At 39.6% G+C, this 65,761-nt stretch overlaps 1 protein-coding gene and 1 non-coding gene across 2 annotated transcripts; both read left to right on the plus strand.

The window, feature by feature from the left end:
- The first annotated feature begins 40,144 nt into the window (after nt 1–40,144).
- On the plus strand, nt 40,145–40,450 carry LOC132057760 (uncharacterized). The gene has a single exon (XM_059450363.1). The coding sequence runs from the start codon at nt 40,145–40,147 to the stop codon at nt 40,448–40,450; it is 306 nt and encodes a 101-aa protein (XP_059306346.1).
- Nucleotides 40,451–43,513: 3,063 nt separating this feature from the next.
- Nucleotides 43,514–43,619, plus strand: LOC132058661 (small nucleolar RNA R71). Its single transcript, XR_009415381.1, has one exon. It is a non-coding gene; the product is annotated as a small nucleolar RNA R71 (small nucleolar RNA).
- The last annotated feature ends 22,142 nt before the right edge of the window (nt 43,620–65,761 follow it).

The raw sequence follows: 65,761 nt of genomic DNA on the forward strand, positions 1-65,761 counted from the left end.
GCCTATACAGGCCCAAAAACAAACTATACAAGTCATGACATATTAGATGAATCATCATTCATGGCTTATTAGCCGAAATCACTTCTCAAGTCATCTTCTCAAAAATAGAGGTGTTTCAAGTCATAAATCAATTTAGAAACCTTATCCAAATTACTTATTCAGTTTCAAGGTCAAGAAAATCCATTCAATGGCAAGAGATATTTAAAGCTTCAACCTTTAGGAAATAAGTTTAACAAAATTGTAGATTACGTATAAGGTTTGATGCGGGCTTGATCCTACACACGTATGACCTTGTTCAAAATCATATTCCAATCGAAAAGTATGTTCTAAAACAATTATTCTTCAAAAATAAGGTTTCACACACAGAAGTACTCAAAAGAATGTTTTCGAATATATACATACTTCAAAGAAGATTAAAAAATGTAGACATACATCCACAAACGTTTTCAAAAAGTAGACATACTTCAAAAGAAGATTTCAAAAAAATGTAGACATACTTCAAAAGAAGACTTTCCAAAATATAGACATACCTCAATTCCCACTAAAAGGTTATAAAACATATTCCACCACATTCAATAACCATTCTACAATAGATTTTAATGATAAAGTTCAGTGCTATAACCAATTCTAAGGGTTCCCATCCTTATACGAAAACATAGGGCTTTTCATGCCCAAAAATGTGTTTGTGATCCCCAAGAATTCATCCATGTATTCTCATCACTTTGTATACCCTACATTAGTCTAAATCCCTTCAATAACATCAGAAAAGGTCTTACCATCAAGAGAATTCCCAATCTTCAACTTCTCTTTCTTTGATTTTCAAGAATCTACGGTTTGAAGGGTGAACTAGTGTTAATCCACATTAATGAAATAGAATAATATTTGGGGTTTGAGTAAGAACTCACCTGATGAGGTTTGGAGAAGCTAGGGTCTTTTCTCCTAAAAAATTCGGCCAAAAATGAAGTAAAATGAAAGATTTATGAAAATTTCACGTTCTGGGTATTTATAGGCGGAGCCGTTCTACTTAAGGGTTTGCTCCGCATATTGTAAAATGCTACAGCGTATCAAAACACATTTCACAACAGAATACATGGAAACTTTGGGGTCAAATTGTGACAAAAAATGCATCACAAAATACGTAAGTCTCACGATATATATATATATATATATATATATATATATATATATATATATATATATTAAAAAGTGCGGAAGACACTAAACACCCATAGGGTCTAGTCAGAATAATACAAGAGCGTCTAAGGAGAATAATACTAGTTTGAATAATACAAGAGAATCGGAATACTAATACATAAATGTCTATGTCTCTGAAATAAAAATAAGACATATGATAGGAAAGTCTTCAAGGTCAGCGGACGCCATGCTCACCCCGGAAACTCGAGAGAAAGCTGAAGCGTCGATCAACCACGGTCACGAAGAAGGATCCGACTCGGTACTCGCATTCATAAAAGAAAGAAAGCAAGTGCGAGTCGGTACAAACAACAAGACTTCGGTAGGCATCATCGGCCGACTAAGCATAGTTAACACAATTTAGACAATAAAGTAGATAAGCAAATAAACCAACCAAGCATAAGACAATATAATCACAACCGAGTATCCGTCATCGCCTATGTAAAGCATCTAAACCCAAATATGTCAAGTCTGAATATATCCGATCCAATCCAATCATCACAATCCAATCACCAAGCATCTCAATCAAGTCATAATGCAATGCAATGCAATAATGGTATGAATGCAATGCAATGCCATGCAAATGAGGTGTACACATGTACTCCGGACGGAAATATCGACGTCTCGGTAGCACAACCCAGCGTGACTCGCGAAGTCTAAGTGCCACCCGTCCCGGATCTTTGCCCAATAGACAGACGGGACCCTGGCTAATTGCTCACAGGGGGAGTCTCACCGGCACCACCCTGGGGGACCCGCGGAGTCCATGCACTAACAACGATTCTGGGATATCATCGAATCGGCCATGCAACAACGATGCCGAAATAGATCATCGGACATCGGCCATCTCACAATCAATCAAGTAAAAGAGTCTGTCAAATATCAAATTCGCTTTCACACAATCAACGATTCCGGAATTGAACCTCGGACATCGGCCTTCTCACAATCACTCAAGTAAAAGAGTTTATCAAATATCAATTTCATACAATCAATGATTCCGGAATTGATCTTCGGACATCGGCCTTTTCACAATCACTCAAGTAAAAGAGTTTATCAAAATATCAGTTTACTCAATCAACGATACCGGATCATCACCGGGTATCGGCCATGCATCATGAATGTGTGAGAATGCGTGCAATGCGTATATCAATCATCAACAATCAAGTTCAATATCACAAGTACCAACAATGGGGTACGCCAACAATGTATCATATCACAATACCAACAGTGGTATGCCAACAATATATCAATATCACAAGTACCAACAAGTACCAACATGTATGGGTATGCCAAAAATATACACAACAATATATCCAAGTACAAATACCAACAACACGGTATATCAATCCTATCTCAATCAAGACAATAACACAGATTTCGATATCTACCAACTACTCGTGGCATCAAACCATCACAATAGAACAATCAAACACACATAACGGGGTGGCTAGTCCCATCACACAAAGGGCCCAACCTAAGGCAATATCCAACCCGACTTCATACCCGAAGGTTCACATGCTGTCTCCGACATTATAATCTAAATATGTGCTTCGCTATACGAAGTCTCACCAAAGGTAAGCCATAACCTACCTGGATTGCCGAACCGCAACACCAACAACTCACTCTTTTGCCTTGCCCTTCCGCTGAACCTCAGAACCAAAGTAGTCTAAGCATAATCGAATTCTATATTAGAAATCATGAAGAATGATACTAATATTGCTACTATTTCAATTAGGTCAATTCTAACCCTAGAAATTGGGAAAACGGGCCCACAAGGGCAAAACGGGAAATTCGGGGCAAAATACCAAATTAAGTACTAGGTAATCATAACCCAACCACTAATTGTTGATTTAGCTCAAGGATTAGCCTAATTTCTGATTTCAAGCAAAACCCCCAAATTGGGTATAAACCCTAAGTCTCCAATTCCGAAATTCAACGCTAAAAGTGGAAGATATATGCTTAATAAGCTTAGATTAGTCAATATCTAACATAAACATCACCAATTTATCATTAATAATCCTAGGGACAATGTTCTTCCAAAACCCTCTTGAACTCCCATCACCATGGGTTTATTAAGGGAAAAGGGGAATCTAACATGATAATGGATTAAAGGAAGAATGAAGAAATGAGCAAGATTTACCTCCAAGATTCTCCTCCAAATATCCTTAAGAGCAGTTTCTTCAAGCTCAAATATCGAAATGGGACATAATGAGGGTCTAGGGGCTTTTAACACTTCATTAATATTATTAAAATCGCCCGTCACCCGCTTTAGCGGTGCGGGACCGCCCCGGAAATACCGCCCAGCCGGGGTCACCGACCGCTTCGGCCGGTAATGCCAAAAGTCATTGACCGCTCGGCGGTGGGCTACCGCCCGGCCGGCCGCGGTGCGGTCTTGTGCCGCCAAAGCGGGCACCGTACACAGAAAACTTCCCAAAGTTTCACCAATTCGATCCGATTTCCCGACTATTCCCGAGGCCATCTGCTCACATACCATACACATAGACACACATAAAAACGCGCTACGAACGCGCCCGTGGCCTCAAAATTCCCAACGGAGGTCTCGTTGACCGAGTCAACCCCCGATGCCTTAATTCCAAATTCCCAACCCAAGTCCCGAAATGCATCCAAGTGCATTGGGAACCGAACCAAATACACACACAAGTTCTAAACGACCATCCGGACCTCTCGAAATCGATGAAATTTCGAAAAAGGTTCGTTTGCCCAAAAGTCAACTTTGGGTCAACCATTTTTCACTTTAAGCCTATATTTTCACAAAAGTTGCCCGAATCCGGTCTAGACACCTCGGGAAGCGTGTCAACGGTCCCCTCGGGTCAAAAGTGAGCTAATCAATGCTCGAAAACGGGCGAAAATGCCGAAAAGACTATAACGACCAAACGGGTCGTTACATCAGATACCAATTGAACCGTCGCTCGTCCTCGAGCGAAGAAAAGAAGGAAAGTAGGGAAATACCTGAATCAGTGAACAACTGGGGATATCGGCTACGCATATCGGACTCAGTCTCCCAAGTAGCCTCTTCCACAGGACGGTGCTTCCATTGCACCTTCACAGAAGCAATCTCCTTTGACCTCAACTTCCGAACCTGCCTATCCAAGATCGCGATAGGCTCCTCCTCATAAGTCAAATTCTCATCAAGCAATATAGAATCCCAACGGACAATGTAGGTACCGTCGGCATGGTATTTCTTCAGCATCGAAACATGAAAGACCGGATGAACTCCCGCCAAGCCTGGCGGCAATGCTAACTCATAAGCTACATCACCGATACAATCCACAATCTCAAACGGACCAATGTACCTGGGGCTCAACTTGCCCCTCTTACCAAACCTCATAACACCCTTCATGGGTGAAACCTTCAATAGAACCTGGTCACCAATAGCAAACTTCAAATCCCGGACCTTCCGGTCCGCATACATCTTTTGCCGACTCTGAGCTGCCACAAGCTTGGCCTGAATAACTCTCACTCTATCAAGGGACTCTCTCAATAGATCCGTGCTCCAAGGTCGAGCCTCGAACCCATCAAACCAACCAATCGGAGATCTACATCTCCTACCATATAAGGCCTCAAAAGGCGCCATGCCAATACTCGAATGATAACTGTTATTATACGCAAACTCTACCAAGGGCAAGTGTTGATCCCAATGACCACCAAAATCAATAACACACGCTCTCAACATGTCCTCGAGCACCTGAATGGTCCGCTCGGACTGGCCATCGGTCTGGGGATGGAAAGCTGTACTAAAGTCCAATCGGGTACCCAACTCCTCATGAAATGCCCTCCAAAATCGGGAAGTGAAGATAGTACCCCGATCAGATACAACAGAAATAGGGATCCCATGTAATCTCACAATATCCCGAATATACATCTTAGCTAACTTCTCCGCGGTATAGGAAACCTGAACCGGAACAAAGTGAGCGGACTTAGTCAACCGATCCACTATCACCCAAATAGAATCAAACTTGCCAAGGGTCTTCGGAAGACCCGTGACAAAATCCATGGTAATCCTCTCCCACTTCCACTCGGGAATGGGCATCCTCTGAAGCACCCCACCGGGTCGCTGGTGCTCATATTTTACCTGCTGACAATTTCCACACTTAGCCACAAAATCAACTATATCTCTCTTCATCCGACGCCACCAATAGTGTTGTCTCAAGTCTCGGTACATCTTAGTCGCCCCCAGATGAATGGAATAGCGAGAGCTATGAGCCTCAGATAAGATCAACTGAATCAAATCACCAACACGAGGAACGCACACGCGTCCTCTAATCCTCAGAATGCCCTCAGAATCAATCACGGCCTCCTTGGCCTCACCTCTCGAAACCCTATCTCGAATCTTGCTCAACTGAGCATCCTCAAACTGATGAGCCCTGATCCGATCCAATAAGGATGACCTCGCCTCTATACAAGCCAAAATCCTGCCCAGGGCTGAAATATCAAGACGGACGAAACTGTTGGCCAGAGTCTGAACCTCCATGGCCAACGGACGCTCGAAAACAATCAATCGAGCTAAACTCCCCATACTCACTGCCTTGCGACTCAAGGCATCAGCCACCACATTGGCTTTTCCGGGATGATATAGAATAGAGATGTCATAGTCCTTCAGGAGCTCCATCCATCGGCGCTGCCTGGAATTAAGATCTCTCTAGGTAAACACATGCTGAAGGCTACGGTGATCGGTAAAAACCTCACAATGGACACCGTACAAGTAATGCCTCCAAAGCTTCAAGGCGAAGACTACGGCCAACAACTCCAAATCATGGGTAGGGTAATTCTTCTCGTGAACTTTTAACTGACGGGAAGCATAAGCTATCACTCTACCCTCCTGCATCAACACCGCACCCAAACCCATACGGGAAGCATCACAATAGACAGCGAAATCCTTACCTTCCACAGGTAAGGCTAGGATCGGGGCTGTAGTCAAAAGAAGCTTGAGCTTTTGAAAGCTCTCCTCACAATCATCCGTCCACTGGAAGGGAACATCCTTTTGAGTCAATCTGGTCAAGGATGAAGCAATGGCAAAGCAAAACCCTTCACAAAAGCGACGGTAATAACCGGCCAAACCCACAAAACTACGAATCTCAATAACGTAGTGGGCCTCGCCCAACCCTCTCACACCTCAATCTTTCGTGGATCAACCATAATTCCCTCCTTAGACACCACATGGCCCAAGAATGCTACAGACTCCAACCAGAACTCACACTTAGAAAATTTAGCAAACAAGCTATGTTTCTTCAACAACCCAAGAACGGTACGAAGATGGCTCTCATGCTCCTCTCTACTCTTGGAATACACCAAGATGTCATCAATAAACACAATCACAAAGGAATCAAGGAACGGCCTAAAGATGCCATTCATCAAAGTCATAAATGCAGCCGGGGCATTGGTAAGCCCAAAAGACATCACTAAAAACTCATAGTGGCCATATCTCGTCCGAAATGCTGTCTTCGGAATATCCTCCGCCCTAATCTTCAACTGGTGATAGCCGGAACGCAAATCAATCTTCGAAAACACCGAAGCACCCTGAAGCTGGTCAAACAGATCATCAATACGAGGCATAGGGCAATTGTTTCGAATAGTGACCTTGTTCAACTGGCGGTAATCAATACACATCCTCATGGTCCCATCTTTCTTCTTCACAAATAACACTGGAGCACCCCAAGGGGAGACGCTCGGTCTAATGAACCCCTTGCTCAATAAATCCTGCAATTGTTCCTTAAGCTCCCTCAACTCAGTAGGTGCCATCCGATATGGTGGGATGGAAATGGGACGAGTGCCCGGGTCCACGTCGATACAGAAATCAATGTCGCGATCGGGTGGCATACCCGGCAAATCCGACGAAAATACCTCCGCGAACTCGCTCACAATAGGGATAGACTCAAGGGGTGGAGATGCAACAGTCGTATCACGAACATGCGCCAAATACGCTAAACACCCCTTACTTACTAACTTCTTCGCCCGAAGGAAGGAAATGATCTTCTTCGGAGCGGGACTAGGAGTACCTCTCCACTCAAGCCTAGGAATGCCCGGCATGGCTAAGGTGACTGTCTTGGCGTGACAGTCCAAGATCGCATGATAAGGAGAAAGCCAGGACATACCCAATATAATATCAAAGTCCACCATATCAAGAATCATCAAATCTACCCAAGTGTCGTACCCCATAAAAGTAACCAAACAAGACCGGTAGACTCGATCAACAACCACAGAATCTCCGACCGGAGTAGACACATGAACAGGTATATCTATGCTATCACAAGGCAAATCCCAACCAACGGCATGAAATGCAGATACATACGAATAAGTGGATCCAGGATCAAATAACACAGATGTTGCTCTATGACGGACAAAAATGGTACCTGAGATCACAGCATCTGAGGCCTCTGCCTCGGGCCTACCAGGAAATGAGTAACAATGGGCTCCACCACGCCCAGTCTGGGATCCCCCTCTCGCACTCTGAGTACCACCTCTAGCTGGCTGGGACCCACCTCTAGAACCATGGGAAGTACCGCGGCCTGACTGAGCACCGCCTCTCTGAGAAGTCCCACCTCGACCACCGGATGATACAGGAGTCCTCGGCGGCTGATAATCCCGCCTAGGTCGGGGACATCTCCTGGCAACATGCCCAACCTCTCCACAAGAGTAACAGGTAAGAGGAGTCGAGTGCTGAAACACGAAAGCTGAAGACCCGGATGAAACAGCCCTGTCCACTGGTCTGGAGAACGAACTCTCAGAAGCTCTCTGCCTAGGTGGCTCACTAGAGGAAGCCGATAATGCTGAATGCACAGGACGACCGGAATAGGGCTGAGGTGGCCTCGAAAACTGACCGGCGCCCCTCGAACCAGAACCCCCAAAACTGCCAGTCTGACGTGGCCTCTTGTCACCACCACCAAAAGCACGGGCCTTAGCGCCCTCAACCATAGAAGCATGCTCAATAATGGACTGGAAGGAAGCCCCCATAGACTCCATCTGAAGACAAGGAATCTGTAGAGAGCCCACTAGTCCTCCAACAAAGCGCCTGATCCTATCGGCCTCAGTAGGGATCAACGGAGTAGAATAACAGGCCAAATAAAGGAAACGGGTCACATAGGACTCCAAGGACATGCCCCTCTGCTCAAGGTGTAAAAACTGCTCCCTACGAGCCTCTCTCAAAGACCGGGCACATACTTCTCAAGGAAGGCCCGGTAGAACTGAGTCCAAGTCAAAGGAGGAGAACCCTCAGGTCTGCACGCCACGAAATACCTCCACCACGTCTTCGCGTCGCCGCGAAACTGGTAGGACACATAATCAATGCCGTGGGTCTCCACTATCCCCATACGGTGCAGCAACTCATGCATATCAAGAATAAACTCATAGGCATCCTCAGACGAGGTACCAGCAAACCTCGGCGGCTCTAACTTCCTGAATCTCCCAACCAGGTCCTGATCAGAAGCAGTCATAACAGCGCCCTCCATGGGCCTAATATCCTCACCAGGGGCGGGTATCGCATCAATGCGAGGAGCCATAGCTGCGGCGGGATGTGCTACCCGCGTAGGTCCCTGCTCAGGGGTCTGCGCCCCAACCCTAGTCTGTGAACCCCCGCCGGGTGTAGTAACACCGGCGGCCGCCTGCTGGGCATCAAGATGAAGCAATACTCTGGCCATAGTATCATGCATGGCCTGATCAGAAGTAACCTCAGGCTGTCCGTGCCGGGGCCACGCCAGCCGGAGCCACACCCCTCGGGCTCGGGGAGACGGAGATCTCTCTCTCGCCGGCCCACCATAGAGCTCTACCCCCGGCCGGGGCAGCCCCGCGCCTCTCGCTCTCGCCGCGCCCTCGGTCGTCGCTCGCCCTCGGGTGCCGCCCCGTAGCTGCGGGCTTCGGCACCTGACCTCGGGCCATAGTAGCTCGAGTCCTCACCATCTGTGAGAGAAGAGATAAGAGTCAGATACCAATTTGATCTTTCCAGATACCAATTTGAATAAAGTAGCACGACGGAAAGAAAGAAAGTGAGATTTCCTAAATGTCCTATAGCCTCCCGCAGATAAGTACGGAGCTCATCGTACCGATCCGCGAGACTCTACTAGACACGCTCTTGTATTAAAGATCGGGTAACCTAGGGCTCTGATACCAACTTGTCACGACCCATTTTGCTTAGGTCGTGCGGGCACTTACCTTCCCACCTCGGTAAGCGAACCCTCAACCCAACAATGAATAAATACATAAAAGAATGAAAATTAATAGCGAAAATAGAACAAATACGTAAGTCTCATATATATATATATATATATATATATAGTAGTAAAAGTGCGGAAGACAATAAACACCCCAGGGTCTAGTCTGAATAATACAAGAGCATCTAAGGAGAATAGTACAATCTGGAATACTAATACATAAATGTCTATGTCTCTGAAATAAAAGTAAGACATATGATAGGAAAGTCTTCAAGGTCAGCGGACGCCATGCTCACCCTGGAAACTCGAGAGAAAGCCGAAGTGTCGATCGACCACGGGTCACAGAAGTGGATCCGACCTGGTACTCTGCATTCATAAAAGAATGCAAAGCAAGGGAAAGTCAAGACAAACAAGATCTTGGTAGGCATCATCGGCCGACTAAGCATAGTTAACACAATTAGAAAATAAAGTAGATAAGCAAATAAACTAACCAAGTATAAGGCAATATAATCACAACCAAGTATCCGTCATCACCTATGTAAAGCATCTAAACCCAAATATGTCAAGTCCGAATATATCCGATCCAATCCAATCATCACAATCCAATCACCAAACATCTCAATCAAGTCATAATGCAATGCAATGCAATAATGGTATGAATGCAATGCAATGCCATGCAAATGAGGTGTACACATGTACTCCGGACGAAAATATCGACGTCTCGGTAGCACAACCCAGCGTGACTCGCGAAGTCTAAGTGCCACCCGTCCCGGATCTTTGCCCAACAGACAGACGGGACCCTGGCTAATTGCTCACAGGGGGAGTCTCACCGGCACCACCCTGGGGGACCCGCGGAGTCCATGCACTAACAACGATTTCGGGATATCATCGGAATCGGCCATGCAACAACGATGCCGGAATAGATCATCGGACATCGGCCATCTCACAATCACTCAAGTAAAAGAGTCTGTCAAATATCAGTTTCACACAATCAACGATTCCGGAATTGAACCTCGGACATCGGCCTTCTCACAATCACTCAAGTAAAAGAGTTTATCAAATATCAATTTCATACAATCAACGATTCCAGAATTGATCTTCGGACATCGGCCTTCTCACAATCACTCAAATAAAAGAGTTTATCAACATATCAGTTTACTCAATCAACGATACCGAATCATCACCGAGTATCGGCCATGCATCATGAATGTGAGAGAATGCGTGCAATGCGTATATCAATCAACAACAATCAAATTCAATATCACAAGTATCAACAATGGAGTACGCCAACAATGTATCATATCATAATACCAACCGTGGTATGCCAACATATATGCCAACAATATCAATAACTCAAGTACCAACAGTGGGTACGCCAACAATATATCCAAGTACAAATACCAACAACGGGTATGTCAATTCTATCCCAATCAAGACGATAAAACAGAATTCAATATCTACCAACTACTCATGGCATCAAACCAGCACAATAGAACAATTAAAGCACACATAACGGGGTGGCTAGTCCCAACACACATCAGGGCCCAACCTAAGGCAATATCCAACCCGACTTCATACCCGAAGGTTCACATGTTGTCTCCGACATTATAATCTAAATATGTGCTTCACTATACGAAGTCTCACCAAAGGTAAGCCATAACCTACCTGGACTGCCGAACCGCAACACCAACAACTCACTCTTTTGCCTTGCCCTTCCGTTGAACCTCAGAACCAAAGTAGTCTAAGCATAATCGAATTCTATATTAGAAATCATGAAGAATGATACTAATATTGCTATTATTTCAATTAGGTCAATTCTAACCCTAGAAATTGGGAAAACGGGCCCACAAGGGCAAAACGGGAAATTCGGGGGCAAAATACCAAATTAAGTACTAGGTAATCATAACCCAACCACTAATTGTTGATTTAACTCAAGGATTAGCCTAATTTTCGATTTCAAGCAAAACCCCCAAATTGGGTATAAACCCTAAGTCTTCAATTCCGAAATTCAACGCTAAAAGTGGAAGATATATGATTAATAAGCTTAGATTAGTCAATATCTAACATAAACATCACCAATTTATCATTAATAATCCTAGGGACAATGTTCTTCCAAAACCCTCTTCAAACTCCATCACTAATGGGTTTATTAAAGGGAAAAGGGAATCTAACATGAATGGATTAAAGGAAGAATGAAGAAATAGAGCAAGATTTACCTCCAAGATTCTCCTCCAAATATCCTTAAGAGCAGTTTCTTCAAGCTCAAACATCGAAATGGAACATAATGAGGGTCTAGGGGCTTTTAACACTTCATTAATATTATTAACTGCTCGTCACCCGCTTCGGCCGGCGGTACCGGGACCGCCCCGGCGCCGCCGCCGGTGGCCGACCGCTTCAGCGGTAATGACTAAAAATCATTGACGCTTCTAAAATCAGGATTAACACACCAACACGTTGCCGGTACTACCGTCGCCGCGGTGCGGTGCCGCCAAAGCGGGCACCGGACACCGTAAACTTAACCCATTTTTTAATCTTTCGATCGAATTTTTCGTAATTCCCGAGGCCATCTGCTCACATACCAAACACATAGTCCCACATAAAAATGTGCTACGAACGCGCCTGTGGCCTCAAAATTTCCAACGGAGGTCTCGTTGACCGAGTCAACCCCGATGCCTTAATTCAAATTTCCTATCCCAAGTCCCGAAATGCATCCAAGTGCATTGGGAACCAAACCAAACACACACACAAGTTCTAAACGACCATTCGGACCTCTCGGAATTGATGGAATTCCAAAAAAGGTTCGTTTGCACAAAAGTTAACTTTGGGTCAACTATTTTTCACTTGCCTCGAATCCGATCCATACACCTTGGGAAGTTGTCAACGGTCACTGCGAGCATGAAATGCGGCTCCCCCCCCCCCAAAAAAAGAGACGTACGTACGGACAATGTCGAGTATGTAAGGCAAGAAAAATAACATCATAGAGACATAAGAGTAACATGAAACATGAGAGATAATAAATCTGTGCATCTGAATTGCCTCTGAAGGCTAATGATATGCATAAATACAGTACATCTGAGCTACCTTTGAGGGCTAATGATATGCGTAAATAATGTGCATACATGCATGAGGTCATACATATATATATGCGTATATAACGCCTGTCAAGCCTCTATGGGCATCCCATCGTATCGTATCGTATCGTATTGCCCACTGTAGGCATCATCATCATCATTATCGTTATCCTCATATGTCCAACTGATCAGGTGGTAGTGCGTATATAATGCCGTCACCTTCCTCATACCCCATACATATATATATATAATACATAAAATATGCGTATATAACGCCTGAGAGGTCTCGGGTCTGTATATGCATATGTATATATGTATATGTATATGTAAATGCAATACAATGCATAAACATGATAGGAGTACAAGTGACTCTAGAGACCATATGGATCTAAAGAGAGACTTTCTGAAGATATCATTATGGAACATGAAACAAATGGATCATTCGTAACTCTAAGAGTGGAATCATTATGAATTAACGTTACGTATACGTCTTGTTCATAAGGATCATGCCAAAAAGAAGGAAAGGGATAGACTTAACATACCTCATCATCTTCTTAACCACTCAACGTCTATCCTCCTGAGCTTACAAAGCTACATTCAAGATGATTCACGCTAAGATTAAGTCGTTGAAACGCTTATAGGGTCAAACTAAACTATTAGGTAAGCGAACAAAATTTAGGCTGCATTTCCCCTGTAGCACCTACTTCCACAAACTCCAAAACAACTCCCAAACATCAATAACAGCATCTACAATATCATACCCAAGAAATTACATTCAAACTAGACTCAAATCCTTCCAAAACTTCTTTTTAAATTCAATCCACAGCCATCGACTACAACACAACACTTATGACATTTTCTCCATTACTCTTTTCACTTATAAGACTTGTTTAACCTTCAAATAAACTCAACATAAGAAAAACGATAAAGAACATACCTTATACTTGAAGAACTTTAGACACACACAACTACTCCAAAGGTTATTCACCACAACTTCAACTAGAAGCAAGAACCAACACTTTCTATGAAATAGTTGAGGATTTTATGGCTTGATTTTCTCTTGATTTGATTTGGGATATTTATGGATGTTAGAGAGAGCTTAGAGGGACACTAGGTATCATTTTTGATGAAACAAATTACCCCAAGTCGCGGGAAATCAATTTATAGGCCAAAAAAGAAATTGTCCACCGACTTTTAATTTTCTGATAAATTCGGGCAAAGTACAGCCAAAATGTACGGTGTCGTACTTCAATGTACGTCTAATACTTCCCGCCCGTACTTGGAAGGTCAAAAATTTAAACTTTACGGAAAATTTCGTAAAAGCACGTCCAAAATGTACGGGACGTACATTTTTTTTGTACGAGTCATACTTTATCCCGTACGTCTCGAATTGCGATCTGTCAGTTGCATTGGAAAGAAGACTCGCTGAACTTGAATTTACATAAGTTATGCATTCCATAACTCTTCATATTCTAGGAGATATACCTCTCTCAAGTTGGACCAAAAATCCTGTCCAAAATTCTGCCAAGTTTTTTCAAAATTTCGACAAACTTAATTTCTTCGATTCGCTTGATCCCGGAACCTTTAGACACTTGCTTAGAACTTGTTAAAAGTATTCCTTAACCTTGTAAGAATTACATGAACTCTCTGAGCTTACGTTAGTTTACTTACGACGCAAACAACGCGAAAATTTTCGAGGTGTAACATCCTTCCCCCCTTAGAAACATTCATCCTTGAATGTTAAACTCTCAGAGATCTTATGGAAATTTTGGCAGAGCTTCCTCTGTAGCTGTAATACTACCGACCTGAAGGTTATGATGTCTCAGTCTGGATCTCCTTTGCTAATGGAAACAAGTGTGGATATCTGGATCTCATATCTTTCTTAGCTTCTCAAGTCATCTCTTCTACCTTCATATTCTTTCATAGTACTATTACCGAAGCTACATCTCTGGTTCTCAATCCACAACCTTAGAACTTTGGCGATCTGAGAGGGTAGTAGGAACTTTCTCATACGATAACTATTTTGTAATTCAAATATCATCAATTGGTACAACTGTAGGGGTTTTCTCAATACACTGGCGAAGCATAGACGCGTAAAAGACTGGATATACAGATTCCAATTCTAAGGATAAATTTCGTAGCCCCTTCAGCTATCATCTTGTGAAGTCTAAGGTATCCAAGTGTAACCTTATCCTCCTTATTACCTCTCATAAATCTCTTCAGGATGAGATTTCAAATTTCAAACAATCTGACATTCTCCCAGTCTTATAGAGCTTCATATGGGCCATCTGGATATGCAAATTCAAGCCACACCAATTGGTCATCCCAACTTTCTTAAAGGTATAGCATACATGTTCATAATATATCCCGAGACGTTTAAAAAGTGTATCCATTTGTTACTCGTCTTTGTTTTTTTTTTATTTATTCTACCTACTCATCTATATCAAGGTGGAGGGAAATACTGGGGTAATCTATGTTCTTCGTTGTGTTTCCCAACATATATTATATCTTGCTATTGCTATCCTCAGCTACGCTACGCTTCACCAGTTGAAGATCTATAGTGATCTTGGCAAGCTTCTCATATACTTATATCTTCTCTGCGATACATAATTCTATGCCCGTGTGCTACCTTCCAGAATAAACGTATCCATTTCGGTGCTAGATCTGTCCTATTCATCTTAATGCCATGAAGTTGTCTTACACGAACTTACTCCTCATTATCCTCTTCACTACCGTCACTAGCCTCTAGTTCTTTTTTTAGGTCCATCTCATTCCATTTACTTACGACGCGACTTTAATTCTGTTACTTCCTGAATATTCTGTGCCTGGAATTCTCGTATCATTTATAAACTTCCACTCCCATATAATCATACACACTTATTCTTTTTTATCGTAGGCTGTTACCGTCAAGTACTCTCGTTCCTTCGACTAGTTCATTCTCATTTCAGCCTTCTTCTATCGTTAACTCCACATCCCTCCCTCAACGAAGACGTTACTAGATTCTGACTCGAATGCTTTTGCCTTTAAGTCTTTCCCTATACAATGATTTCCCAATCGGTATGCGATGCTGGAACTTCGTATCCCCGTGATTAGCTCGCGGTGGCTATTTCTCTTAACTTCTTATCTTAGTCCCTTATTTACTTCGAGTTCCATCATACTCAATCCTTCTCTGCTTTCTTCCTTACCGAATCTCTCATAACTCTCTGATTATGCAACTTCAAATAAAACCTTCCTTGGAGTCCTATCTCACAACCTTTACCTTGATATGCATATGACTATTTGGCTATATCTATCGTTAAATCATTCTTGCACCTTATTGCTCTGCTTTTGTAATATCCTTTTGAGGTAGTTTCCAATTTCTTTTTGCTACTATCTTCCTATCTTTACAAAGCATACTTCTGATCCAATACTCGTCGTCTCGTCTTCCCCCCTTAAGTTGTTAACCCACTACTCCATATTTGACATCCCATTTAGCTCTCCTTTTTCCTGTAGGTACATACTCCCAGTAATTTTTGTGACTAATCTTAGCCGTAACTATTTGTCGTCTGAATCTATTTGGTCAGCTGCACATACATGTAGCGGGTCACATGTTCTCATAGACGTACTAGGCTTGGATGGGCCTAATCTTTCATCAAGGAGGTCTTCAAAATTTTCCTTATCGTCCTTCCAGAAATCATCTTTCTTCTATTACTCGCTCTCCTATTTCATCACTATGACGGTATCTAGCACAAAATTTTTCTCAAAAATATGCCTTGATTGTTAATATTCCTCCTTTTCTTCGTTACATACACGCTCGATCTTTAGGCAGGTCTCTTTTAGACTACAAGTTTGTCTCATCAATGAAGTGTGTATTTTGTATCAGCTTGCGACTTCAAATTTATTCATTTCCCATCATACAATTAATTCTTTCAAAACATCACTCACTTCCTTCATTAGCTATTCAGCCTTGTATTACTAACTCAATAATCCTGTGGTGATAAAACTTCTGGAGGAAAATTTTTCATACCTTGGTCCTACCTTTGTCTTATACATTCCTGCGAATCAACTCATGATTCATATATCCTTATACTCGTACCTCTGTATAACATCCTTGCCAATATACTTTATACAATAAGAAGGCCCTCATAAACATCTAGCTCATTGAGTAACATACATTGTTCTTTTACCTCTTCTAACCAATCATATCCCTTTTTAACATTCAAAACAATAACTATCCTTGGTGAATCTTGCATTCCGTATCCTATCCCCTTTAGACATTAAGCATCATTATCCTTATAATTGATACTCTTTTTCATTTTTGTAATTCCTATTTTACCTTCTTCTGCTCGTAAATCATTGGCATATTTACACTCAAGGGTCATATTTAAACACATATGTATCCTTTCCACGCCTTACCTTGAGGGAAAGTTACAACTCCCATCTAATCATATAGATGTCTCATTAAAAAAACACTTCCAAGGTTGCTAACCACTCACAGTATAACCACATTCATTTGCTATCGCCAAACTGAAAATCCCATCAAACTTTTCTCCTTTTTAGGTCTTATCGGTAATACTTCAGAAGTTATCTTAACAAAATTGCATGTGATATATCAATACCATCCTCAAGGGTGTATGAACATTACTACAATATTAATTGTACCTGGCGTCATCACTCATCCCCTCATACTATACTATCTCCTCTCACTTACAAGTCATTCATATCTTACGGATTCCTCTTGACACTCATTATTCAGAATTCTGTGGATATAATTTCTCTGTTGAACCATGTCTTATATATATACTTTTCCTGTCTAATCATACCATTGCCATGTTACCAGTCGTACTCTTAACCTATCGTCTGACCACAGTTTCCACTCAAGGTTCCTCTTCAATATTACTCTTTTTCCTTTTCCTAACATAATCATTAAGGTTTTATGACTTACCATCATTACGTAACATAAAACATTTCAAAATCATACTTGCTTAATTTTAAGACTTTATCAAAGCGACAGATATACCTTCCATCATTGGTTGCTCTGGTCCTGAAACTCCGACGGATGTGAGCCTCTACATGGCTATACTCTAGAACCCTGATCTGGCCCGTATCGCTCTAACATGGGCTGGGAAAATTCTTCTTCCTCTTTGTCCCTCTATCGGTTATTCATCGCCACCTGAAACTTCCACAAAAGTACCAACTATACTAACCTGTCCGTTCTGGCCACCACCTTCATTTGAACCTCACTCTAAAGATGCCGTCAAGTCTTGGTTAATAGGGTCCTCAAGCTACAAACTCCTAGGTTTCTCAGAAAGCCCTGAACTCTCTACGAGTCTACCATAATTCAAAGCCTGGGGATCAACTCCCAGCATTGACCCCTCCCTTCCTTGCCCAGCTATGGCCAAAGGTGAGACTGGAAACATTGGAGCTTTTCTTGGCTCCTCTACTCTTATCAAAGTCGATGATATCTGTAGCACTGATTCATCCAGAACCTCCGACGGGTCTGTTTCCATAGAAAACATGATCTCAGATGGGTCCGTTTCAATGGAGGATACATCCTCACTTAGGTCCTCCGCCAAAGTGTAACTTAATCCTCCCCCTGTCATCATTGCAACCCTCAAATCGCCCGTAATACTTTCTGAAGGAGTCGTCGTCAAATTGTAAAACAACAAAGGTCAGAGTTGAAGATTTACACCCTATGAATCAGCTCTATAGGACGATCTAGGATAAAAAGAAGGGTAACCATCCTAAATGCCCTACAGCCTCCTGTTTATAAGTGTGGCACGCTACACACCCATAAACAAGACTATATTGGATACGGCTCATAGATAACCCTAGGACGAACTGCTCTGATACTACTTTTGTCACGACCCAACTGGAGGGCCATGACGGGCACCCGGAGCTAGCCTACCGAGCACCACAAAACATACATGCATCTCATCATATAACCATACCTGAGTGGGCCATGATGCTAACTATTAACTAGCATAACCTGTAAGGGTCACAAGCCCAAAAGATATACATATAAGTCATCAAGCTGAACCCAAGTATATAAGCCGATAAGGCTATCTGAAGTAATGATACAACAGAATACAGATCGAGATGGCCATAAGACATCTAACTATGCATATCTGTCTACGAGCCTCTATTGGAGTGCACAACATAATAAGGATGGGACAAAACCCCGCCATACCTATGCAAATGCATCTACAACCATGCTGACTCACAGAGCAACTCCAGAGTAAGTGGAGTGCCACAACACTGTCTGTTGAGCTTATATCAGACAAGGAAAGCCGCCAACTTGTATGTCAAGACCTGCGGGTATGAAACGCAGCACCCCCAAAAAAGGTACGTCAGTACGAAAAAAGTACAGAGTATGTAAGGTATGAAAAATAACATAATAGAGATATGAGAGTAACATGAAACATGAGAGAGAATAAACGTGTGCATCTGGATTTCCTTTAAAGGCTAACGATATGCTTAAATACTGTACATCTAAGCTGCCTCTAAGGGCTAATGATATGCATAAATAATGTGCATGCATGCATGAGGTCATACATATATATATGCGTATATAATGCCAGTTAAGCCTCTGTGGGCATTCCATTGTATCGTATCATATTGCCCACTGTGGGCATCATCATCATCATTATCATCGTTATCCTCATATGACCAGCTGATCACGTGGTAGTGCGTATATAACGCCGTCACCTTCCCCATACCACATACATATATATATGCGTATATAACACCTGAGGGGTCTCGGGTCTGTATATGCATATGCATATATGTGTATGTATATGTAAATGCAATGCAATGCATAAACATGATAGGAGTACAAGTGACCCTAGAGACCATACTGGATCTAAAGAGAGACTTTCTGAAGATATCATTATGGAACATGAAATAAATGGATCATTCCTAACTCTAAGAGTGGAATCATTATGAATTAACGTTACGTATATGTCTTGTTCATAAGGATCATGCCAAAAAGAAGGAAAGGGACAGCCTTAACATACCTCATCGTCTTCTTAACCACTCAACGTCTATCCTCTTGAGCTTACAAAGCTACATTCAAGATGATTCACGCTAAGATTAAGTCATTGAAATGCTTATAGGGTCAAACTAAACTATTAGGTAAGCTAACAAAATTTGGGCAGCATTTCCCCTGTAGCACCTACTTCCACAAACTCCAAAACAACTCCCAAACATCAATAACAGCATCTACAATATCATACCCAAGAAATTACATTCAAACTAGACTCAAATCCATCCAAAACTTCTTTTTAAATTCAATCCATAGCCATCGACTACAACACAACACTTATGACTTTTTCTCCATTACTCTTTTCACTTATAAGACTTGTTTAACCTTCAAATAAACTCAACATAAGAAAAAGGATAAAGAACATACCTTATACTTGAAGAAAATTAGACACACACAACTACTCCAAAGGTTATTCACCACAACTTCAACTAGAAGCAAGAACCAACACTTTCTATGAAATAGTTGAGGATTTTATGGCTTGATTTTCTCTTGATTTGATTTGGGATATTTATGGATGTTAGAGAGCTTAGAGGGACACTAGGTATCATTTTTGATGAAACAAATTACCCCAAGTCGCGGGAAATCAATTTATAGGCCAAAAAAGAAATTGTCCACCGACTTTTAATTTTTACGATAAATTCGGGCAAAGTACAGCCAAAATGTACAGGCTGTACTTCAATGTACATCTAATACTTCCCGCCCGTACTTGGAAGGTCAAAATTTTAAACTTTCTGGAAAATTCTGGTAAAGCACGTCCAAAATGTACGGCACATACATTTTTTTTGTACGAGTCGTACTTTATCCCGTACGTCTCGAATTGCGATCTGTCAGTTGCATTGAAAAGAAGACTCGCTGAAATTGAATTTATGTTGGTTGTGCATTCCATAACTCTTCATATTCTAGGAGATATAGCACTCTCAAGTTGGACCAAAAATCCTGTCCAAAATTCTGCCAAGTTTTTTCAAAATTTTGACAAAATTAAATTCTTCGATTCGTTTGATCCCGGAACCTTTAGACACTTTCTTGGCACTTGCTAAAAGTCTTCCTTAACCTTATAAGAGTTCCATGACCTCTCCAAGCTTACGTTACTTTACTTACAACGCAAACGACGCGAAAATTTTCGAGGTGTAACAGATAGGATTTCATATAGCTAAAATTTCACATTATCACTCTCTTAATGTATTCACACTTAACTCGGGTTTAGATGGTGTTAAACTCTCATACTTGTTTAGCTTTAATTTTGCAAAACTAGTACTCTTGATAGTTTGCACAATTTAGACCTATTAGTCTAACTTCTCCAGTAAAATTATCTCAAAACTTTGGCTAGAAGACTTAACCCCCTGTTACCTAACTTAATTTTTGATAATCAATCCGATTTTGTTAAATATTAGACTGATCACTGAAAATGCTCAATTATCCCAAGAGATTATTCAAGCCATCTCTCAACCTAATAAGGGTTGTAATATTGTGTTAAAGTTGGATATGGTTAACGCCTATGATAGAATGTCCTGGACCTTTATTTCAACAGTTCTTAGGAAATTTGATTTTATAGAATTCTTGATTGACTTGATTTTAAATCTTGTTATAGAATTATGGTATTCAATCATCATAAATGGCACAAGAGTTAGCTTCTTCATATCATCTCAGGGACTAAAACATGGAGATCCCTTATCCCCCTCTTTATTTATTTTACCTGCAGAAGTTTTAACTAGGTCTCTTCATAATATATTGTTGAATGAGAATTTCACCCCTTTTTCAATGTCTAGAAGAGGTCCACTAATTAACCATTTGGCTTATGCAAATGATGTAGTTATATATAGCAGCGGAAGAACCAAATTCATCAAGCTAGTGATGAAGCAGATCAAGAAATATGAACAAAGCTCAAGTCAAAAGGTGAATAGGGAGAAAAGTTTCTTCCTGACAGGCCCAAAAACCTCAGCAACAAGAATCAACAGACTGAGAGACAATTCAGGGTTCATGGATAAGGAATTTCCTTTTACTTATCTAGGATCCCTGTCTATTTTGGTAGAAAAAAGATTGAGTATTTTGACACCATGATTAGCAAGGTCATTAATAGGTTGGGTGCTTATTAAGGAAAGATGTTATCTTATGGGGGGAAGAAAGTTTTCATCAAGCATGTCTTACAAGCTCTTCCTACTTATACACTCATTGCACTCACTCCTCCAAAGGCTATATTCAAGATGCTGAAATACACTTCACAAATTTCTTTTGGGAAGCAGACCAAGGTCAGAGAAAGTAACATTGGGGCTCATGGAAAAACTTGTGTTATCCAGAAGCAGAAGGTGGTATTGGTATCAGGAGTTTGGAGGATCAAAGAAAGGTTTTAGCTACAAAACGATGGTGGACGTTTAGGTCTGTTCTATTTATTTTGGCCACCTCTCTGAACAACAAATATGTATCGGGGCATATTGCAACACCAAGTAGTGGGCATACGGTAACTGTCAGTTATGAAAGATGATGACTCAAGACAAAGGTAGAGCAGAAGAACACATGGTTTGGCAGATCAATTCAGGAACATGTAGTTTTTAGTGGGACAATTGGAGTGGCAAAGGACCTCTTGCTCATTTCTATCCATATTGTAGGAAGAGAATCAGTTCCTTAGTCAATCGGTCCATTCAGAATGGTTCTTAGAATCTACAGAAGCTGAGGGATATTTTAACAGAAGTTATGCTGGAACACATAGCCACCATAGGTATTGACAATCAGAACAAACAAGATCAGGTGTTTTGGGACTTAACAGTAGATGGAAAATACTCTGATAAGTTTGCTTGGCATGTGATTAGAATAAAGAAGCCCCAAAATCAGTATCTAGCCAACATTTGGAGCTCTAACACTCCATTTAATATTTCCTTCCTTTCCTGGAGATTGTGGCAAGGAAAATTGCCTTTTGAAGAATTATTATCTAGATTCAGAGCCAATAGAAACATAAGGGTTAATGGAGACTATGCAACAGAAACAGGTACCAGTGAAAACGACTATGCAACATGTCTTTGTTAATGGAGAAGCCACTCAAAAAATTTGGAGTCACTTTGGAAGACCCCTGGGCATTAGGGCTTATTAGGGTTCTATCAGGTACTTGTTAAATATTTGGTAGAAGCATAAGCGTATCAATGATATCCACAAGAAGTTGATCAAATTGTCCTATTGTTCATATGTTGGAAAATTTGGAAACAAAATTGTGAATGTAAATATAGTGAGAGGAAGAAGTTTAGTGTGTATATGATGATCCAACAAGATGAAAGGAATATACATAATGCAATATCTCAAGCCTTTCCTAACACACTTTTGACATTTTCTTGGATCTCTTTTTGTGACACCCTCTTCAGATTAAAATCATGCCCCAAAAGTATCATAGTTTGATGGAAATTCCCAACTGATAGAAGTTGCAAGCTTAACACAAACGTAGCTTCATCTCAGCTAATACAAGTGCAGGGATAAGAGGGGTGTTGAGAAACTATAAGCGTGATCTTATTATGGCATGTTTCTCACCAACTCACTATGCTAGTAATATTGAAGCTGAAGCTACCGCTGCTATGTTATATCCCGTATTTTGCGTTTTCGAAAAAAAAAAATTGAAATAATTGTGACTTTTTAAGAGACAAGGCCATATTTTGATTTTTATTAGTATGTAGATGTTGTTTATGAAAATGTTGATGGGGGAAATATGGAGGAAGACCAAGGGCAAAATTGGGAATTTTGGAAATTAGCTTCGGGGATTACAATAATTAGCCACAAGTAATTGGGCCAAAAAAAAAATATAGAAAAGAAGCCCAAATTATAGGGGTGGCCGGCCATGGTCCAAGAAAGAGGACCCAAGCCCATGCAAATTAGCCATGTGATAAATAAATAAAGGGGGCCATATAATTTTCATCTAACATGTAGAACATTCAAGAAATCAAAGAAGGAGAGAAACAAAAGAAGAAGAGCAAGAAATATAGGGCCATTCGGCCAAGCTCTTGGAAATTTTGCCCCTTGAAATCTTGTCCCAAAAAATATTTTCTCCTAGTACTCTTACTAATTCAAGGGTCCTCTACGACGTGGTGTGATTGTTTCGAAAGGTGGGTCATCCGTTTCATCGTTTCCGCACCTTGGTCAAGTGAAGAATTAAAGGGAAAAGGTAAGATTTAATCCCTTTTTATATGTTATGAAGGTTTTGTTTAGGTTGTGGAATGTAGAAAGGGGTATAATTCATGGAAATATGGAAGCTTGCATGGTGAATGTATAGGTATATGTGGCCGTGTGCATATGTTATGATGAAGGCAAGGATGAGTTAATTTTATGTGATATTCTAGTTGTGGTTGTTGTGAAATCTATATGGGAAATGAGAGTTTAATGGTTTTGATTGAAGTTGGAAATGTGGGAAGGGGGCCGAGTGTATGTATATGTGTAGGGTAACGTATGAACTAAGTTCCATGCGATGAATTGATTGTTGTTGATATGCCTTTATGATACAAATGAGAATAGGATAATTCTAATAATGTTATAGTCTTGTTTTGGAGAATTGTTGTAAAAGTTAATGTGACTTGTATGTAGTCTTTTGCATTGATGGGTGGTAGTGTGATTAGTGTATGAAAGATAATGTAAATCATGGAATTGGAAGATAAAAATGTGTTGAGAATGTTTAGGTCGAAGATTGAAGATCTTGAGCGAATTATGGTCTTGGTGGAACTTTTGTATATTTTATAGAATAATTGTTGGTATTATTGTTGATATTGTGGCCGAGTTAAATTCTCGGATTTGTTGTTGTATTTTTGGCCGAGTTGGACTCTCGGGGATGGCGCATTTTTGGGGAAATGCTGCCGAAATTTCGTAAGACAAGTGTTACTTCAAGATTCAACTCCTAAAAGCTTATAGTAATGTTTGGTAACTATGACCATTTGTAGATTTTGGAGAAAACGGGACTCGAGTTTGGACGAGCGAGAAAGGCGAATAAGGTATGTAAAGCTTCACCTTTTGTTCTCTTGGCATGTCCTAGGCATAATAGGTTTGGATATGAGCCTCGGGGATGACTCTACTCCTAGAAATCCGAGCTTGAATTTGGCCCTTTTTCATTTAATAGAATTGAATTAAGAAATTCATGTTTTGTTCAAATGATCGTTTAAACATCTAATACTTGTCCAAATGGAATTAGATGGCCTTGGATCTTTCGTACATGACTCCCTCAGGCCTAACGATCACAATTTGGGTACGCCCCCTCAACTTGACCGAGGTGGGTCCACGCATCCCGAGATTTCCTTCTGACGCACTGTTTGACATACCTACGCGAAACTTAAAGAAAGCTTTTGGTTATTATCTTAATTACTAAAAGACAGTTGTTTTGACTATTCCGTTGAGTTGTGTGACATATTTTGACACGTAAAATGACCGCAGAAGTTCATAACTTTCACTTACTAATTCCGATCAACCTGAAACTTGCTTATGCACTTTTGAATGTCGGTAAACATATTTGGTCCTCGAGTTCTGGAAAGTAGTCTGGTTATTTATTTGTTATATGCATATGGTTCCCTCACTACTCTGCTCGTGCAAGCTTAATATGTCTTTCACCGAGTCCCGGGCCGGGTATGTATTCGTGCACAGTTTCGCTGCATTGTTCACCGAGTCCCTCACTAGAGGGCCGGGTACGCTATGTATATATATCTATGATGATATGATGACGTGATGATATGGGGATGGCGGCCAGGATGGCATCTGATGATTCTATTCACCGAGTCCCTCACCAGAGGGCCGGGTACGCTACATACATATGATTATATGATTACTATGAATGATGATAATATGATTTTATTTACCGAGTCCCTCACCAGAGGGCCGGGTATGCTACATACATATGATTATATGATTACTATGCATGATGATGATATGATTTTATTTACCGAGTCTCTCACCGGAGGGCCGGGTACGCTATAAGTATATAATAATTTGATGATATGATAACGACACGCATGACATATGATTCACGAGTGCAAGTTTTGATTTTCGACTACTCTATTTGTTTCGATACATTCCAGTTTGGTTATGATTCTGTTTATTCTATTCTGTGCTTTACATACTTAGTACACATTCCGTACTGACCCCCTTTCTTCGGGGGCTGCGTTTCATGCCGCGCAGGTACAGATACTCGTTTGGGTGAGCCGCCGGCTTAGGATCCCTACTCGGCTATTGTGGAGAGCTCCCTTGTCCGGAGCCCAGATTTTGGTACAGACATTTTGTTATATTTGTGTATATTCATTCAGGGTACGGCGGGGCCCTGTCCCGTCATTTGGTTTTGTTATTACAGTTAGAGGCCTGTAGACATAAGTGTGGGTTATGGGTAGCACTGTTCGGTTGAGTTTGTGTTCTGTATATCTTCAGCCTATATAGGGGATAAATGTATATGTGTGTACGCGGTGTCGTGCCTTTCTGTATGTATACGTTTCTACTTTGCTTGCTATGATCTGAGTATTAATAATAGGTGGGTACGAGTGCCTAGATCGGGCGCTAGTCGCGGCCTACGGGGTTGGGTCGTGACATGCTAGATAAGGAATGAAATTATGTATTCAGAAGAACTACTCTAATTTCATTTTAGAGTTAGACTCACTTGCCCTTATTGAGATGATTAATGACAACAAAATCTTGAATTAAAATTTGAGTCTGATCGTTGAAAAGCTAAAACAAATGAAGATACCAACAAATATCAAAGTGGAGCATTGTTTTAGATAGGCTAATAAGGTAGCACACTGTCTAGCCAAACAAGTTGCAAGCAGTCAGAATAAATCCTCATATGACTCCTATCAACAACTTCATGTGGGGGCTATGGGTCCATTCCAACTGGACAAGAGTCAAATGCCTTCAATAAGAATCAAATATGATAAGGCAGATTTTTTTGTAAGCTAAGCTGTAAAGGTAGTCATACTTTTGCGATGTCGGATTGGCTAAGGTCTAGCTTTAGCTTCCCTCTTTTTAAGGATAAACTAGTATACGTACCCGCGTGATGATCGGATCATTTCACAAAAAAAAAAAAAAAAAAAAGAGTGAGAGAGAGAGAGAGAGAGATGTATACGAACCATTTGTGATATATTGCAGATTTTCGATTCTCGTTTTTTTTTTTTTTTTTTTATCATTCTTATTAAAAAAATATTTTCTATGCTATATTTTGCTATTGCTTCATTAGTGAAGATTTGTTCAAATAGCATACAGTCATTTATATTCCAGCATTCAATATCACAATAAGAGGATGCCACACAAACCTGACGATTATTGTGGACGTACTCCGATAATGAAGAAACCTTTTGAAAGCGATTATTGTGGACGTACTCCAAAGTATTCAATATTTTTTCCTTTTTATTCTTTTGCACTTTATTTTGTCTTTATACAAACTAATGTGAACCTATTTGTCACACCCTAATTTTCGTTAGGGCGTGATGGGCACCCGACCCTTACCTAGGGCCGAGCGAACCCTCTGACTCTCGTGGCACTCATAATCATATTGGGCCCTCATAGCATAACATGGGTACATAATGAAAGCTTTTCAGGAACAAACCTGCTTTTCATCCTTTTCAAATCAAGTAAGACCTGTGATCGTATAAGACCCGTAGAATAATGCATCACAATACACCGGCTTATGGAGCCGCTTACAAAACTGACATACTACATACACGACACCGTTCGCAAAGTCTCTAACATGGAACATGAAACCATATCATAATGCTCGACTCGACAAAGCACTCCGGAGAAAATGGAGCTCGCCAATCCCGCCGGAACATCTTCTCGCTAATATCTTCAACTCATCCGGGTGTACCGCGCGGTATGAACGCGCGTCCACAAGAAGGGATGTCGACGAGCAATGTACCGAGTATGTAAGGCATGAGTAAAACATTTTAGAGGATACAAAGCATGAGTAGTAACAAGACGAAAACATAGGGCATTTCATGAGATAAAGAGTAACCTGCACATCTGAGTGCCCTTTTAGGCGGAACCATGCATGCTTAGTGCTGCGGAACGTGCAGCCCGATCCATATATATATTATATTGCTGCGGAACGTGCAGCCCGATCCATATATATATTATATTGCTGCGGAACGTGCAGCCCGATCCATATAATATATTGCTGCGGAACGTGCAGCCCGATCCATATAATATATTGTTGCGGAACGTGCAGCCCGATCCATAACCACATATCCCGCGTCCGGGCATCCCGCGTCCGGGACGGTATCATGTCATATTATACCAACTGATCAGGTGGTTACGCGTATATAACGCTCTCGCCCTTTCCCATATTCCCCATATACATATACATATATCATATAAGTAGCATGCATGAGAGCCCAAAGAAAGTCATGTATCTATCGGAGTGACGTAAGGTCGGTAACCTCCGATCGTATTATGGAATAATCATAGTCGCTTTGTCTCACCTTGAAGGAACGATTATTATAAGGTGGGACTGTCAATGAAGAATAACTTCACGAGGAAACATAAAACAGGATCATAAGGCATCAATTCATATACTTTAGAATCTGTAGAAATAGTCATCATTCATGAATAAAATTGAGAAATCAAGAAATAGCTCAACATTCTCATATCGTCATTGAAATCATAGACTTGGAGCCTTTAAACATGGAATCATCATCATCATATTCATCATAGGAAAATACTCTCATTTTTGACATCATCGTTGTCATTGTAAAACATATCCATCGTTGTTGTCATGGAAGCTTACGGAGTCATAAACCTCCGATTTGGAAAGGTACAGACATTTCGGGATTCTTTCAAGAATAGGTCGTTAGAACCAACAAGGAAAGTCGCGGGGCCCACGGACGAGCATCAACCCGATCCGGCCCGCCTATGAAAGTTAAAGATCATTACTCGTTATGAAATCTTATACGATGGTTTCGAAGCGATCCGAGCCCATCTGTGAAAGTTACGGGCGTTCGTAGTTTCGGACTCGTTTAGAAACAAAATTCTTTTGAAAACAAAACTGTTATGGAAGCATTTATGAAATCGTAATCTAAGAATCATGCCTTTGAAAGAAAGGGGCGAGCCTTAACATACCTTAGCCGCTTCTTAAGCTAATCCAAACTTACGTTCCGACTTCTCCCGATCTACAATAACGTCATTAGGTATCAACCATTAGCCATAAGCACTTAAGCATCCAATACCAAAGTAACACTTTGTTTACGTAAATTTTCAAAAGATTTCCCCTATAACTTCAACATCCCCGAGAATTTAACTCGGCCAAATCAACAACAACCAAACCAACAATCATAATAACAATATCAATAATCAATTCACAAAATGTTCAAGACATTCCAACCCAAATCTTACTTTGCCCGAAACTTTCAAATACCATAAGAACCATCACAATACATTTCTCTCTTCCGAATTCATAAGCTATATTAACAATTCCATATATTAGCAACATTATTTCCATCAACACAAGAACCTATATTAAAGTCATATTAATTTTCCAAAACAGCCCGCGACATTACAACTTCAACATGAGTCATCAAACATTCATTTTACATCATGAAATTCACAACCACGACAAGCAAAATACTAAATGGAATTTGTTCATCTTTTCCACACAAAACAGCCACCATTCGGCCACTACACCAATCACACACAACTTCATGAATTTCATCTATTTCAACATATTACAACATGCTCAAACGTCCACAATACAACAATCCAATCATGTCAAATAGATTAGTTCTTCACTCCTATACAACCTAACACACACACGGCTACACACAACTCACCACCACTTCATGAACTTCATTCATCTACACACTCCACAACATACATAATCATCTATAACATATGAAAATGAGAATTAAACCTTACCTTCTCCTTCAACTTCTCCCACGGCTAAGAGTGTCCATAGCAACAACGAACGATTTTCTTGTTCCAACAACCATTCCATGTCGACGAGGGTCTTCTAATTAGTAGAGAACAAGGAGAAAATAATTTTTTTCTTGATCACTTTATGGGGCTGGTTCGGCCAGCCCCTCTCTTGGCCGTTTTTCTCCTTCTTTTTCTCTCTTCATGTTTCTTGAATTTTCTAGGTGGACAAATGATGAATTATGCCTTATGTTTCATCCCACTTTATATATATATATATATATATATATATATATATATATATATGCATAGCACATGGCCGGTCATGTGCATATATTTTCCCTCCAATTTTTCTCCAATTTTCTCAAGTTTTCTAGAAATTTCTTAATTTGCAAAAGATGAATAAGTCTTGCATGGTAAGGAATTATACATACACATACACATGCCTTCTCCAATACAAGATACACACATGTGCCATTCCATGTCATAAAAATATTGGCCAACATGTGGGTGGGGCCCACGGCCACCTAGGCCTTTTGGCCATTTCATGAAAATTCTTTTTTCAACTTTTAGCCTCCAATTTCTCCTTATCCCAAATTTACCCTTAATACTCCATACCAATAAAAATGAATACGCAACTTATGAAATGTAGAAAAAAATTATAACCTTGTCCTTAACTTCCCGCCATTAACTCGGAATATTCAAATGTACAAAATGCGAGGTGTAACACTACTATACAAGGCCTCCAAGCTAATGAGACTGAAACCAAAACAATGTGAAAAAAAAAATTAAAAAAAGAAAAGAAACTGAAGAAGAAGCAAATCAGTTAAGCATCTCAGAGATGATATGTATTATAAGCTCAGATATGCGGAAATCACATCCAAGTTCCGCTACAATCAAATAGAATACTCTAAAAAATGCAATGCAGCCTTTTGATAATCTCAAAACTGCAAACGGTGCATTTAAGAAGCACACAGCTATGTCCCCATTGATGTTTGAAGTTTTCTGATATTTCATTTCATTTTTAAGTGGTGATGATGAGTGACTTCAATACATAGTTTAAAATAATGAAATTTGTAGAGTGACACATCTTATGACATCGAAAGCAACTTGAACTCGCTCGAAGGAAAATCAAGAAGGAAGAGGGAGTTTCAAATTCCAATCAAAACCTGGCATCCGACGATTATTTTATAGCCACCTTTCTTTTTTGTCCTCTTTATCTTCTTTCATGTATTGACAATTAACTTATGTTTTCCCTTTTTAATTGCATCTGTAGTCGAATTCCGAAAGGCAGAATGATTGAAACTTCTTGTAATCTTCATTATCCATTTTAAGATTTATATTTCTAGCTCAAACAATCTAACTCACACTCGAAAGGTGACTATATCCAGCCAAATAAATATTCAAAGAAATCATGAATAAGCTCACATTCATAAAATTATGGGGTTCATTGAGAGTACCCGCGCGATGCACGAACAATACTTATAAATATTAGGCATAGAAAATGTAATGCACTAAAAATAGTAAAGACAAAAAAGACTCTTCTTTCAATTAACTTTTTTCTTACGCAGCACGAAGTTTTTTCTTCTTCTTTGAATCGAACAATTTGCCAATTCACTGCCATAAAGTTTCAGTTCAACAAAGTATCTAACATAAACTTCTAATACCGGTTAAAGCTTTTTTCGCAAAGACATAATCTGCAAAAGGTAAAATATAAAGTGTTATCAAACTAATATTCTCTAACATTGATCGAGCATGTGAACCCAAAACAAAATTTTGTTGAGCAACTCTCTAATCTGATTGCAGAGTAAATGACAAATAGCTCTTAGGTCATTCTTTGGGTAAACTTCCTTAGCAAGAAGTCCCTCTTTGGCTTTGGTCCTGTTCTGTTGACTCCAACTTTCAGATTTCAAAGTTTCATCATTTATGCATGCTTATGTGTCAGGATAACCACAAATAAATGCTTAGCTAATGGCGCAAAAAAAAAAAAAAAAAAAAAAAAAAGAAAAACATAATTGTAAGCTGATGTCAAAGGGAAAACAGATCTAGAAGTAATGAGGCTAACAAAGAAAAAAAGCCATTAAAAATAATAAACATGTTGATTAAAGGACTTCCCAACATGTACTACAACCTTGGTGGCATGCTAGTATCATCATCTATACAAATGAGACAACCAAACATGTGAGTAAGACGCAATAATTCGTGTTATTGAAAAATATGACTTGCATCAACCCTTGACACAGTTAAGATTCCAACATAAAAAATACCTTATGAATGTCTACAATTGTATAAATTACTAAGGTGAAATTTGATAGCTTGTAGTAATTAATTTAAGTAATAAAAACTTGTCAAAGCTCATTCTTAACCAAGAAGAGTTCCACAAAAATCTGGTCATGCATCTTTGAAAATTTGTAACGAAATATCAGTCGGCAATATATATTTTTTTAGTAGGAAATGGAAAAAAGAAACACAACATCTAAATAGATGTAAAGATAAATATTTGTCTACTGTGATTACCTAGTTACAAAAAGAAAAAAGTTCTAAATATGCCCTTAAACCGTACAAACCGAGAGTACCCTTGCACGAATTGTTTATCATGATTCTAAGAAAATACTCGTACGAAATCAGAAAATTAATATAGTCAATCGTTTACAACTCAACCAGCTGTGAGTAATTTTTCCTAAGATTGAACTAATCTCGAGTCTTCTCGTTGCATTGATATACAACCCTTTTACCTTGATAATTTATTTTCTAGCCAATCTTAACCATCAACAAACTAAAAGAATGACCTACATTTGATCAGTTGATGCATCATAAGACCGCAAGATACATGAGTTTACTGAAAACAAATGTCTAAGGTGAAACACACCCAGCCATAGCCATTAATGCACAACTAATGGAAGACAAGGCCGATGACCTTAATGAAAACTGAGGTGTGCACATCAAGAATAAAGAAATACATTCAACTTAAAATACAAGGCAAACGATACAGAACGGGATCCCAAAAAAATTAAGCTAAAAAAAAGTGTTAAGGACAGATGTAGAATCTACATTTTACACAAATTCATCATTTGTTCTGAACTCTACCTTAACTTATGCCCTTCTTATTCGTCTAATCCTAAAATCCATTCCAGCTTTGTCCATACTGTAAGCTCCTATAGCATACCTAGGGATATTATTTAAATGTTCAAAAGCACTATTGTTTCAATTCCAAGAACCTTCCTTAGCAAGAGCATCAACAACAATATTTGTCTCTCTCAAACAATAAATATATTTTGCTTGTATATTCTCAAAGTAGCTTTGTATTCTTTGGATCCATGGTTCAAACTTCCAAGAAGGTTTGAGCTAACCATTAATCATGTCCACTTTAATTTTAGCATCCATTTCAAGAATGATATTATGAGTACCATTCTCCTGACTAATACACAAAGCAAGTAGGCTACCTGATCTCAGCCATACTATTGGTGTGAACACTTAGAAATTTATTGAAAGCAAAAATCATAGAGCCATCAGATCTGCTAATAATTCTCTTATGCCAGATTTCTTCTCTTTCAACAGAGAGCTACCATATGTTTGATTTTTAAGAAAGAAAAGGATGGTTTGGACCCATAAATAAGGATGCTCTGAATCTAAATTTTAGAACATGCAACAGTAATGCAAGAATCATTCCACGTGATATCCTACCTACTATGGTTAAAAGTCTACTGAAATATATCACCTTAATATTAAAATATAATTAATAATTCTAGTCACAGAGATGCATATTTGTCCTTATCTTGTCGCACATTTAGACATCAAAATTTCACAAGCAAAGAGTCCAGGAATGGTGGTCAAAAATACTTTCTGCATATCTTTTTTTTTTTTTTTCTTGGTAAAAATGATCACCTAGACAATGGTCTATTGATGCATGCATTAAGGAAAAGAATTAGTATTACATAACAAGATAGGAAGAAACAAAATAAAATTAACAGAAAATAAAAGAAGCTATGCAGAAACAAAACTAATAGTCACAATCTGATTTTTGTTGCAGCAGAATCCATTTACCTTGATTTGAATCCCTACGTTGATACCTCCAAGCTCTCACCAAGTGCTCTAGGACCAATCTCAGTAGAAGAAACCTTCTGGCATGAACGGTATGGACGGCTACTCAACAATTGTGATGATTCTCTAATGAACAACTTTAGACATCCTTCAAATAGTAGCCATGTATGGAACTCCTGATGATAGATTTGTCACCAATGGAATGAACATAAATGTTAATACCACCATTGAATCCAGCTCTGATATCAGCATTTTTCCATTTTGACACTACTTGAAGAATATAGGAACTTTTAGAACTGTTGTAACACTGATGAAATATGTTCAACTTCTAATCCTTCAGACAGTTAAATTTGAGATTTTGGTATATGTGCCTTCTCTGTATTGATGATCTTTATCCCAGTAGGAGGAAGGTCCTAGAAACTTTGAAAGTTAATATCACCTGCAAAATCAAAAAACAGATCAGTTAAATAATCAGCCATTGTGTTGCCCTCTCTCATGATATGGCAAACTGCATTGATCCCCTTCTCTTTATATAATACTCCAAGGTGTATCCCACATCCCTTCTATAATGTTCAACATTGTTAAAGAATCAGTCTCTATTGTCACTGGTAATAACTGCTGGACCACACAATATTTCAAACCTTCTACTATAGGCCTCAGCTGTAATGTTAGATGAATAAGGAATCTCTAAGCCTTAGAAAAAACTAAATCCCCTTCATTGTTTCTGATGCAAAATGTTGATGAACTTGGACCTGGATTCCCTCTAGAAGCACCATCAGTATTGCATTTATACTGATTGGTTGGAGGTCTTAACCAAGTTATTTTGCTACACACCACCAAAAATCTGTACCCTTCTAAACCTTATATCATTTGAGGCCATAATACTGGTATGTTGTGTTGCCAAGGATATCTGACTCTAGCAAGCATATATAAACCTCTATTGATTTCATATATAACTTTGCTATATGACATTGTTCCTCCATGAATGATTGTATTTCTCCTCTTCCATATTTGTCACATTATCAAAGCAGTTGCAACTTGAAATAGGGGCTTAAGCTTAATTGCCTAATCTGCATTCCACCATTTCAATGTAGTCCACTGAATCTGCACGTATGGTCCAATAATCCCAGCTACATCATTAAATTATTTCCATACTCTTTTGGCAAAATCTCTTGTTATAAATAAATGATCCGTAGTTTCTTGACTTGGATTAAGAGAGCAAGTACACCTAGAAACTAAGGATATTCTCATCTGGCTAGCACATCATCAACTGGAAGCTTACACTTCCATACTCTCCATAAGAAAAGACAGATTTTGAAAGGAACACCTTTTGTCCGTATCCTGTTGAAGTGAGAATTCTTGTAATCCTTATGTCTGATTAGCTCCCACAACTACTTACTTGAAATTTACGCAGCTAGTAAGCATCCACCATGGTTTATCAGATAGAGTTGATACATTTCCTGTATTTAACTCCTACTGTACATGATCTAAAATTTCTTGAGGAAATAATTGCTGCATTTTCTGAATCCTCTATCAATCCTTCTAACTCTTCAACATATTCATCAATGTTGTAACTAGCAGGAAAAATATGATACATGTTTTGGTAAGCAGATATCTATCCATTTAGCCCAGTGTCTGCTTCTACCTTCCTCCTTGTTATTCCAATAAAACTTAGCAATGATTTTATGCAGATCATGCAACACACATTTAGGAGGAGATAAAGCTGAGAGAAGATATACAAGCATACTCTGCAAAACATTTGCTATTAAGACTGCTTTAACACCATATGATAAAATTCTGCCCTTCCATGCTTGCAACTTATCCTTAACCTTTTTGATGATGTCATTATAGAATGCCTTTCTTTTCCTAGAATGAAAAATTGGACATCCCAAATATGTAAGAGGGAATTATCCTCTTGAAAAGCCTGTTATTTGCACCACTTCTTGACTGACCTCACTTCACACATTTTGATGTAAATAAACAATACCTTTATCCTTGTTTATTTTTTGACCTGATACCTTCTCATAATCTGACAACACATTCATAATCATCTGCAAGGATACTTGTGATGCTGATGCAAATATTATAGTATCATCTGCATATGATAGGTGGTTCAAATTTGCACTCCACTTAGGAATGTCCTCAGCTGCCAGTGTAAACAGTGCAGGTGACAAAGGATCACCTTGTTTCGCACCCCTTGTTGAATGGAAAATCCATGTGCTTGTCCATTGATTAATACTGAATACCAATTATTAGAAATCAACCTCCAAATCATATGAGAAAATCTCTCATCAAATCCCATCTTTCTGGGGACCCTCAGGAGATACAACCATGAAACTCTATCATAAGCTTTTGCCATGTCCACCTTTATGATCACATTAGCTGGTTTTCCTCTCTTCCTGATATCTGTTACTATCTGTTATGTCAACAACACATTCTCTATAATATTTCTCCCTTTCACAAAACCAGATTGGTTTTGAGATATCAAAGATGGTAATATTCCTTCAAATCTATCATGAACTACTCTAGACAATACTTTGTTGATGAATTTGCTGAGACTTATAGGTCTCATGTCTGAAAATGTATTGATTATTGCCTTTTTAGGTAGCAATACCAAATTTGTGTGTGTGATAGACTTGGGCAAATTGTTACCTTCAAAGAAAGCCTTCGCAAGATCAAGAATATCTGTACCAACTATTTCCCAGCAACTTTGATAAAATATCCTGATAAACCATCTGGACCACAAGCACTAATTCTAAATAATGCAAAAACTGTAGCTTTTGTTTCCTCCATAGTAGGCAATGTGCACAGTTTCAAATTTTCCTCTTGAGTGATCATTATTGACACATTATCCAAGAACTGAAGTGTGTACCCTCTTCCTCCTGGCCAAACTGTTATCTATAAAAAGATACAACTTCATATGCAATCAAGTCTTGAGTATCCACCCAATCACCATCAGTAGTTTGAATTTTGTTTATTTGCAGTATTTTCCTTCTCCCATTCACCAAGTTATAGAAGAACCTTGTATTTTTTATCTCCATCTATGTACCAAGTCATACCTGCTTTTTGTCTTCAATATTCCTCCTCATAGTGCAGATACTTCTTGAGTTCAGCTTGTGTTTTATGCAAGATGTAACGACCTAACGGGTTGTTATGTGTCTTTTGACTATTTTACCCCTGTTGACCAATTCCCGAGACTATAAAGCGATTCTAGTGAAAATTGAAGGATTTAGAATCCTTAAGTAAAAGTATTTGACCGATAGTTGACTTTTGAGTAAACAGACCTTTTTCTAAATTTCGTTAATTTCGTAAGGTCCGGAGGGTCGACTATGACTTGGTGGGGTGGTTGGTTTGGTTCCCGAGGTGTTTGGCTGCTTTTTGAGTACTTTGTTGGAAACTTGGTTTTATCCATTTGGGGGTTAACTTGGTAAATTAGACCTCCGTTGGGAATTTCGAAGCCACAGGTGAGTTCATAGCGCATTTTATGTGTGTGTGCATATATGATTTGTGTACGGGAGGCCTTAGATTAATGTCGGGATTTCGGGAAAGACTTGTGAAAAACTAGATTTTTGTTAGTTCTGGTGTGACCGCCTCGGCCGGCGTAGTGCCGCCATAGCAGTACCGCCATGGCGGGGTTTTGACCACCATAGCGGTGGCATGGACTTCCTTGATTCTGCCATGGTGGATGGTCTGACTGCCATAGGGGGGCTGCTATGGCGCAGTCCTGGCTGCCACTGCGAGGGATGGGCTTTAATGATTGCTACTATAGCGGAAGGCCTGACCACTACATTGAGATAGCCATGGCAATCCTTGTGACCGCTGCAGCGGATAGGCGTCAGAAACTTCTTTTATATTCCTAGGTTCGAACCATTAGTCCAACACTTCTAAAACCTAATTATAAGAGCTTGGGGAGGTGAATATTGAAGAGACTTGGTGGAATAATCTCTGAGGGTAAGTTCTAAACCTTGATTTTGCCCATCTACCTTCCTTCCTTGAGTTTCCATGGTGGTTTAAGGTCCTAGAGTTTTGCGTGTTGATACTTAGACTACTAATCATGAAACCATTGGTATAAATTGTTTATTGTTTATTAGCTTACTGTTTTTATCATCTAGAAGTGTAGATTAACACATTCTAGGATGGAATTGTTCTATAGTTCAAGAATCTATGTATGAGACTTAGGGTTTCACCCAAATTTGGGGGTTTTGACTAATTTATAAAATTGAATGGTCTAAAGTGATTAGAAACCCATGAATTTGAGGGTTATGATTGTTGGGACTAAGGGTAGAGTAATTTCACCTTAATTTTCGATTTTACCCATGTGATTCGTTAGGGGTATTTTGGGCGTCCTTCCCCAAATTGATTCTTCTTCCAATTAAATGGTCTATTACTTTCTTAGCGTTGTTATTTCTAGACTTTGAGCGTTCTGAAGCATTACGTAAAGGGAAAGCTCGGGTGGAGTAGCTCGCGTTCCAATTCTGCATTCGAGGTAGGTTGCGGTTTACTTGAGTTAGACTTTGATTAGTAGATTATATATATAATAGAATTGACGGGAGAAAGCATGATTAGGCTTTCGGGCATGAAGTCTGGTTGATATTACCTAGGTTGGTATGACTTCTGATTATGTGGGATTGTCGTCGTTACTTTATGTATTGAACCATGAGGTGTATTTGTTGTGTTATTGGAAGGAAGGGGTTGATATATATACTCTTCGTGTTGATTGAGATAGCTTGTATGTTTCATGCTATTGTTGAGTTGATTTATCTGAGTCTTGTTATGACTTATGGCATTGTGACTTGTACTTTCTTGGCATTGATATTATTGATTGATCACGCTTACATTGGAGTAGTGCTTCATATTAGGTTCTAGACTTGAACCATATCTTGAGACTCAGCTTGGGTATGGGCATATATATATAAGACACATTTGACAGGGGGTGAGGATGTGGCCTAGTTATGGGCTCGTGATCTGAGGTCAGTTCCGAAGCGAGTGATACATGGACACCATGGGTCCCCCGCGGGTCATGACTATCATCCGAACAAGGCATTTAGCATGTGTGTATGGTTGAGATACTCATGATACGAATCTTAGTCGACCTATGATATCTACCGGTACATAAAGTTTGTATTGATACTTCCTTGATGCACCCTTTTTGAGTACAAATTGTGTTTCGGAGTCGTCTTCTACACCTTGCATCTAGCCTGAGGCTACTTCCTGACCAGATCCGAGAGTGAGCTCCTATCCATGCCATGCCGCCTGAAGATCTCTCTTTATTTGATGTCTATTCCATTTCCAGACATTAATGTTATATTCAGAAAGTTTTGTATTTCTTAGACACTATTTATGGTTAGAGTCTATAGCGGTTTTATATTTTCCGATTCGTATTTGCACTTGCCTCATTTAAAAAGGGAAGTGTCCCGGAGAAGTACGGTTGTCAATCGTACCTGGAAAAAGGAAAAAATATACTTCTACGTGAATGGTGCTCTAAACGGGCTTATTTTAGAGTAAGGCAAAACAAATAAGCCAGTTCTAGGACTAGTTAAAAACACAGAACAAGGATGTCACAGGGTCGTTTAGCAAGCAATAAAAAGAAGAAAATCAAGCGATTTTTTAAGCAATGCCAGGGCAGATAATGCAAGGCATATCAAGTGTCATAACTCAGTAAACAGCAATGGCATGGACAAGAGGACATGGCAAATTTCCAAATGGCAAATGAGTAACAGCAACAATGAAGTAGTAAGGAAAACAAAGCAAGCACAGGATTTGAGAGTGAAGCAGAAAAAGACAAAGACAAAGACACAGTCATCCTACTCAAAATATTAGTTTGTAGTTTCTTTTTGAGGAAATCAATAGTGAATGAAGACAGTATAATGAAGAATCTAGCCAAGAGTTCATTTTTAAGCCAAGAAGAAGCTAAAACAAATACCAGAAAACCACTTTTCTAACCCATTGACCACTTACAGAGGCAAGTTTAAGGTCCAAAGTCATTTTTCGTACCAATTTTAGCTTAAAAGAATTTAAGTATTAAACAGATTCAGAGTGCAGGTCCCCAACATCTCCCAAGTCCCTAAATCCTATTTTATGTTCAATGATTGGGTCACAAAGGTCTCAAATAGTCTCAAGATCATCTCAGCGTATAAACAGTCCCATAGAAAACATTATAGAGCTTTAAAATGACTATTTTAACTTAGTTCATTCCCAGAATAAAACACAGGGATCCAAATTCAAATGTGAGATCAAATAAGGTCCTAACAAGACATAAAGGGTGATCAAAACAGGATCAGCAAGTCCAAAAGGTAGGTAAAAGAGAGCATGAAGTTATCCTAGGTGTAGTCATGATTCAACTACAGTTACAACAAGTCCCAAATAATAAGAAACTTAGATGGAAACAATACAGATATATGGGAGCCTAAACTATGACTAGGAGAGGTTCATGACACTGTCCTAAATTCAAAACATCATATTGAACATATCTGAGTCACAAGCAAGCAAACAAGGGTGGAAATCATATATGTAAAACCTCAGAAACTTACAAACAAGTTACAAAGACATCTGCAAGCAAGCAGATACCACATCTGTTCTTTTAAAATAGATTTAAGTTCAATTTTTAGCATTGCATTAGATGTCACAAGTTTTACAAGACAGCTTTTAAGACATACCAGACAGACATACCTCGCAAGCTCGATGATGCTCTATGGGCATACCAGACAGCTTTTAAGACTCTGATTGGGACTTCACCCTTCAAGCTCGTTTTCGAAAAAACTTGTCACTTGCCTGTTGAACTTGAATACAAGGCTATGTGGGCTTTGAAGAAATTAAATATGGATTGGGAAGAGGCGACCAAGCTAAGGTTGTTTCAACTCAATGAGATGGATGAATTTCGATACCAGGCATATGAGAGTGCAGTACTTTATAAGGGTGATCTCGTCTTGCTGTTTAACTCTCGCTTGAAGTTGCAACCGGGTAAGCTAAAATCAAGGTGGTCTGGTCCGTTTGAGGTGGTAGGTGCTTCACCCCATTGGGCGATTGAACTGAAGTCCGGAGATGGAACTCGGACATTTAAGGTGAATGAGCAGAGGGTGAAGCACTATCATGGGATAGTTGATGGGGATAGAATTGTTGACTGATACCGATTGAAGCACTTCGGAACGAACGCTGACCCGGTGTTCGCTGATAAGGAGTGAATGGATACCAACGTCGTGCCGTGACGCTAACTCAAGCGCTTCTTGGGAGGCAACCCAAGTGTAATGGTTATTTTCTTTTTTGTTTTTGTTTGCATATAGGGTAACGTTAAGCCTTGAGGAAACTGGACTTATACGGACCATATAATCCAGTCGTGGAAGGTAGAGAAATCAGACAGAACACTGTTTGAAGACATCCTTCATATACGATCATTTTCACCCGACCTTATAATATTATACAGGCCATATAAATGATCGTGTAATTAAGATGTGCTCAAACAGGGGTTAGTGAATAAAATTGATCTTACACGGACCGTATAATTTCATACGACCCTTATAACTTTGAAAAAAAATATATTTTAAATCGCGAACAGAGGGTTTAAAAACCCTACACTTACCCGTCTCTTCAACACACCCCACTTTCTCCATTAACATACATCAGTACCTATGACCCAAAACACCTTCACCCACTACAATTCCATCTTTCTATTTCCATAAATACATCCAAGTTATCATAAAAAATCCATCACAACCCATATTCCACTCTTCCTAACACTCGAAAACCCACTGTTCAAGATTCATTGTGTGTTTTTTCTTTGTTTTTCACAAGTTTTTCCTCAAGGATTCTTCTTAAAATCAGCAAGATACAAGTATGTTGATGTCTCAATCCGTAATTTTGCTTTCAATGGTGAAAATTTGTTGTTGGATATTGATATATTTCAGATGTTAGTAAAAAATTTCCATGGTTAATGATTTTCTAAATAGGGATAAGCATATTAGGCTGTTATGAACTCATGGAGTGATTCAACACCCTATTGAGGCGGAGGGCATTTCAACTGAAGAATCTAATTTTTTTGGAATCAGATGTTGTTATGCCCGCCAAATGAAATATCTTGAATGCTAACGAATTGTAAAATCTGAAAAATGAGTGAAGTCTGAGTAACCCAACCCTCATAGGAATTGAAACCATGGAATAATGTGTATATGATGATCTTTTGTGACTAAAAAGTCGTATAGGATTGATGGGTTAGCTAAAGCCCTTGTTTTTGAAATTCACGAGTCCACATTTGTTATACGGACCGTATAATATTATATGGTCCGTGAAACTAGTTCGTGTTTCACACATGGGTTTCTGCAAGTTCTGTTTCCCATATATCCTGATTTATACGGCCCGTATAATATTATACGGACCGTATAAGACTTATACGACCAAAAAAAAAATCATGTGACATCACCTGCTTTCCAGGTTATGCCTGCGGCTCGCAGGTGACGACAATTTTAAAAAAAAATTGTTCTACCGTCAAACTATTTTATGTTTTTTTTAATTATGTGCAGTGAGGACACTGCAATATTTGTAGTTGGGGGTGGCATGTGGTAGCACATTATATTTTGGTTATGCATAAATTGTGTCTTGCCGGGTTTGTTTTGTGACTGTTGGTGTGGCTGTGGATAGACGTCGTTGCAAATGGAACTTGCTCAAATTTTTGAAGATTTTGTTTTGTTGGCATATTGTGGATTAGTCACTTTTATTATTTTATTTTCTTTCTTAGCTTCTTTAATTAGTCTTGTAGTTTAGGTGTAGGTGCTCCTTTGAAAAAAAAAATATGGAAACTCTTGGCTTGTTTGGTACTAATAGAGTTAGTCTATTGCATGTGAAATCTTGAAATGCGAATACCCCTCCAAAGGCATGAACAGTATTAGTTGAGATGATGAAACTCACGGTTTCATGTTGAACCGTTTTCTTCTTGGTCAGCAGGTCCTTCAAATATTTAGCAAAACCCGGCATCTCCTTGACAGCTTCCAAGAAAGGAAAATTTAGAGACAACTGCTTCAGCTGATCATAAAATATTTTGAACTTGGCATCTTCCTTCTTCTTTACCAACCTCTGAGGAAAGGGAGGTTTAGATTTGAAAAGTTGAGTCAAAGGGCAGAGATCCCCTTTCACAGTTTGCTTGCTCTTGTCATCAGCCTCTTTCAAAATCTCTGGAATATTAGCAATCTTCTCGTCAGTCAGATTCTCATGAACAGCATTTGGTGCTTCGGACTGCATCTCTTCCTCTTCATCTATCGGCTCAAGATAAAAAACTTTCTTATCAGCACCTTGGAGTATTTTACCACTCCTAGTACTGATGGAAAACACACAGTCTACACCGCCTTCCCCGTTCTTTGGATTTGGAACAGTGTCACAAGGAAGTCGTCCCTTTTTAGGAGGGTGCTGCTCTCTAGAAATATCCCGCATCTGTGACTCGAGCTTTTGAAATAACTGATGTATGGGAACCCACTGTCTCTGTCAGCCCAGATAAAGTCCTCTCAGACTTTGATTGATTTGCCAGAACCTTCTCAAGCATTGCTTCAACCCTCGAACTACCTTGCTCTGTTGATTGCCCTTTCGGTGGTATGTAAGGATTGGAACTCTTGTTCCCAAAATTATTGTTGTTGTTGTTGTAGCTCCCTTGGTTCGTACCACCATAATTATTATTGTAGTTCCCAGAGTTGTTGTTGTTGTAAGCACCCTGACCCTGCTGAGGTCTCCATTGATTCTGATTTTGGTAACCACCTTGGTAGTTCTGTCTTTGATAACCCCTTTGAGAATTATTCACATAGTTAGCATCTTCTACCTGCATAGGAGGTCCCTCGTGAAAGACACCCTCTTGGGTCTGGTACATCCCTTTCGGCATACCTGCATCATCCTTACAGACATTCACTTTTTTAATCTGGGTTTTATCAAACTTCTTTGTTAGCAAGGAAATATTTGTTGCAAGCTCAGCCAATGTTTGCTGGGTATCTAGATTCTCCTTTACCATAGTCTGGATCATGGCACTATCATAAGGCACAATGTCAGCAGTGTTTGAGTGTCAAGCCTGATTATGAGTGGTCAGCCTGTCAAATATGTTGGTCATTTGTCGATAAGATTTATTCATGAAACAACCATCAGCCGCATTGTTAGCGATTGATTGCGTCACTGGATCCAGCCCTCGATAGAACTTCTTCATTAATATGTTCTCCGAAAAACCATGATTTGGAATCTTTTGCAAATACTATTTGAATCTCTCCCAAGCTTCATATAACTGTTCCCTCGGTCGCTGCTTAAATTCATATATCTTGTCACGAATCTCAGCTTTCTTTCTAGGAGGGTACCATTTCTTGAGAAAGACTACTGCCATCTCTGCCCATGTAGTAATAGATGGCACGACCCGACTAGGGGCCATGACGGGTACCCGGAGCTAACCATCGAGCACCGCTCATACTATTACCCATCGTACTCATCCTGCGTTCATTCCTTATTCTCATACTCAAAATCATAGGAAAACTATTTCCATTTAAACATATTTACCTTTATATACATGAGCCGTTCGGCTATCAAAATAATATATATACAATGAGGAAATCGTGAGACCATACTACCCATACATACGTATCTACGAGCCTCTACTAGAGTACTAGACGTATGGACGGGACAGGACCCCGTCGTGCTCAAAATATATATATACAAAATCATAAACAATGGCACCTCCGGAATAATGGAGTGCTCTCAAGTCTGCTGATCGCTCCTATGAATCTGGATCACCTCCCTGTCTACCTGTGGGCATGAACACAGCGTCCAAAGAAAGAGGACGACAGTACGAGCATTGTACTGAGTATGTAAGGCATAAACAATAATAATACGTCAACGAAATAGGGGGATATCAAATGAGGAACAACCTGTAACTGACTGTCAATTTTGATAGAAATAGAACATGCTAACTCACTTCATAAACATCATTATATCATGTATGCATATCTATATAAGCTGCCGACCATATAGGTACAGTGTGATCATCATTAGCCCGCGTCTAGGCCTCCTGCGTCTGGGAGTAACCATCTCATGCCGCCCACTAGCGGTGTCTGCCCATGCCATCTAGACATGGTGTATACGCTGCCCGCCTTAGCGGTGTCTGCTCGGCTATATAGGCGCGGTGTAACATCATCATCAGGTACTCATCATAATGCATGCATAGAAACTCAAACACAACTATACTTTATCGGGGTGACATAAGGTCGTGAAGCCCCGATTCCATTATGGAGCATTCATGAGCATCCTGCCTCACCTTGAAGGAATTAGCATATAAGGTGAGTGTGGCACAAAGAAAAACATCAATAGATCATAATTAGAATCATTAACTTTAGGGTCCTTAGACTTGACTCATCATCATCACTATCATACGCATGACATATCTTGTTTCTGTGTTTCATGTTAAGCTCCTTATAATCATAGGCTCATAATTACCGGAATGTAAGAAAGTCATGGGGAAATAGGAGAATTCATGCCATGGGAGTCATGCCTTAGAAGGAAGGGACTAGCCTCACATACCTTTTCGTTTGGCTACTCTATCACTTGAACTTTCTCTTCCAATGCTCACGTCTCTACCTTCAAGAGAGTCCATATTAACATTAGCTAATCGATCACATGAACATGCTTAACTAAGGCTAGAGAAAACTGGGCAGCATTTCCTTTGTTTATACAGCTTCCTCCATATCATATATCAACTCTCAAACGTCTATAATAACATTCACAATATCCTAAGCAATAATCTCCATTCACTTACATTATCCATTTCCCAATTTCATTTCAAGTCATCCATAATCATGGTCATAGTGCACTACTACATTTACTCACATATAATGTTTATCCCATGTTCTCAATGTCATTTGTAACACGATTCTATTCATAATACATCAAGGGTCATGATTCATGTCAACTATTATTCAAGAATACCATTGATTCTACATTTAAGCTCCATATACTCTGTTCTTCCATAATCCAAGTCTTTCAACCCCTCAATACCCTCAATGATGAGAAATAAACATAAAAATCACCTTAAACACTTAGGAACAAGCCTTGAGTCACTCTACTCCATTAGAATAGAATCCTTCACTTGCATGTCAAAGAAATTCTTACTCTCCACAAACCCTAATAGGCTTCATAGCATATGAATCTCTTAAATCTTGGCTTTTGCTCTTGATTTCCTGGTATAGATTGTTGTAGAAATAGAGAGAGAGTTTTAGAGGGTTCTAGAGAGATATAGGGTCTGTTCTTGGGAGAAATAATAAAATAAAATGTGGGAGCTTATATTTATAATCAGGGCTGGAAGCTTCCAGATCCGCGGGTCGACGAGCAGGGTTGACGGCTCGTCGACGTGCACCGTCGATTCTCCGCCTGAGATGTCTGATCGTAGAACCTCATCGACGGTGCCAGGCGACGGCTCGTCGACGTGTCGACGGTCCTTCCCTTGGGCCGTCGACGCTTCGCTTTGCTCCGATTCGATTCGTTTCACTTCCAATTTCCTCGAAATGTCAAGAATACATACTTATACACCTGTACACATACCAAGCAGAATATCTCATGACCAAAACTCTGGTGCGGACTACCGTACCGAAGGTATACACCACCAATAAGCCGAAATCTCCTCGAAATAAAATGGGAGGTGTAACAATAGAATTCCGGGGTAGCTTCTCGAACTATGCTCTTGCATCTCCAGCTAAGGAATATTTGAATACCTCAGCCGAATAGCATCTTGTGGAACGTTGTTTCGGATATGATTAGCACACACATCCACAAAATTTTGTAAATGACGTTGAGGGTCATTCTCGGTATAGTTCCGAAAGTAGCCCTCTACTTCAACAACTGGAATAGAGAGAAGTCAATTTTTACGCTTGCAGCTCCACATCGAGGATGAACAATAGCAGATGCATAGTCCTCCTCAAGAATAAGATCAGCGAAAACATTTTCTTCATCTGATTCATTCGCCTGATTATTCAATCGATTCCCCTGTTTACCAGCACGTTGGTTTTGCTGATTATGATCTATGTTCACCTAGTTTACAAGGAATAGAAAACAAGGTGTGATGGAATAAGCAAAAGACTTCAATCAAAGCAAATACTATTTAGTAATTTCAAAACAGTATTCCCTAGCAATGACGCCAAAATTTGATAACGTCCAAATCCACTCCTCAAAGAGGAAGTGTACACGGTCGTATGCAATATAATTTACCCAACTAAGAGTCGGGGTCAATCCCACAGGGAAGAATATACTAGGTGATTTAAACACGTAAGAAATTATTGTCACGACCCGGCTAGGGGGCCATGACAGGTACCCTGAGCTGACTACCGAGCACCACTCAATATGCTAATTATCATACTCATCCAGAACACATAAAAACTCTAAGGCAATACATAGATATACATAAGCCCTCACGGCTGCAAAAATGATATACAAAAATGTACACTGATGAGGTTATCATAGGACATCTATCACCCACGCATACGTATCTACGAGCCTCTAATAGAGTACTAAGACATAGGGACGGGACAGGACCCCGTCATGCCCAAATATATATATATACAAAATAATGTAACAAAAATGGCACCTCCAAAATAATGGAGTGCTCCTGTATAGCTGCTGATAGACTTCTATGAATCCGGACCACCTTCCTGTCTACCTGTGGGCATGAACACAGCGCCCAAAACAGAGGACGTCAGTACGAACATTGTACTGAGTATGTAAGGCATGATCAATAATAACGTATTGAAGAAATAAGGAAACGTCAAGTAAGGAAACAACCTGTAGCTGAATGTCACTTAAGACAGAAGAATGCATGCTAACTTACATCATAATCAACATCATATCAAGTATAAATATATAAGCTGCCCGACCATATAGGTACGGTGTGATCATCATAAGCCCGCGTCCAGGCCTCCCACATCCGGGGTAAACATCTCATGTCACCCACTAGTGGTGTCTGCCCATGCCCTTTCGACATGGTGTGTATGCTGCCCGCCTTAGTGGTGTCTGCCCGATCATATAGGCACGGTGTAATCTCATTATCATATACTTATTATAAATCATGCATTAGAACTCAATTACAAACTCTAACTCTATCGGAGTGATGTAAGGTCGAGAACCCCCGATTCCATTATGGAGTAGCCATAATCATCATGCCTCACCTTGAAGGAACTAGCATTATAAGGTGAGTTTAGCCAAAATGAATAACATCAAAGAATCATATAAGAATTATTAGCTTCGTAAAAGTATTATATCATGAGCTTTAGAATCTCTAGACTTAGACTCATCATCATCATTACCATATTCGTAACATATCACTTATCTTTATCTCATGAGAAGCTCTTTATAAACATAAACTTATAGTTTCCGGAATGTAAGAAGGTCATAGAAAAACAAAGGAAGTCATGTCATAGGAATCATGCCTTAGAAAAAGAAGGGACTAGCCTTACATACCTTTATGCCTCTCTAACTTTATCAATTAAACGCTTTCCTCCGATGTTCACGATTCTACATTCAAGAGAATTCGTGCTAAGATTAGATAATCGGAAACATACTTAAGCTTAGGCTAAAGCTAACAAAAATTGGGTAGCATCTCCTTTGTTTCTACAACTTTCTCCACATAATATAACAACTCTCAAACATCAATAACAACATTCATAATATCGTAATCACTAACTTTGTCAAATTCGACATTAACCAATTCTCAAAATTACCCTCAAAGTCATGCATAACCATAGCCATAATATAACACCACATTCATCTTCATATAATGCTTCTTCAATACTCTTAATATCATTTATAACGAGATTATATTCATAGCATCTCAAGAATTATGATTCATGTCACACTACTATTCAAGAATACCATTATTTTCACATTTGAGCTCCATTTTCTACTTTCTTCCATAATCCAAGTCTTTCAACCATTCAATATTATAAATAACATGAAATGATCATAAAACTTACCTTTGATTGTGTAGGAATGGGTTTTGGATGGAAACGCTTCACTTGGAGAAAACCCTAACTTCAATTCCAAAGAGATTTCTTGCTTCCATCAACCCTAGCTGGTATTCTTGCACTTGATTCTACTATTTTTTGGTATTTTATCTTTGATTTCCCTTGCATTCTTGTAAATGAAGTGTGTGGAATATTCTAGAGAGTTGGAGAGAAGTGGAGAAGTTGGAAGAATGAAATTTTTGAAGTGGGAACACATTTTTATACTTGAAAAATACTTAGCCCGTCGGGTGTTATACGGACACTTATACGGTCCGTATAACATTATACGGTCTATATAAGTGACTGTATTTCACCATCAGGGGAATCATCTTTTCTGTTGGGTTATACGGACCCTTATACAGACCGTATAAGTGGTCATATAACTCCACTTTTATGGAATTATTTCCGTCATTTCGTTTGATCTCCAATCCTTATGGAACCTTCTTAGCACTTGTTTAACACTTCATTAACAATCTAAAGAGCGTTACAACTTTCCCTCAAGACAATTTTAAATCAACATTGGCTCAGTACTTGCAAACCCCTTTCAAAACACGACTTGCACTTGACGTTCTCCAAAGAACTTTCTACTCTTGCCTCAAACGTCTTTGGAATCTTAATTAGAACCGTTAAGTACTACTTCTTATGTCACGACCCAACCCCGTAGGCCGTGACTAGTGCCCGAGCTGGGCACCCAAACACATTCATTAACGGATCGCATACGGATAACTTATACATATACAAATATCGATTTGTCTCAAACCGAAGCAAGCACAAATATATATATACAGAAGCCGGCAAGGCTATCATATGGCGCAACGTCCCAAAATATATACAAACGCAAGCCGACAAGGCTGCCACGGCGAATGGGACCGCCCAAAACATAAAACATACGGACACACCTGTGCAGTAATAGGCACAACCCACATATATGTCTACAGACCTCTAAACAGAACAACAGAATCATATGACGGGACAGGGCCCCGCCGTACCCCTGAATGAATATATACATATGCAACGGAAGAGTATATACCAAAATATAGGCTCCAGAACAAAGGGAGCACTCCAACGGCGTAATAGGTGTCCTATGGCGGATCACCTAAATGGGCGTCCGTACTGCGGGCATGAAACGCGGTCGCCACCGAAGAAAGGGGTCAGTACGGAATATGTACTGAGTATGCAAAGCAAGAAATATAGTAAACAGAATCATAATCGAAACAGAAGTACAGAAAAATAAGTATAATATCCAAAATACCAAAACGTTTACTCTTAAAACACAAATCATGCATAGGGCTCAGGGAATATGGTCGCCCGCCCGTCATTGGCGCCATAACACAGCATAATACCAGAAGATTTCATATCTCCGTAACCCGACATATCTCCATAACACATCATAACGCCATAATCACAAGCATAACACCAAAATATATAGGGTCCCCCCCTACAGTGAGGACTCGGTGAGCCATAACACAAAGCATAACACCGGAATATAACATAGTGCGCACGACGACATAACCGGCCCGGGACTCGGCGAAAGATACAACAGAATGCACGAGCAGAGTCGTGAGTAACCATATGCATAAAAATCATCATTACAGACTCAACAGATAAGTAGACTAACCATACTCGGGGGTTAGAGTGATAGCCATACTAAGTTCTTTCAAAAGTCATCAGAACTGTACAAAGGGAAGTTGTGGGCCCCACGGACGAGTACCAACTCAATCCGAGCCCGCCTATGAAGGTTAGAGTCATTATACGCTACAGAACTTCCTACGAGCATATCGAGGCGATCCGGTTCTGTCTACAAAAGTTACGGTCGTTCGTAGTTACAGAATCTTTTAAAAATGACATTCTTTATGCAACATTTAGTTTCCAATCAAACGAGGGTACAAGGACCATAATTTGGCTATATTAAGACTACGAACATCAAGAAGTGAATAAGAATTATAGATATGCCCGGATCTTATGAATAGAGTTACCTCGAGGCTCGTATCATAGCCTATTTACAACTAAGACATGCCAAAAGAAAGAAGGGTTAGGCTTTACATACCTCGTCCGCTCTCAAAGCTAATCCAAACCTAAGTCTCGGACTCCCCAAGATCTACAATAACGTCATAATATGCCAAACATTAGCTATAGATACTTAGGAATTCGATTCCAAGCGAACACTAAATTCTACAGAAATTTGGGTAGCATTTCCCCTGTAATTTCAATAACCCCGAGAATTCAACTCGGCCAAATCATCAACACAATACCGACAATCATTCTAATAACATCAACAATCGATTCAAACGCATTCTAGCATTAGTAACTCTTTTCTACATACTTTGACAACATTCCATTTACATCAATCCAACCACATATAATCAAACTAACACCAATGCTCACACGTTCAATTACTAATCCAAACCATTCAAACAATATTCAAGAACTCTTTAAACAATTCACACAATATTTCAAACAACCCAACCAACACTCCAATTCACCCGAAAACCACCCCAAACCCGAGAATAACACAACAACACTTTCCTTTCTCCCGATTCATGAATTACATCAATAATCCACACTTTAACAATGTCATTCTCTTAAATATAAAAATTACATTAAAAGCACATTAACTTTCAAATCAGCCCGCAACAATTACAACATCAACTTGAATCATTAAACTCTCATTTTCATCATAGAATCCATAATGACAACAACCAAAATACTAAATAAAGTTAGTTCATTCTTTGCCATACAAAAGGACCCATATTCGGCCACCCCCACCACACACATATATCATGATTCTCATCCATTTTAACACACTACAACAACCAAACATGCTAAATAGAATTAATCCATCACTCCTACACAACACACACACCTACACGGCTTACAAGCCATATACACGGCTCAACTTCAATCATGCATATTTCATGAATTTCATTCATTTCCACATACTACAACATACACAAACCATCCATAACATATAAAAATAAGATTAAACCTTACCTTTTCTTCTTAACTTCACAACTTGACTAGAGTTGCAAACGATGAAAACAAATGGTTTGTTGATCCAAACAATAACTCCACGTTAACAAGGACCCTTCAATTAGTTGATTTGCTAGAAGAAACTATTTTTTTGATGGCTATTTTTGGACCTCACTTTTCCTTGCTCATGGGCGAATGGCCTTCAACTTTTTTTTTTCTCCAAGTTTCTTGATTTTTCTAAGTAATGAAGAAGATGAATATGATGACTTAGTCATCTTTTGCTCACATATATTATCCTTCCATGTGGCCCTTGGCCCACACCCATGTGGCCGGCCACATGGCCCTTGAATTCATGAATTAATAATTTTTCCTTAATTCATTTTTGACCCCAAATTTTCCCTTAATATTCCATGGCACAAAATCATAAGCAACTTATGCCTTAAAACAAGATCGTGGTTAAAAGTCTCGACTTCGTATCCCGGAATAGTCTTGTCCCTAACTTATCGTGGTTAACTCGGATTGTCCCAATGTACAAAATACGGGATATAACATCTTACTTGTAGAAACATCATATACTTCTCACCCTGCGTCAGTCCATCTGCCATGCGACGATGTGAAATTTTCCTTGGTGTAACACTCTTCCCCCTTTTAAAAACATTCGTCCTCGAATGTTATGTTCTCGGAAATTCTACAAAAATTTCGCCAGAGTTTCCCCTGTAATATGGTGGTACCATCCTGTCACAACAACCCAAAATAATATTGCCTCATAGGGATACAACACGATAGCAAGAAATTATGGCCACATACAACCAAAAGCATAATCTTGGAAAGGAAGATATTTGGACTTCATGTTTTCTTCCGCTTCCCAAGTCATTTCTTCTCTGTTATTGTTTCACTACAAGACTTTGACTGAAGCTACTTCCTTGTTTCTAAGTCTCCGTACTTTATCTTGGATCTCTTTCGGCATGGAAACAATTGCGGATATTTGGACTTCATGTTTTCTTCCGCTTGCGGACAATCCCAAGTCATTTTCTTCTTCATTGTTGATATTGTTTCACTACAAGACGGTTGTCCGCATAAGATTTGCGACTTTTTCAACATCGTTCTCGAATAACCTTCATCTTTTCCACCGCTTGTGAATTCTAAGTCCTACTTCAAACCACCCAATTGGGGATCTACTTTCTTCTATATAGTATGGCCATCAACGGAATACCGTTGTTGTATGCAAACTCATAAGTCAACTTTTGCGTATCTTCTAACATCATCTCTGTGGTGGGTGAAATGATTCTAGTTGGATCTCAATTTTGTTGTAAATTGTGCTCTTCTACATTTGCGACACCATGAAGCGCATAATCTCATTAAGATACACATGAATAACTTGATGGTCCATGATCACCCGTATAGAATCATACTTGATTCAAGTAATGAAATCCATGGTTACTTAAGCCGGAATTTCCATGGCTTCAATTCTCCGGCTTCTAATGCTTTCACTTGGCAATTTAGACTATCTTGCTATGTCTTTCTTCAATCTTATACAAGCTTGAGATCCATCTTTTCGCCCCGGGGTGAATGGAATATCGGGAGTAAGGACTTAATTTTCAATATTTGGAACCTTCTTACCTAAGAACTCCATCTGTAGAGACTTCAAATGGCGACTTCTTCTTCTCAGGAAATGTATCTCTATAGTGACTCAACTGAGGGTCTTCGTATTGGCGCTCTCTCACCTCCATATCTAATGACGAAACAGTTGGATTGTGAATACCAATTCCTGCATCGCCTGAATCAATTAGACGAACTCCGAGGCTAGCTAGCTAGTGAAGCTCACGGATCAATTCTTTCTTTTGCGGAGGAACCTCAAATAGACTTCCCATTGATTTTCGGATAAGTGCATGCCTACTACATTTGCTTTCCCGGGGTGGTATAAAATACTCACATCATAATCCTTTAATAACTCTAACCACCGCCTCTGTCGTAGGTTTAACTCCTTCTGCTTAAAAATATATTGGAGACTCTTGTGATCTGTATAAATATCAACATGTACTCCGTACAAGTAATGTCTCTACATTTTTAGCGCATGAATAACCGCGACCAATTCAAGATCATGGGTCGGATAGGTCTTGTTATGTTTCCATAACTGTCGGGTAACATCGGCACGTGCATCAACACACAGCCTAACCCAACACCAGAGGCATTACAATACACAACATAACTATCTGGTCCTTCTAGAAGTGTCAGAACTGGGGCTGAGCTCAATCTATCTTTTAATTCTCGGAAACTACATTCACAGGCACCAGTCCACTGGAATTTGGCTAATTTTTGAGTTAACTTCATTAATGGTGCTGAAATAGAGGAGAACCATTCCACAAATCTTCTATAGTAACCTGCCAACCCCAAAAAACTACGGACTTCTGTAGGCGTTGTGGGCCTTGGCCAAGTGTTCACAGCCTTTATTTTTTGAGTATCAACTCGAATACCGTCAGCTGAGATGATGTGGCCCAGAAAAGTCACAGAATTTAGCCAAAACTCGCATTTTAAAAATTTTGCATACAATTCTCGAGTCCGAAAGATTCCAAGGACAATACGTAAGTGGTCTGCATGCTCCGTTTCTGACCGAGAATATACTAAGATGTCATCGATAAACACGATCACAAATAGGTCTAGAAAGGGCCTGAATACATTATTCATCAAATTCATAAGCACCGCCGGAGCATTAGTCAACCCAAATGACATCACCCGGAATTTGTAATGGCCATATCTCATTCTGAAAGCTGTTTTGGGAATATCTTCTTCTCTAACCCTCACTTGGTGATACCCAGATCTTAGATCAATTTTGGAAAACCATTTAGCACCCTGTAATTGGTCAAACAAATCATCAATTCTTGGAAGCAAATATTTATTATTGATTGTCACCTTGTTCAACTGTTTATAGTCTATGCACATCCGTACAGAACCATCCTTCTTTCTCACAAATAGGACGGGTGCTCCCCATGGTGACGAACTGGGCCTAATGAATCCCTTCTCAAGCAAATCCTTCAGTTGTGCCTTTAGCTCTTTCAATTCTGCATGAGCCATTCGATAAGGAGGAATGGAGTTTGGTTTAGTATCCGATAACACATCAATAGCAAATTCAATCTCTCTTTGCGGAGGAAGGCCTAGAAGTTCATCGGGAAATACATCCGGAAATTCATTCACTACCGGGACGGATTGAAAAATCGGTGGCTTTGCTTTGGTGTCATGAACTCGGAATAGGTGATAAATATAGCCTTTAGCTATCATCTTTCTTGCCTTAAGGTAGGAAATAAACCTACCTCTGGGAGACACTGTATTACCTTTCCATTCAAGCACGGGTTTTCCCGGGAATTGGAATCGAACTACTTTCATCCTGCAATAGACATTGGCATAACAATAGGCCAACCAATCCATGCCCATAATCACATCAAAATTTAACATTTCTAGTTTAATCAAATCAGCTATAGTTTGACGATCACATACCATAATCACACAATTTTTATACACTTGCCTCGTTATTACAGGATCACCAACAGGAGTAGATACCTCAAAAGGTTTAATTGGTTCGGGTTTCACCCCAATACGACCAGCAATATAAGGGGTGATATAAGACAGTGTAGAACCCAGATCTATCAATGCATAACCATCATGAGAAGATATAGATAGTATACCTATAACCACATCCGGGGAGGACTCAAGACGGGCTAAATTAAATACGGGGCGAGGGCCACCCCAGGCGGATGCTCCTCCTCTCGTACCATGAAATCCGGGAGTGCTCATCGGGCGTACGGTCACGTTGATCTGTGGGATGAACCCCAACTCTACCACTCATCGATGGACAATCTCGCATCATATGCCCAACCTGACCACAAGTATAGCAAGCATCTGAACCCTGGCGACACTGTCCGAAATGCAATCTTCCACACTGGCTACATCGCGGCTAGCTCTAGGATTACTCTCCAACCGAGAACCCGAGACTTTCGAACTCGACCCCGGGCCAAAATAAATGGAGCGATCAAAATTCCTGCCCGTAAATCGAGGAGGTACACTCATTGTGGACTAGCCCGAGTACCTGGAATACTATTGCTGACCCCCTTTATACTCATTACTAACGCATGCCCCTCTTTCCTCTCTCGACATCATTCCATTTCGGGGTGTCCCATACGGGAAATATTCATCCCTTCTTGCAGTGAAGCTATCAAACAATCCTTGAACAAATGTGGCCCTAAGCCACTCACAAATCTGTGTACTCTGTCTCCCATATCGGCTACCATAGTGGGAGCATAACTAGCTAATGAATTAAAGTGAAGGCTATACTCCCAATCACTCATATTCCCTTGGTTTAGATTCAGAAACCTGTTAGCTCGGACCCTTCAAACCTCGGGTGGCAAATAGTGGCAGATGAAAGCATCTACGAATTCATGCCAAACTGGGGGAGGTGCATTTTCCTTTCTTGAAGATATCAAATTATTATACCATAGGACCGCTACATCCCGGAGTCTTCAAGATGCCAACTCCATAGATTCAGTATCAGAGGCATGGATGATTCTCAACGTCCTCAACATCTCATCAGTAAAACCTTGCGGGTCTTCATCCGGTTTTGACCCAAAAAAATCTGGGGGATTTAAACTCATGAAATCATGGGCTCTAGCACTATTTGCCCTATCACCTGGACTCATGCTCTGCCGCTGTGCTTGAGCGACAACTAGTTGTGTCAATAGCTGAATAGCCTCGGTTATTTGTTGACCCAAAGCACCCGGTGGAGGAACTGGAGGCATAGGAGCCGGAGCTGAAGCCCCCTCTTGTTCTTCTAGAATAGGTGGAGTGTGAGAGGTATTGGATGGAGCCTCATTATGAGATTCACCTTCTTCTACATTCGTTGGTGGCTCCCTTTCCATCCACCTTCGTCGTAGCCACCGCCCTTCGGGGGCGAGGGCCGGAATTTCTCTTCTACCGCATCGTCGAAATCATAAGCCGCACAATTAGGGCGGAGAAAATCTTATAACATGGCTTTATGGCATGATCTAATTAGAAGAAGAATGGTCATTTTTCCTAAATGTCCTGCAGCCTCCTGTTTATAAGTGTGGCGCGCTTCACACCCATAAATAAGACTCTACTGGACACGGCTCGTAGACACACCCTAGGACGGAACTGCTCTGATACCACTTTTGTCATGACTCGGATAGGGGGCCATGATGGGTACCCGGAGATGACTACCGAGCACCACTCATTATGCTAATCATCATACTCATCCAGAACATATCAAAACTCCAAGGCAATACATAGATATACATAAGCCCTCACGGCTGCAAAAATGATATACAAAAATATACACTGATGAGGTTATCATAGGACATCTACCACCCACACATACGTATCTACGAGCCTCTACTAGAGTACTAAGACATAGGGACGGGACAGGACCCTGTCATGCCCAAATATATATATACAAAATAATGTAACAAAAATGGCACATCCGGAATAATGGAGTGCTCCTGTATAGCTGCTGATAGACTCCTATGAATCTGGACCACCTCCCTGTCTACCTATGGGCATGAACACAGCCTCCAAAACAAACGACGTCAGTACGAACATTGTACTGAGTATATAAGGCATGATCAATAACAATATATCGAAGCGATAAGGAAACATCAAGTAAGGAAACAACCTGTAACTAAATGTCACTTAAGACAGAAGAATGCATACTAACTTACATCATAATCAACATCATATCAAGTATACATATATAAGCTTCCCGACCATATAGGTACGTTGTGATCATCATAAGCCCACATCCAGGCCTCTCGCATCCGGGGTAAACATCTTATGCCGCCTACTAGTGGTGTCTGCCCATGCCTTCTCGACATAGTGTGTATGCCGCCAGTTTTAGCGGTGTCTGCCCGACCATATAGGCATGGTGTAATCTCATTATCATATACTTATCATAAAGCATGCATTAGAACTCAATTACAAACTCTAACTCTATCGGGGTGACGTAAGGTCGAGAACCCTCGATTCCATTATGGAGTAGCCATGATCATCATGCCTCACCTTGAAGGAACTAGCATTATAAGGTGAGTTTAGCCACAATGAATAACATCAAAGAATCGTATAAGAATCATTAGCTTCGTAAAAGTATCATATCATGAGCTTTAGAATCTCTAGACTTAGACTCATCATCATCATTACCATATTCGTAACATATCTCTTATCTTTATCTCAAAAGAAGCTCTTTATAAACATAGACTCATAGATTCCGGAATGTAAGAAGGTCATGGAAGAACAAAGGAAGTCATGTCATAGGAATCATGCCTTAGAAAAAGAAGGGACTAGCCTTACATACCTTTATGCCTCTCTAACTTTATCAATTTAACTCTTTCCTCTGATGTTCATGATTCTACATTCAAGAGAATTCGTGCTAAGATTAGATAATTGGAAACATACTTAAGCTTAGGCTAAAGCTAACGAAAATTGGGTAGCATCTCCTTTGTTTCTACAACTTTCTCCACATAATATAACAACTCTCAAACATCAATAACAACATTCATAATATCGTAATCACTAACTTTGTCAAATTCGACATTAACCAATTCTCAAAATTACCCTCAAAGTCATGCATAACCATAGCCATAATATAACACCACATTCATCTTCGTATAATGCTAATTCAATACTCTTAATATCATTTATAACGAGATTATATTCATAGCATCTCAAGAATTATGATTCATGTCACACTACTATTCAAGAATACCATTATTTTCACATTTGAGCTCTATTTTCTACTTCCTTCCATAATCCAAGTCTTTCAACCATTCAATATTATAAATAACATGAAATGATCATAAAACTTACCTTTGATTGTGTAGGAATGGGTTTTGGATGGAAATGCTTCACTTGGAGAAAACCCTAACTTCAATTCCAAAGAGATTTCTTGCTTCCATCAACCCTACCAGGCATTCTTGCACTTGATTCTACTAGTTTTTGGTATTTTATCTTTGATTTCCCTTGAATTCTTGTAAACGAAGTGTGTGGAATATTCTAGAGAGTTGGAGAGAAGTGGAGAAGTTGGAAGAATAAAATTTTTGAAGTGGGAACACATTTTTGTACTTGAAAAATACTCAACCCGTCGGGTGTTATATGGACACTTATACGGTCCGCATAACATTATACGGTCCGTATAAGTGACCGTATTTCACCATCAGGGAAATCATCTATTCTGTTGGGTCATACGGACCCTTATACGGACCGTATAAAGTTATACGGACCGTATATGTGGTCGTATAACTCCACTTTTCTGAAATTATTTTCGTTGTTTCGTTTGATCTCCAATCCTTATGGAACCTTCTTAGCACTTGTTTAACACTTCATTAACAATCTAAGGAGCGTTATAACTTTCCCTCAAGACATTATTAAATCGACATTAGCTCAGTACTTGCAAACCCCTTTCAAAACACGACTTACACTTAACGTTCTCTAACAAACTTTCTTCTCTTTCCTCAAATGTCTTTGGAATCTTAATTAGAACCATTAAGTACTACTTTTTACTTGTAGAAACATCATATACTTCTCACCCCACGTCAGTCTATCTGCCATACGACGAAGTGAAATTTTTCGAGGTGTAACAATTATCACTTTCTACGCTAAGCCAAACACTTGATAATATTTTGGTTTTTGAGAAAATTATAACTAATTTGAAAATATAAACTAATCTAGAAAGCAAGTAAAATGATCAATGGACACAAGCATGGATGCAAGGAACTCTCAAGTAACGATCCAATATATTTTATGATTTTACAACTAAGAGCGAGCTTATGTTAATAGATAATGGTTTCTAAAATCTCATTGAAAGTCTTCTAACCAAATCAGTGAATTTCACTCTAAGCTTTTCCAAGCCTTAGAGTGTGATATCAAGCGCAACCAATTGAATCTCAAGTAACTTTCCTATTCCTAGCTCAAGTTATTAGATGCGGGTTATGCCCTAAATTCTTGTTAATTAATCTTTCCCAGCTAGATTTCCTCTTCCGAGCTCAATCAAAGTAAATGGGTGAGTCTTCGGGTTAGCTACTCCCTTAAGAATCATTCAAAACGAGATTAATTAAAGAAACAATGACCCACTTCATTAGATATAAACATCATTCAATACATAAGCATAACAAGAGTTTGATCCAAAACTTTAACAATGTATATTTTCATAAACAAGTTTCAAGTAATGGAATAAAATAAAACACACTTAAATATGCAATAAAAAATAAAGAATTGAAGAAAGGGTTAAGAAATTTATCATTAAAAAGCTCCAATCTTCTCCTCCAAAGGTGTGGTGTAAAAACCTTAGCTCCAAAGCTTGTAAAATGGCCAAAGATGAAAAATAGTGCCTTCAAGTCTTGCTTTTGTAGTCCCAAAATTTTCCCACTCAAAATTAGACCAAAACAACCCCTCATTTTCGTTTTTTGCAATTCTGTCCCGTTTTTACCTTCGACGGAGTTTGCATAAAAACAATCGATTTTGCAAAACCATCCAGTTTGGCCTCTATTTTCACTTAGCTTCTTCCGACGCTCTTCCCAATCATATAAACCTATAAAATGGAAGTAAACGACATTAAATGCACTATTTTCTCAATCAAAACATAGCAACAATCTAAGATTAAAGAAGAAATAAGTTGGTAAAATACCAACTTATCACTAAGCTTTCCCTTCTTACCGAATCTCATGATACCTTTCTTATGTGATACCTTTAAGAATACCCAATCGTCTATCTGAAACTCCATATCTCATCGTCGATTATCTGCACAAGACTTCTGGCGACTCTGGGCTGCTAACAGCCTTTCTTGAATAAGCTTAACCTTATCAACTGCCTGCTGGATTAGGTCTTGCCCTGTCATATTAGATCCAACCTCGAACCATCTGATTGGTGATCTATATTTTCGTTCATATAAGGCTTCATACGGAGCCATCTGGATACTGGAATGATAACTATTATTATACGCAAATTTGATTCGTGGCAAATGATCATCCTAGCTACCCCCGAAGTCCATCACACATGCCCGTAGCATATCCTCGAGGGTCTGGATAGTACGCTCCGCCTGTCCGTCTATCTGGGGTTGAAATGCGGTACTAAGAGTCACCTGAGTCCCCAAACCCTTTTGAAAGGACCTCCAGAAGTTAGATGTAAACTGCGTACCCCTGTCGAAAATGTTAGATACCGGAACACCATGGAGTCTTGCTATTTCCTTGATATAAAGCTTCGCATAATCCTCAGCTGAGTAAGTAGTCCTGACAGGTAGTCCTGACAGGCAGAAAATGGGCTGATTTTGTAAGTCTATCAACTATCACCCATATAGAATCAAACTTGCGCTTAGAACGGGGCAAGCCTGTAATGAAATCCATATTAATTGCTTCCCACTTCCAAGTCAGAATCTCAATAGCCTACAATAATCCGCTTTGCTTCTGATGCTCAACCTTCACCTGTTGACCGTTAGGACACTGAGCTACAAACTCCGCTATGTCTTTATTTATTCCATCCTACCAATAAACTTCCCTGATATCATGATACATATTCGTTGTCCCTGGATCAATAGAATAACGGAAATAGTGAGTCTCCCCAATAATCTAACGACGTAACCCTGTAACATCAAGAACACATAGTCTGCCTCGATATTTGAGAACTCCATCTATAGAAATCTCAAATGATGACTTATTTTTTTGAGTGGCTGTGTCTCTATAATGAACCAACCTGGGATCCTCGCACTGGCGCTCCTTGACCTCAGCTATCAATGATGAGGTTGTTGAGTTCTGAATAGAAACTCTTGCATCGCCTGAGTTCACTAATCGAACTTCTAGGCTAGCTAACTGATAGAGATCATGTGCTAATTTCCGTTTCTCTGGCCACAAATAAGATAGACCACCCATGGACCTGTGGCTAAGGGCATCAGCCACTACATTTGCCTTTCCTGGATGGTACAGAATGTCGACATCGTAATCTTTCAACAGCTCTAACCATCGCCTCTAGCGCAAATTTAACTCCTTCTGGTTGAAAATATATTGAAGACTCTTATGATCTGTATAAATATCAACATGAACTCCATATAAATAGTGCCTCCATATCTCCATTGCATAAATCACCGCAGCTAACTCTAGATCATGTGTTGGATAATTCCTCTCATGCTTCCGCAACTGCCTTGAAGCATAAGCTATAACTCTACCGTGCTGCATCAACGCACAACCTAACCCAACACTTGAAGCATCACAATAAATAACATGGCCTTCTGATCCCTCTGGAAGTGTCAGGACTGGTGCTGAAGTCAATCTATCCTTCAACTCCTGGAAACTATGCTCACAAGCATCGGTCCATTGAAACTTAGCTGATTTCTGAGTCAGCTTCGTCGGTGGTGCAAAAATGGAAGAAAAACCCTCTACAAATCTCCTGTAATAATTTGCCAAGCCCAGAAAACTACGAACCTCTGTGGGTGTTGTGGGTCTAGGCCAATTCTTCACGGCTTCAATCTTCTGTGTATTAACCCTGATACCCTCTTCTGATATAATATGCCCCAAGAAAGCCACAAAGTTTAACAAGAATTCACATTTAGAGAATTTCGCATATAACTTTCGATCCTGATGAACTCTGAGTACTGCACGCGAATGATCCGCATGCTCAACCTTTGATCTAGAGTAGACTAAAATATCGTCAATGAATACAATCACAAACTGATCCAAGAAAGGTCTAAATACATGATTCATCAAATCCATAAATACTGCTGGGACATTAATGAAACCGAATGACATCACTCGAAACTCGAAGTGACCATATCTGGTTCTGAAAGCCGTCTTAGGAATGTCCTTTTCTTTGACCCTAACTTGATGGTACCCTGACCTTAGATCTATCTTTGAAAAACATCTAGCACCTTGCAACTGGTCAAATAAATCATCAATTCTCAGGGGTGGATACCAGTTCTTTATTTTCACCTTATTCAACTGCCTATAGTCGATACACATCCGTAACGAGCCATTTTTCTTTCTTACAAACAACACAGGCGCTCCCCACGGTGATGTACTAGGCCTAATAAAGCCTTTCTCAAGCAAATCCTTCAACTGCTCCTTCAGCTCCGTCAACTCAGTAGACACCATCCTATAAGGAGGAATAGATATTGGCTTAGTATCTGGTAAAACATCGATAGTAAAGTCAATTTCTCGCTCTGATGGAAGACTTGGAAATTCATCTGGGATTACGTTTGAAAACTCATTAACCACCAAAACAGACTGAAGAGTTGGTGGCTTTGCTTCTATATCCTGAACCCAGACTAGATGATAAATACAACCCTTAGCAATCATCTTCTTTGCCTTAATATAGGAAATAAACCTACCCCTTGGCGATGCTGTATTACCCTTCCATTCTAGAACTGACTCTCCTCAAAACTGGAATTGAACCATCTTCGTTTTACAATCAACATTAGCATAACAAGAAGCCAACCAATCTATACCCATAATAACATCAAAGTTTACCATATCTAACTCAATTAAATCCGCTACTGTATGACGATTACAAACTATAACCACATTATCTTTGTATTACCCGTCTAGCTATTACTGGATCACTAACTAGTGTAGACACCTCAAAAAGTTTAATTAACTCGGGTTTTACCCCGAACTGACCAACAATAAAAGGAGTACTATACGACAATGTAGAACCTGGATCTATCAATACATACATATCATGAGAAGAAACTGATAATATACCTGTAACAATATTAGGTGAAGACTCAAGATCCTATCGATCGGCCAATGCATAAATGGGGTTCTGAGGACTGCTTGAACTGGACACTCCACCTCTGCCTCTACCATGATTGGCTGGTGTCTGAGAACCTTGCCCAGGAGGGCGAACATATGTCGAAGAACTAAATGCAGATCCTATCGGCTGAACTATACCTCCGCCACCTCTCAGGGGACAATCTCGCATAATGTGGCCTGGCCGACAACAGGTATAACAAACATCTAAACCCAAGCGGCACTGCCCAGGCAACATAATCTAGTTAGTGTCATCATGATCAGTTATCAGTTTAGGAATACAATAAAAAAATTTATGGTTAAGGACTGAATCAGGGATATTGACAATGTACTCAAAATGTTTAACTGCAGCTTTAGCATTGCTCTCCTTCTTTTGGATCCATTTTTCTTTATGATTTTTGATTCTATTGATCTAGAGCTTGTTTTTGTTTCTTTAGAAAATATAGTGGAAATACTTGCTATTTCTATCTCCTTGTTGAAACCAATGAGTATGAACCTTTTTCCTGAGAATTGAGTCTTGCAAGACCGCCCATTTAGTATATTCTGCATGAGCCTTATTCACTTCTTCTCTATCAGCTTCAGTATTGTGATCTATGTCATTTTCTTACAAAAAATATATCTTTTCTTCTCACTAAGTGACCTGTTTGTGAATGTCCCCAACTTCATGGCTAGACTAGTGAGCAAGTTTCCTACTCAAAGCTTTAAGCTTGAATTGGAGTCTCCACATAGCATTGCCTTGAGCAGGAATATCCCAAGCTTCTCTAACAAGCTCATGAAAGTCATGCATCTTTATCCAACAATTAAGAAATCTGAAGTAGCTAGGGTGATACTTCGGATAAATTAGAAAATTCCACCAGAAGGGGTTTGTGGTCAGAACATGTTCTCGCAAGACGTCTAATAGAATTTTCTTGAAATCTCTGAGCCCACAGGTCATTGATAAAAATTTCATCTAGCCTCTACCAAATTCTTTTTCTAGGTCTTCTATTATTGCACCAAGTAGACCTTGGGCCAGTAGAGCCCAAATTAGTAGCCCCACAATTGTCCAAACAATTGATGAAATCAAGACTATTGTACATTCTATGGGGTTTCCTGTCAATTTTCACTTCAGGGTCAATTATGACATTAGAGTCACCACCTATACACCAAGGATGAGCAATGACTGAGTTCACATGTTCCAAGCTATCCGTAAATCCTTCCTTTCAGAGGAAGACTATTTATGATAGACTGAAGTAACATAGAATCTCTCTTTGTTGTTATCATCTGAGAATTAAATAGTAGTTTATTGATCTTTATTGGTAATAATGGTAGCATTTTGACCTTTCTTATAGAAACACCAGATCTGTCCATTTACTGGATTGACAGAAGTGAAATCTCAGAAACCTTTTGTATCCCTCACTGATGAAGGGTTCAAAGATGGTCACAATCTGTACATGAGTAATGCTAATAAGGTTTTTCAGCTTATGTGTGGATTTATTTGTTCAGCGTATGTGTGGATTTATTTGTTCTTACTCCTCTAATATTCCAAAGGATTGCTTCTATCATTGGATACTTTGGGTGGTCTCAGGTTTTTTGTTCCTTCTTTGTGAAAGGACTTTTTTAGAGCTTTGTCTGCTTTCCTACTTTTACTTCCTCTCTCTGTTATGTTGTTTTCCATGAAGTCAAATGGATATCATTTGGTTCACTGATGTGCCGGTAGTTTGTGGCACATCTAATGCTTTTTAACTATAAGTTTAATTGTTTTCGAGCAAGTTTGTGTTAGTTTGATGTGTTTTGTGTGTTGTGCAGGTATTGTGAAGTTAGAATGCTCGGAAAGTGAAAAACAAGGAAAATAAGCAATCTGTTCTGATAAGCATAAGGACGGACCGTCAACATGCTCGACGGTCCGTCGAGTTGCCTCGTCGATAAGTTCCTGCAAAGTGACAATTCATCAGATCATCATCAGATCGTCGACTTGCATCGTTGACATGATCGACGGTCCGTCAAAGTGCTTCGACGGTGTAGTTTCGATAGAATGGAAAAGGCATACTCAGATCGTCGATATGGTCGTCGAGCATGTTGACGACCATCGAAGTGCAAAGACGACCTGTCGAAGTGCAAGCCGAGCTGGAACAGGACTGGGATTGATTATTTCGAGTTAGACTTGTACAAATACCTGTTTAGGTCAAAGTGCTTTGAGTTGTTATTTCTTTTGAAGATTGCCAGACAATTACATTCATTACTTTCAAGTTTTATTCGTAAGTTCAAAACAATAATTCAATTATGCAATCTTCAATCTTCTATTGTTTTCTTGTTGCCATGAGTAGCTAAACACCTTTACTAAGGTTATGAACCCAAGGATGGGTGTGTTGTGATTGGGGATCGTAAAAGATATACGCATAATGGATTGTTAGGGTTTATTTGTTCTTCGTTTTCATCATATAGTTAGTGGTTGCAAACATTAGCTAACGCCTTAAACTTTAGTTTATTAGGGAAAATAGCTAGGTTTAGGTAAGAACAAATAACAAGAACTCGTATTTTTTTAAACCTTGTTTAATTAATTCACTTAGGAATAAGAGGAATTTACTTGGCATAATTAACCGTTCTTCATGCATACTTTCTTATCTTTGAAAAAACATAGAAAGAAATAATCTTTCTTATTGGGAAATAGTTCGGGGATTCACATAAAGGTTAAGTGCATCCA

Source organism: Lycium ferocissimum, chromosome 5, assembly GCF_029784015.1.
Source record: "Lycium ferocissimum isolate CSIRO_LF1 chromosome 5, AGI_CSIRO_Lferr_CH_V1, whole genome shotgun sequence".
Classification (NCBI taxonomy): Eukaryota; Viridiplantae; Streptophyta; class Magnoliopsida; order Solanales; family Solanaceae; genus Lycium; species Lycium ferocissimum.

What these genes read in the sequence shown, in the direction of transcription:
- LOC132057760 (XM_059450363.1), top strand. Translation starts at nt 40,145, where the DNA reads ATGGATTGGGAAGAGGCGACCAAGCTAAGGTTGTTTCAACTCAATGAG.